Source organism: Mchenga conophoros, linkage group LG9 (genome assembly GCF_057382185.1).
Source record: "Mchenga conophoros isolate Kocher_MC1m ecotype Shallow Benthic linkage group LG9, M_conophoros_male_GT1.1, whole genome shotgun sequence".
NCBI lineage: Eukaryota > Metazoa > Chordata > Actinopteri > Cichliformes > Cichlidae > Mchenga > Mchenga conophoros.
This window is the reverse complement of record NC_140534.1, coordinates 8349763-8421851: the sequence shown is the minus strand read 5'-3', so window position 1 is coordinate 8421851 and position 72089 is coordinate 8349763. Positions and strand designations below refer to the sequence as shown.

Genomic DNA, 72089 nt, shown 5'->3' with positions numbered 1-72089 from the left:
TCTGTTTCGGGGATAGAGGACATGTTTTTCTCGGCGGAGCACAACAAGGACGACAATGGCACTGCGCACGAGATGCTCATGTTGTGTTCGACGTGTAAAGTGCCGGCTAGGTCTGCTGTCGACAGCGAGGTGAAGACGCGTAAATTGTGCACGTACAGATTGTCCCATAGCCAGCTTCCCTCGCACGTGAAGAGAGGTCGGGCGAAGGTGAATAAAAAAGTGAGCACTGTCACGTTGTCCCTTGAAATGCTGTATGACATGTTAGCGACCTACGCCCCCGATTCTCATGCTGGATTCTGGTCTCAAGTCACCTCGGGTATGGTGGAGTCTTACGAGCAGAGCGCCGACGAGGAGGAATGGGAGAATGCTATGGGTCAGTGTTACGAGAACGCGAACGAGCGACCTCCGCAGTGTCCTAGGTTGTCATTCACGCTAGACTTCACAGAGGACCCGCTTCGCTCGCTGGTGTTGGAAGCTACAGCCGGTGTGAAGGCATTGGACGAGCTAACCTTCCACAGATGTGTGCTGGGCGGCGAGACGTTTCAGTGCTCGGCGCCTTTGTATTACGGAGCTGTTTTACTCGAAGCGCTGGGCGAGGAGGCTCCCCATCTGGCTTACAACGAAAGCCACCTCAAAGAAGCCAACGTGGGCCCGCGGCACACGTTCCACGGACCGAGGTTGACGGTGTATTCCGGAGACTACGCGGGTGTACCGGTTAAGAACATGAGTTCGTTTTGCAAAACTAGGACTACGTATCATCAGGATCAAGTGCTTCTGACGAACGATACAGTGGACAGGGACTACCTCTTCGAATTGGAAGAAGATTGGGAGTGGAAGGATGCGTGTGATGTGTTCAATCACGTTTTCAAAGATGACATTTTTACGGTCGACATGTTGAAACGAGATTACGCTGCGACCATGATCACAATGGTCAGCGATTATCGACGCTCGGGGCCTTGTCGTGGGGACCCAGACGACGGTAGAACGGCGCTTGCGTTGCGGAGACACACACCTCTTACACACGGTGGACAGAGAGAGGATTGTAGTGACCCAACGCAATGTTCGCATGCTGCACCACAGGGTAAACGTTCACAAAAAAGAAAACAGACGCCATCGCACCACTCTTCGCAACGGGAGAGATCTCACGGATCGAAACGGGGATCGTCCAAGAAACACAGATCTTGTGATTAGAAGTGTGCACGTACATGTTGTTGTTGTTGTTGTTGTTGTATATACTTTCCATGAAATAAAGTGTCTTGTTGTTGTCGTTGTATATACTTTCCATGAAATAAAGTGTCGCTGCTTCCTTACTATACACATCTAGTTTGTTTCTTTTTAGCTAGTGTGCGGTGCAGGACAAGAAGAAGGACAGGAATGTGTAGAAGACCAACATACCTCAAAAGCAATTAGATTCAAGACAAAAGTCAGAATAAAGCTTTCGGTGAATTTATTTACACAAATATATACACATTACACCGCTTCCCTGGTAGCTAGAAACTGGTACTTTTGCTCATAGCACGCAGAGTACCGTTGGACCTTCGCTTGACGAATATATACAACACAGGGTTTGACAGGCAATATAAATGACCGACACCCGTGCAAATGTTCAACACTGTAGCTACGTTGCAATGTCTATGTGAACGAAAGTACAGCACACTGACGAGCCACGGTGTCCAACAGCACACGAACGATGCAACAGTGACCATCGGCAATATCTTCGCCCTTCTGTATGTGCGTGTTACGCGCTTGCCCAGCACGGTATTTTGTATGTGATTCTTTACAGTGTGTACAATCATGCTGTTACAGTATATGATAGCAACTGTAGGCAAAAGAAAAGACACGGTCATCCTAAGCCAAAAACTGAGGTCCTTCATTATAGGTGGCATGGCGTTGTAACAAAACATTACGGGAGACGTCGGGGATAACCGAATAGTCTGCCAGTAAAACATGTCCACCGTAGCAGATACAGCGGGTATGCATCCGCATATAGCACTCACTAGGCTTCTGCTTCTGCGGGACGCGCTCATTCCTCTATTGTGTACAATCTTCATATATCTGTTGACGTTCACGAAGACCAACAGGCACACCCCGTACTGGAAAAAGAGCTGTGGGCAAAAAAAAAAAAATGAAAACACAGTGAGTGTTACACATGTCCAAGTCACGGTGTCACGTCAAACGTACTGTAGTAGCTACGATGTTAGCACATACCGTGGTCAGGCCTTTAAAGACTTTACACATTGCGTATCCGAATATCCAGCGGCCGTGTAACACACTTTGGGTAAGCCACACAGGCAGAGTGAGCAGAGTGCATATGTCACAGATCCCCAATTGGGTAAAATACACATCGATGTTAGCAGGCCTCTTCCTCCTTCCATTTCTCGAATGAAGTATCAGCAACATGTACGAGTTCGCAAACAAGCCCAGTAACATCACCACCCCATGGATAACAGGCACGTACACGGCACTGCTGTTGTATGCTGCGTTTCGGTCACAGCTATGTGTACGGCTGAGCAGAGGCCTGATTGTCTCATTGTACCGCACGATGGTACGGTGTGAAATGTTAGCAATCGGCTCCATCTTGTCAAACTCAAGCCTACGGTGTAGCTGTATTTGTGCTCATGCGTGAAGTCCACTTAAACTGTGCCTCGGGGTGTCAAGCTCGCCGACCTGGCTACGGCACCGGCCGACCTACGGCACCGGCCGACCTACGGCACGGGCCGCAAACCTACAATACAACTGTCCCGTGGTTTATACGACACAACCTGAGAGGCCACACAAACGCTTGCTTTGGGGTGTTTGACATTGCCGGTAAAGGTATCGCTGAAGCTGGCATCCCAGATACAGCCATGTCTTCTGTAGAGATCCACATAATCGCCGGCGTTGTCCGCAGAGGGAGGCCTGATGTGAGACAAGCGCCTCCTGTTAGTTCATACGTGCGACGTTATCGCGTGAGCAAATGGCGTCTGCGTACCCTGGATCGTAGGATCATTGAAACGACTTTAACTCTGATACATGCGGTGATCCCTGCAGATAAATTCGAGCAATACTCGTTGCGACTAAAGGCACGTTTTGAAGGCTGGATAACATCTCACGCCCCGAACGAGCCGATCGCAACGACATCACTTGCAAGCGCCTTCGCCCAGGACGTATCTGACAATAACTGGCCCTATTTTGTCAGCCGTGGAGAACTCTTAAGTGACTCCGCGATTACATTCGGTGCACGTATTGTAAGGTACGAGGAGGCGCATGTACCGTGGTGGGTGTGGGACTCTATGAAAACACAACCTAAGTACACTGACGCCTTGACCGCAGAAGAGATGGCTCGATGCAGGGGAGCTCCCAGCGTGGGTGTGGGCCGAATGCAACCTGTAGTCCGGGAGCCGCATCATCGATCACCATGGGAGGGCTTCGCCTCGCCGGACCTTGAACATGAACGCCGGTTGACATTTGTTACCCAGGATCCAGGTCGCTTGCAAGCGAACGGGCCTGGTGGTCCGCCGGGTGTGATTGGCGCAGACGCTGGAGAACGCTCGGACTCGGACTCGGATGCGGCTGCAGGATCTCGCGGGGCTGATCTGCCGGCGTGTTGTTGCTGTTACGAAAGGAAGCCAATGTGCATGTTGAGCTGCGGACACATGTGCTGCTCGGCATGCATCGACCAGGGCGTCAGGGTGACGAAGAAGCGCTCGTGTTTTCTGTGCAAAGCGGAATGGACTTTTTGTCGTGCGGTGGACACGAGCAGTGTCCAGCCGGACATTGTCTGCGTAGAGTGCAATAAGCCTAGGGTGTACATAATGATATGTGGCCATGCAACCTGCGGTTGTTCTACCAGGGTTTGTCCAACGTGTAACACTGGGCCGACAGTAAGAGTTTTCATGTGACTGACCTAACTGTGGTGGATACAAAATAAATACGTTTGGATTTCGCCTGTTGACTGTAGTTGCAAATAAACATTACACACGCTGTCTTGTTTTATCGCATGTTTATTTTGCATCCGTATAACACATTCAATAATATACATGACAGACATACATCTCGTCAAAGTGAACACATACAGACTGTACAATCACAAACCAACAACCCGCTGGGGTGCACTTAGATTCTTCTGTACATTAACATATACAAATGAGCAGGCAGGTTGTAGTACGATAAGGGTAATACAGGGCACTGTTTCACAACATCGCCGTCAACAAAATACCACTTGGACATCTTTTTCACAAAGGCTGCGTAATGACCGAACTCATAGGGGCCTGTGTGAGTTATCATACCGTACAGTTCGTACTTTGTAGGCTGTGAAGTTGCAGACATCCTGCTACAGTCTAGTTCTTCTGGTACGTCGATCGCACTGGCGTTGACCATAAGCTCTCCGCGTTGCACACACCGCTGCCCTCTGGCAAGGGTGAAACACAGGACCGCGGGTAGCTCTGTGATATCCGTATTGACGTTCAGCTCCGTCTCCTCTTGACAGGTGCCACAGTGGTAGTCGGACACTCTAAAGGACTCAGAGTAGTCGTCCATGTAGTCCTGTAGCTTACTTGGCTCGTTTTCCCCAATATATACAATCACGTTGTTCGCCGCATGGTGCGAGACGCATTCCGCGTTACACGTTGAACACTTTGCCGATTGTCGTTTCCGTATAGTCCACAGGTCAGATGCTTGTTTGCATCGAGGGTCGCCGTCGTCCGCCAGTGCGTTTAGCACGCACTTAAACACCGAATCGGCATCTTGTTGAACCTCGTATGTCATGCCACTGTATCGAATTAGCGCGTCCACAAGTGAATTCGGATCGCACGGCGGCATTCCCGGAGTGTTACGGTCCATGTCCCGTAAGACACTCGTCAGTTCGCTCGTCACGGTGCTGTAGCTGGCTCTATCGCAGTCGGCGTCGTCGACATCATCGACAACAACAACATCATCATCGTCGTCATCAGATCTGGTCAGCGTGATCCTAAAGTCATCTGTGACATACAGACACTGCAATACACTGTTTACGGCGCAGTGAGACCCAACGTTGATCAGCCCTCTCATGTTGTTTATCCTTGCGTGCTGCGCGCGGCAGACAATGCTCAATAGTCCGTCGTGCAGTAAAGTGGCACACCCCTAAACAGTTCGTCCAATGTCTTGATTGCTCCTTTGGTAGTCTCCTTTGCATCAATATGCACTAGTAGTATAATTATCTTGAAGTGATACGAGCTGAAGTTTGACAGGGGAGTCAACGTGACATGTTTTGTGATTTTCATAACGGGAGCCCAATCCAATAGCGCTGCCCTGTCGTGAGTGTACAGGCATAGTAGATCGAGGGACTCAAACATATCTCGCCTCAGCTCGTCCAAGCTTGGCACTCCTGAAAGTGCACTAGGTCTTAGTGTGATCTTAGTAAGACCCTGAGTGCAGTCCAGAGTGGTAACTGCGAGCGCGTTATCCCATAGCGCCTTAGCCTTTACTCTCAAGACAATGTTTCGCACAAGGTCTTTGACGAGTCCGCTGTGGTGAAGTGTCGCATCAGCCGCGCCGGGGGCCGAGTCCGGGCGGCACGCGGTCTTAGAAAACCTCGTGAACGGAAGACGGGTCGGGTTTCCGCACACCAGAACCTTAGCTGTACATTTATTCAAGTTGGCCTCGCCGACCCTCGAGCCTACCCAATTTGGTACGTCGGACAAATATTCTCTGAACGTAAAGTGCGTGTGCGCTAGCGATGACACAACGGGCTGAACTCTTGTGATAGCGCTGGCAACATTCCGCTGGCTCAACTCTGTGACCAAACGCTCTATGTCTTGGCTATTTGAAAAAGAAGACTGACATTTCTCTAGAAATGGCACAGCGGGAGATCCCGGCTCGTGCTTACTAAGTAGTTCCAAACACACAGATGTAATTCTCGGGCTGTGGGCACCTAGCAACTGTTGATGGTCCGGCTGGGGAAAGTGAGCGCTCAGATAACCCACTATGTCGATCATCACAGCCCCTCGGCCGAGTAGTAGGTGCTCGGTTGCCATGTTCGTAGGTAGCACGTTGTTCTCGGCGGCAGCTTTCAATGTCAAGAGAACTTGCATCAAGCACGGATAAAAGGATTCTCCCTGTTGCAACACCCAGTTGATCATCTTGGTGGATCTGAAGAACTGACCGTATTGAAACACGTATAGCCCATGAGCCTTAGCTTGCTTGTACACAGATTCCCTAGGTCCGGCAAACAATGAGGGATGTTCTTTTGTCAGCCGACATGCTCTTTCCACGACGTCGCGTTGGAAACACGCAACGTCGTCCTCCGTGGGGTTCGTGACAATGACCATGGTGACGTCGGACTCGCCTTTGGTCTGCTTAGTACGAACAAGGCATTTGACGCGACTGGGTTGACTGAGAGACGGTCTAGTCGACTGACGGTTTCCCGCAGCGGCTACATTGTACGCAGCTGGCACCTGTGGGACCGAGGGTGCCCGGGTAAGCGTGTCCTCCGCGGCAACGACACCCGTAGGCGCTCGCCCCCCCGTTTCATCGCTCGGCTGTTGGCCGCTAAGGGCAGCGTCCGCCGTGACATTGTGAAAGCCGGGCACCGCACCCGGCTGCGCGGCGGCCTGTGTTCGTTTTGCACACGGACGAAACGCCCCTACGCGGTCGGCATCTGCAGCACAGAGCGTCCCCAGAGTACTTTCCAGCGATTCGCCAGCTCTACGCTTTTCGGAGCATGCCTTTCTGACACAATCGGACAGCGCTGTTTCTTTTTCTCTATACCACGGACTGGGTTGTAAATCCGGCGATAAGCGTATCAAGTCTATGCCGTAGTACCTTTTGCTCGTGTGTGTATACACCCCAAGCTTCTTTTCTTGCACTAGTATGCGGAACTGGTCGGGGACACAGTCGTTTGCTACGATGGCATCCGTCGCTCTGTACTGGCCGACCTGCATATTACTGGGGATTACGTGAACCGGCGAGGTGGCGTGTGATACGTCATCGTTCAAATACGTGTAACGGTTCAATTTCAACAACTCGCCGGGCGTGCTACGTTCTTGGGGAAACAAGGTGATGCAAAGCACGCCCATGTTAACGAAAGCTTTGTCTCGAATATTGCGGCCCATTTCACCCAGCGTACGCCCAATGGTTGCGGTGGTGGGCCTAGAGTGTCCGTACTTGCCGTACAGCGTCGCGCCGTCGTACGCTTTCATGTAGTTGCTTTGAAATGCAGTCGTGGGGTCTGAAGGCGTGTACACGCCGACGAGTTTAGAGAGGCTATCCCCGTAGGTCTTCTTACAGAATTCGGACGGCGTCTGAGCACGCCTGTATTCTATCAACGGGGATCCCGTGTACAGTTCCCACATGACACAATACCAGCTGAACACATCGCTGGCCGTGGTGGAATTTAGGCACCAAAGCACTTCGGGGGCCGTGTGCACTCGATTGCCCCGTTGCTGGTCTGGAGTCGAGTAGTTGCAGGCTGTGCCGAAGTCGCTGATCTTAAACGACAGCTCCACCGGTTTTCTATTGGGTTGATGGCACACGAGGATATTTCTGTACGTCAGGTCTCGGTGTTGAACATGTCTCGCGTGTAGGTACTCCAGTCCTCTCAATGTATCCAATTCCACAATGGGTATCAGCGCCAGGTGCACGGCGCTGTCGGTGGAGGTGCTCGATTCGGGCCTCTGCAGGTTGTTCATCCTGGCCATGAATTCCTGTAAGGAGAATAGGGCTCTCTCCATCACGATCACGGCCCTGCCGCCTAACGGATACTGCGGTATGTCGCACCAATATCCTCCAAAGGTACGTAGTATGTTTGGGTGCTTCATCGAAACGCCTATGGCGATTTCTTCCACTTGAGTGGCGATGTGCGCGTATCGGTAAAACTGATCCTCTATACACGGCAGGCTCCAGTCTGCCATTTCTGGGAACATGTTAACTTTTGCAACTTGCACGTTGGAGGTTTCCACGATGATGCCGAACCCGCCTCGGCCCAACAGCATACTGGGATCTTGCATTGACTGCTGAATGTCAATGGAACACTGCAGGTTACTGGGTAGTCCGCTGTACACGGACCAAGGGTTTACCGTAGTAGCTTCACAGTCAGCAACGTCGACGTACTCTCTATGGAAACTGTCTAGCGAGCTGGAGCGCTTTCTTTCTTTCGCGGGTGAACTGTAGCTTTGTGGTCGATGCACGTGGAGTATCGGGTGATCGCCCTGGATCCTCGGATGTATCTGTTGGTATGGTTGCGCGGTGAACGTGGGTAGGAACGAAGTGCGTCTGGTGTTTGTTTTGATCAGCCGGTTTGTATTGTCCAGTAGGTCGCTGACATTCTTAGAGTACGGGGCCGTAATCTTAGGGTTAGTCATGAGAAACACCACCACAGAGTTGTACTTACTGGATATCGCATTTATTATGTACACCAGGAGGTATTTTGTTTGCCTGCTGATTTTAACCTCTTCCTGTACGGCTATCTCCTGTATGGCTAACAGCTGCACATCGCTCCGATCTTCCTCTCGTATATATCTTTCCAGTTCGGCCACCGTGTCGCAACTGGGACCTGGCACGAATCCGCTTCGGCCGGTCTCCGAGACGACAGACAGTATCCCTTGTAGATCATTATAACGAAACGTCCTCACGTGAAACGGACTGTATTTTTCGACCAGATCCAAAAGCAAGTCGCAGTATCGTTTGCCCCTGCCGGAGCGCGCAGGGGCGGCCATTGGCAGAGCTGCGGGTCGGACGTTGAAATACAGCGAATTCAGATTAATCTTCCGTCCTTTCTCTCTCTCGACAGGTAAATAAATATGAACTCTCGCAGAGAGATCACGTTTTCGGGTACAGCGACAGCCAACCTGTTTGAGTGTTTGGTGATGAGCGGCTCGCCTGCCACGGGCTACCTGCACGCCGCCTCGTTCAGGGATGTGAGGACACTTCAGATGGGCCTACAGCTTCTAAGGGACATGTGGACAAAGGTAGATGGGTTGTACGTCCCGAAATCCGACTTAGAATCCCTGCATGCGATGGAATATAAGAGCGCTGGATCCCACCCTCCGGATATCCCTCAGTGTATTGCAGTAGACGCGAGGAAACTGGCTAGATATTACATATATCTCCTTTTCCGTTACTGTGTCAGCGCAGCGGAGCACGGTTCGGCTGGCAGAGTTCACAAAGAGCACACGCTGCATCTTACGGACATCCCAACGTCTTGGATGCAATCTGTGACATCCACAAATTTCCCCTCCGCTCCTCCGATGATGATCGCACACCAGAGCGTTCCCGGCGTGCGCCAGCAGCAACAGCCTCAACCTAGTGGAATGACACAGGTGAATAGTACCCATCAACACGAACAGAGGTATACCGCTACACATGCTCAGGAACACTTGACGCTCCGTGATATTACACCGCAACAACATCATCGACAGCAGCAATTCTATAACCCCGGCGACGTCCCACTTCGGCATACTCTAGCACACGAACAAACAGCAGCCGAACGTAACAGACAACTCACCTCGACGCACAAGGTCAACCCTGAGATCCCACCAAAGAAGCCCTGTGCTATTGTTGGGAAACGACCCCACGTGCAGCGTCGCTCCGGAGGAGCTTATCGGTCCACCGCGGAGAGCGATGACGATTAGAGCTCTCTCTACCTCACGCACACACACGCACACACACACACACAGAGAGAACAGTATAACAAACACACACACACACACACACACACACATATATATACAGAAGCAGCTCTAATGTCAAACAACTATGGCTTTGCAAGGAAATAAGGTCGAGGTTGGTCGTTTCAGTGAAGGAATGTATGTCAAGTCTGAGCACCACGTACACGAAAGCCTGGCCAGAACATGTGGTGTGTGCATGGACGTCATACTTACCAAACAGAATCCCTCGGAGCGCGTCTTTGCCATCTTACCAAACTGCCAACATTGCTTCTGCCTGCACTGTATACGAACCTGGAGAAGAAAGACAGATGTTGTGTCATACAACGCGGCGAAGGGATGCCCTGAATGTCGGACTGTGTCCTTTTACTTCATACCGTCTAAATGCTGGGTGACAGATCAGGACGAAAAGAACGAGATCATCAGCCTCTACAAGACGAGTATTCTGTCCAAAATAACATGCAAATATTTTCTCAAAGGCAACTGTGTGTTTGGGCCGGACTGTTTCTACAAGCACAGTGCAGGATCGCCCAACAACAGACCACTGTTTTACTAGCGGATCGACACAGCCAGCGCAGAGAAGTGACTGTAGACAGTGTTACACGGCCTGCAAGGGACTGCAAGCGTCCTATTTGGAGATGCTGTGATTCATAATAATACTACTGTGCTTGTCTCTGGGTCGTGCGTTGAGGCTGCGTTTGGTATCTCGATGCCTCCCATTTGTACCTGCTGCATGTATCTACGCGTCTCTGTTTAACAGTCACTATTTTTGATGGTATTGCTGAATAAAATATATAAAATCTTTTCTTTGTGTATGTGTGAATCATTTGACCCAATGTTTACTCGAACACTAACAAACAGAATCGCACTGCTGTTTAAATGTTGACAATAAAAAAATTTTATTACGTGCCGCAGTTGGTACAATATCGTCGTACATTTGTTGTCAGTCAAATAACTGTCATATGCACTTGTTACAATATCTTCATACATTAGTTGTCTTGCATTGTACAAGTAAAGTCCAGTCTTCTTCTCAACTCAAGTCTTCGTCTCACACATCGGTGAGACATACTTGGTTCACGAAGTTTCACTGGGGCTCCCAGTCTGGCTTTGACAGGAACCCGAGTCCCCTTCGAGGTGTACTGCTTATTCCTGCGTGGCGTATAGTACATATTCACAGCTTCAAACTCGTGCGACAGGTTTCTGCGAATACGGTCCTTGCCGCCCGCACGCTTCAAATCGGACCGGTCTCGACGTCTCAGCCCGAGACGACTTTTAACCGGAGCTCTGGGTGGCACTGGCGACACGGCAAGCTGCGCCATGGGTGAAACGACCCCTTCTGTGGGATAGCCCCCTGTCCCTTGAGCCAGTGCAGACGTAGTCTCAATGCAGGTAGCCTCAGTCGTCCGGCCCTGGACTTTGTTCCACGCTTGCAAAGAGTTCTCGTGCGTTGTATCCATAAGTCGTTTTGAATACAACACGCTTCTAAGTTGGTTACACAATCTTTGATGGCGATCGGCAAATTCTTCACCGTATTGATGCAGAGCGTGGTGACGCGTCATGCCCAAGAAGGTCGCGAAAGACGTGTTTTTAAACCGATCGCACAAATGTCCAAGGTTCCAGATGGTCAGGTAATGGTGCACAGCCATAGCTTGTGTACGAGGTGTAACTCGAGAAGCTGTGTTGGATGAGACTTTGTTTCTTGGGTGGATTGTCTTATACTCCGGGTCGGCCGGGTAATGTAGCCAGGTCGGCCGAGTAATGTAGCCAGGTCGGCCGGGTAATGTAGCTATGGACCCCCCCTCCCCCCAGTGTGTTTGTTAAGGGGGTACGTCGACCGACTGACACAGAACACAGTGATCGTGGGAGCACAAAAAAACACATAATACTGTTTATTTCCAAATAGTATGCGTTAAACACATGATACAGAATGAATGGTGATAACACAATTGTCATACTTTCAAGCAAGCTGCTCCTGTAGCAAGCCTATATTATGTTACATTTGCAAAAACATTAGACCGCCAGGATGAACGCCAACATGCTCAGGGAGGCTATCACAACGGAGCCTCGTGTGGATAGCGTAGAACGCGAATATGCACCATCTCCGTGCATTGTGGTCTCGCCGTGTGCTGCGGTCGTGGTGTCGAAATACCACGGGATCTCTGTTGAGACCGTGAGCTCTTCGTCCATTGTGGACTCGCCGTGTTCTGTGACTGTGAGGACGATAAGGCATTCAAGCTCTGTGGGGTCTCTGGATTCACCTGTCCGAACCGTACACGAGTACAACCCTGTGTCAGCCACACTGACGTTCCTTACAATCACAGAAACGTTTCCGTTGTTCATGGATGGGTCCATCAGCCGCACTCTGCCGTGGAAGTCTGCGTGTTGCTTGGTCTCCTTTGCGTGTTGCTTGGTCTCATTTAAACGCTTATTCCAAACGTGAAACACGTATCTGTCATCGGTGTATCCTTCCTTCGTCCACAATGCGATCAGGTTGTCGTTGGTACGCCTCAGACCCTCACAGTGAAGAGCGACATCTTGTCCGCTCGTCGCGCTTACGTTTTTGGGATCTGATGGCAAGAAAAAAAAACATTCGAGTAGTCACACAGCGGGGTACGATCGAAAGGTGACAACCTTACTTTGGGCGTGCAATGGACAGTAAAGCAAAGGCAAGAGTGTGCAATGCAGGCCATTAAACGTTGCAAGTGACTACATACCTGTTGTGTTGAGAGCCGTAGCTAGGGACAAGGCGCACAGCAACATCCAAAAGCACGAAAGGCGTAACGTTGCCATATCGTTCGCTGTCGATTCACCGAGGTTATTGTTAACGTGTGATACTTGTGGCTCCTATTACTGTCTGTGCCGTTCGGACTATATGAGTCTTAATAAAATACTCCCCCTCCCCTCCCCAACCCCGACCTAGGTAGTTCGGATCCCCGACCTAGGTGAGTCGGATCCCCGACCTACAGTCAGACACACAAGCAAAAAAAAAACCAAAACAAAAAAAAAACCACACAACAAGACCGACCGATGTGCTCAACGAGCGTTTTATTTCGATGTGACATATGAATTAGGCAGTGTGGTTCCTATACTCTACAACAACAAAAGGTTCACACAGTCTATCGTTCACCTGTAATACACTTCGCCCTGCACACGGACCATTTCGCCCCCTTGTTGTAACTCTTCTCTGGTGTGACACAACAAAAGGAAAGCATTGCGGACTCGCTGTGTCCTGCGGTTGGTGATAACACAATTGCCATACTTTCAAGCAAGCTGCTCCTGTAGCAAGCCTATATTATGTTACATTTGCAAAAACATTAGACCGCCAGGATGAACGCCAACATGCTCAGGGAGGCTATCACAACGGAGCCTCGTGTGGATAGCGTAGAACGCGAATATGCACCATCTCCGTGCATTGCGGACTCGCTGTGTCCTGCGGTTGTGGGGATGACATGACGCGGGATCTCTGTGCGTTCTCCGTGCATTGTGGACTCGCCGTGTCCTTCGGTCGTGGGGTCGAAATGGCGCGGGATCTCTGTTGAGACCGTGAGCTCTCCGTGCATTGCGGACACGCCGTGTGCTGCTGTTGTGGGCATGACATGACGCGGGATCTCTGTTGAGACCGTGAGCTCTCCGTGCATTGTGGTCTCGCCGTGTGCTGCGGTTGTGGGGATGACATGACACAGGATCTCTGTGTGTTCTCCGTGCATTGCGGACTCGCCGTGTGCTGCTGTTGTGGGCATGACATGACGCGGGATCTCTGTTGAGACCGTAAGCTCTCCGTGCATTGTGGACTCGTCGTGTCCTTCGGTCGTGGGGTCGAAATGGCGCGGGATCTCTGTTGAGACCGTGAGCTCTCCGTGCATTGAGGACACGCCGTGTGCTGCTGTTGTGGGCATGACATGACGCGGGATCTCTGTGCGTTCTCCGTGCATTGTGGACTCGCCGTGTCCTTCGGTCGTGGGGTCGAAATGGAGCGGGATCTCTGTTGAGATCGTGAGCTCTTCGTCCATTGTGGACTCGCCGTGTTCTGTGACTGTGAGGACGATAAGGCATTCAAGCTTTGTGGGGTCTCTGAGTTCACCTGTCAGAACCATACACGAGTACAACCCTGTGTCAGCCACACTGACGTTCCTTACAATCACAGAAACGTTTCCGTTGTTCATGGATGGGTCCATCAGCCGCACTCTGCCGTGGAAGTCTGCGTGTTGATTGGTCTCCCTTAAACGCTTATTCCAAACGTGAAACACGTAACTGTCAGCGGCGTGTCCTTCCTTTGTCCACAATGCGATCAGGTTGCCGTTGGTACGCCTCAGACCCTCACAGTGAAGAGCGACATCTTGTCCGCTCGTCGCGCTTACGTGTTTGGGATCTGATGGCAAGAAAAAACATTTGAGTAGTCACACAGCGGGGTACGATCGAAAGGTGACAACCTTACTTTTGGCGTGCAACGGACAGCGTTCAAGCAAAGCAAAGGCAAGAGTGTGCAATACAGGCCATTGCACTTAAACATTGCAAGTGACTACATACCTCTTGTAATGAGAGCCGTAGCTAGGGACAAGGCGCACAGTAACATCGCAACACGGCAAAAACACGAAAGGCGTAACGTTGTCATATCGTTCGCTGTCGATTCACCGAGGTTATTGTTAACGTGTGATACTTGTGGCTCCTATTACTGTCTTTGCCGTTCGGAATATATGAGTCTTAATAAAATACTCCCCCTCCCCTCCCCAACCCCGACCTAGGTAGTTCGGGGTTGGGGTAGTTCGGATCCCCGACCTACAGTCAGACACACAAGCAAAAAAAAAAACAAACAAAAAACAAACAAACCACACAACAAGACCGACCGATGTGCTCAACGAGCGTTTTATTTCGATGTGACATATGAATTAGGCAGTGTGATTCCTATACTCTACAACAACAAAAGGTTCACACAGTCTATCGTTCACCTGTAATACACTTCGCCCTGCACACGGACCATTTCGCCCCCTTGTTGTAACTCTTCTCTGGTGTGACACAACAAAAGGAAAGCTGAAATCATGTCGTCTCTGGTGTACTGACCGTCCACGGACCTTTTGCCGCCCGTGCTCACGACATCCAAGCCCTTCTGTGATTTTGTTATGGTGACCATGGACATTTCCTCTCTCAGTTTACCCAGTAGCAACTTGCCCTGCTCCGCGTGCATTTTGTCCGTCAACCTGTGATCCGGTAACGATATCACATCGTGCGACTCCAGCACGCTCGAGGTGATAGCTGTGGGGAGATTGCCACCCCTGCGAGATCGCTTGTACATGCCCACGTTCATAGTCGAACCCATTCGGTTGCTGGAACCGGCACCCTTGGTGTAGCCCATAGTCATTTCTACAGCGTTGGTCTTCTTCGTGGCCTCGGAAAGCACGGCCCAGCCTAGAGACATCACGGTGTCGCAGTAACAAAGCGCACCCTTGCATATGCCGGAGACCGCGCTGAGCACCATGTCGAGTTTGGTCTTGGCGCTGACGTGTTTCCCGAGCATGTATTTGTTGTTGACGTGAGACCATTTGCTGTAGAATTTGATCAAAGACCCCGAACCCAACAGCGATTGTTCCATCAGGTTCTTCACGTCCACGAGTGCGTTGACGTACGTGTTTTGTTCGAATACTATAACCACAGGAACTTCCTTCCACATGACTCTGGGCATGAGCACCTTCAATAGCCTGACGTGAGCGCACAGCAGAGCCGAGTACACGCGAGTCACTTGATCCAGGTCCGCTATTTCCAACTCCTCTAAGCCCACCACCTGTAAGGGAAAAGAAAAAGAAAAAGAAAAGGACATCGACACACACACATCATTGTCGGTCTGAGTAGATTGCGGACACACAATGTTTTGCGATACGTGTGAGATGTGCAGAAGAGACATCCGCCAGTTGCTCGCTGCTCCGTGGGACTATGTGATATCGCACTACGAATTCATGATCGTGTTCACCGCCTACCGCCGCAACATGACGTTCTACTCTAACATGGACTTGGGACAACTTAAGACCATGTATGCTCAACTGGTCTCGTACTCCCCTGCCAGGATCCTAGTGATTGACAAATTGGCGTCTACGTACAAGGCGCAGCACCGTCACGCCGCGGAGCTCGTCAGGCCCACCGTGCCTTGTACGCTGTCGGACGTTATAACCCTGGCGTTGGGCAACAGAGTGCCTAAGCGGTTCGTGCACGTTTGCATAGCCCAATGTAATTTTCTCAGTTACGACAATATGACATTGGCGTCTTTCGCGTCCGTAGAAGGCATCCGCGGCGGTGCTCTGAGATACATGGCTGTGTTACAAAGTCAGGGAGAGCGGGGGCGACGCGATCTGCACGTAATCATTTCCACCGCCATCACGGGGTGGATGATGAGATTGGCAGGTTTAGAGTGTACGTGCGGAACGTGGGCTCAGGTGATGGACATGGTGTCGTGCTCTACTGCGGATACCGAAACCTCGCTGACGTTACAATCGGAAGCCAGGGTGACCGCTTACATTTGTACACTGCTAGACCTCCACGCGGACGACTTGCCTCAGGGCGACACACAGGGAGACTCGCGACGACGACAACAACAATGGGCTAAGGTGGATTACGACTACGTGTTCGACGAACTGCTCGTGTCGGGCTTGTCAGCAGACGACCGCACTCACCGCCAATTGTCCGCCGCTTAGCTCCACGGCGCAGCACACTCCGGCGCAGGACTTGGAGCCTCCGCCGAACGTGGGGTCCATGCATATGTAGGCCCTGGCCACGCTACTCTGGACCATGCGTTCCAACTCCACGCAGTTGCTGGATAGGAACTTGTTTATGATACAAGCCTCGAACGGAGTAGTCGTGTCGCTCTTGGTGTCCGAAGAGGACGTGCTGCTGCTACCCGTCACCTCGCTCTCGAAGCCCCTAGGCACAATTATGTTCATCAGTTGCTTCAGATGGCTGTCTACGGAAATGTGCTGTGGACAGTAGATTCCCATGCAAACGCAGGTGGAGTCCGGGTCCCTGGCGTGGTGTTTACATTTGAAGCTCTGCGATACAACGTGATAGGCGGGTTCCCCGTCGTCCCCTCGGATGTCTGCTACTTTATTCAACCAAGGGGTGTTGTTGACGTGACTGGTGATGTGCACTTGTTTACGTCCCCTGAACGCTATATTGGGGAGAACGGCTAGTAGCACTTTGGAGCTGACGAATCCCACCTCGTCTACCAAGATCAGATCGGCGCTCTGGCCCCTACTCGCCTGTAACGAAAGCACAAAAACACACGGACAAAGTGCGATCAGAACCAACTGCGCGTCATCGCAATCGCGGCGAACGTGCATGCAACGGTCACAGAGGAATCGTGACACACAAGACAGGAGGAAAAAAAGGACAAGAAAAGAAGGGCAGACACACAGAAGACGGCGATGGGATCGAGGGATCCGGGTGCGAATCTCCTACCTATGGGGTTAATAGACGATCCCCAGTGGGTGAGCTATTGCGTCGAAAACGCATGCACGTTCAGCAGCAGCGAGGCCCTAGGACACGTGTGTCACGATCACTGTAGTAGACACGTGTGCTCCGGCCCGGGGTGTACCTTGGTGCGCGACATGGTGGACTGGACGAAACGTAAGAGGTTGCCTCCGCCAGAGTGCCCCGTCGAACAACTGCTGGTGTTCCGCAAACCGCAAGTGGAATTCAGAGCCTCGTACCACATGCCGTCCAGGGACCTCAGCCTGGAATTGGGATACGGAGGCCTGGAGTACACGTCCGGACAGAACACAGCGCCGCCTCGTAACACGGACCTGAACCAGATGATTTTGACGGCTTCGTTGCCGGTGACGGTGGCGCTTTTCGCCACGCTATTGACCCGGGAGTTTTCCGACGAGTACCGCCATGTACATTACGATAGAGGGTCAACCAGCACCTCTATCGGAGTGTTGTGCTCGCCCTGGATGGCCATTACCCTGTCCCTTGCCAAAGAGGTAGCATTTAGGTCTGCCTTTCCGCTGAGGTGCTCGAGGGAACATCTGAGCGTAATTCGCGACGCGGCGTTCGGCAACGCCGTGGCCGTGTCGACTCTCTTCGATTGCAAAGAAGGTAAAATCAACCGGTTCATGAGAAAACTGGCCGGCAAATACAATGACAAGCACGCAAGTCGCACCGGGTTCTACACGATGGTGGCCATGGTCTCCCTCTGCCTTTTCCCGTATTTAAAGCATCGTGTATTGGGTACTATGTTCGACAACAGAAATCTGGTGATCATGTTCTTTGACAAAACTACAACTAAGCACAATCAGTGGTCCACTTTATCCACGCACGTGCATCGTCACGCCAACGACGCGGCGTTCGCCAAGAGAGTGCATCTGACGAACCCGGACAAGCGAAAGAGGCTACCTACCGCGGTCAGCGCGATCTTGGATACGTACATTTCAAACGCAGTATTACAGCAAGAGATGGACGACAGAGACCTCGCAGATGGCGGACAATGCGACGACCCACGCTCACAGCACACGGAGGAGACCGCGGAGAAAGGATCCGTTTTCGACCGTGCTACCGAGCGGCAAACCAAAAGGCTCTCGTCGAGAAAACGAAAAGGCCCGTGTTACGGAGGATACTACGAGGACGAGGGCGAGCGAGTTGGACAGAAAGTGACAGTTACGCGTCGGATGCTCGACCTACACACGCCGTGTTAGAGTTCACGCCGTATGTTATGTAATGTCATGTTACGTTATGATGTTTACCCGATGTGTGAGCGAGTGAGCAAAAAAAAAAGACAAAAAAAAATAAAGCATCGTGTCATGAACACAGACTGGTGTCTTTTACTTTCTTTGTTGTCTTTATTGTCATCACCATTAGATTCATATACATGTTCATATACATGTTATACAGTACAACAAACAACAATTCCACCCTTAGACATGCACACAGTATGTATACATATTGGGGTGGTATGCACAACGGCAAAATCCGTGGGGCTCACGGGCCGCATCGGCCCGTCCTCTTCTTTTGCCGTCTTCTAGGCGTTTTGGCAGCCGACACCGGCCTTTTCCACTTCACGGTGTTTTTCATTCGCTCGGTCGAAGGTTTGCGCCTCCGTCTCGACTGTCTCGATTCTTCGTACTCGCGCCTAAGGTCTTCGATGTGAACGGCGTGGTCTTCCGCCAGCGCCGCGTTGTGTTTCTCCAACACGTCTCGTTTCCATCTCATGTTCACCAAAACGGTCAGAGGCATGTAGCCGCATTGAACGAGTGTATCGTAACAATGTTCGGGTTCTGACATCGATATCTTGTCAACAAAGTCTTTCTTTAGCGCAATCCCGCAACGCAAGCAGTTCCAGAATGCGTGAGAAGGGCATGTAGGCCGAGGCCCAGGGCACTGAGCGTCGATCGCCTGCTGCTGCGGCCGGCGTTCCGCCGGACACTCTAATCCCGACGTGGTCTTGGTCGAACACGTAGATTCCGTCGGCGTCCATCTCGTCGGGCGAGTCCCCCATGCGCACGTGTCCATGGTCCAGCTGACGAAGCGTGCAATACGCCGCGATGTGCGAGAATAACCAGATCAGAGCCGACACCTTTCTGTTATAGTTTGTAGGATTTAGCGTTTTTCGCAATTGCAACTCCAGGGCCGCGTCCAGGGTCGACTCGACCATGAGCGAGCGCTTCACCGATAGCACGTTCTTCACCAGCATCGAGGCGCTTTCCACGGGAAAGCCGGACGCCGTCAGGTGTTTGAATAGCACGACTCTGTCGGCCACGCATCCGTACCTGGGGTTGTATCTACGCAGGGGTCCTATCATCGCCATGCACACGTACGACAGTAGCTTGTCGTTGTTGCCGGTCGTCGAGATGGACTTTAGATTCATGCGGAGGTCCTCCGTTTTCACGGACACCGCGGTCCTGTCCACGGGTGTCAGTGCGTAGTGGTCCGAGAGCAGCTGCGCTCTCTGTCTGCTTCTGTTCAGCGAGCCGTAAAACCTGTACAGCGACGCGATGGGATAGGCGCTCAGATACCGAGGCGTCTCGAGTTCCCGGAGAGTTCGAGTGTGCAAGCAAAGCTGATGGAATATTTCTTTGCCCATCGTCTTCTGTTTAATCGTTTCGTCTCGTCTCTTAAGCATCGCTATCTGCTCGACGAACTTGCCCGGGTTCGCGACGCGCTCGCCCTCATTCGTCTCGTCGGCTCCCTGATTTATGAACATGGTTCTACGAGGTCCCAGGCGGCACATTTCGCCGTTTCCGTCGATGTGAAAATTCACGTTCGCTTGTCGCGCCTCGTCCCGCGCGTAAGGTATGTGTTCGTGTCTGAGCGTGAAGTGACAACAGGAAATCTGCCTCCTGACTTGCTCCCACGAGTCCATCGTGATCTCGGTTTCAAAATAGCACTCGGGGCACTCTTTGGTGTCCACCGACAGTTCTGGCATGAACGGATACCGTAGCATTATTATGAAAAAGCCCTGTAACAGGTCCAGCGTTGCCACGGTCTCCTCTATAGAGCAAGTCACAAAGTCCCGCAGTAAAGCTCTGTAGACGTCCACGGCCGCCGACAACGTGATCGGTTGAGCTTGATTCGACAGCATGAAGTGAGATCTCTCTAGCGCTTGGATCGTAAGCCACAGCGTGTACTCACCGACTTGTTTATCCGTCGGTTGCTCCGGAGTACGCGCGGAGGACTTGGGTTCGCTGTAGGACGAGGTGAAATCTATCAGCCTGGGGTCGATCGTTCCCGTTATTCTGCCTCGACAGGCCATGTCGTAAAGCTCTAGCGTGGTCGACGGAGCGTTCGAAGCGCACACTCTATCGCCCCCGGAGCCAACTTGTCCGCTATCGACAGTTTCCTCTCCCACTCGGCGAGACACAAACTCAGGCCCATCCATCTCGGGTCTCGCGAACTCGTAGGGTGTTTCACGTCACCTCGTTTGGCGAGATGCGGCCAATGTTGCATCAGTTTGCTGTACAGAGACACGCCGACACGGCATAGGAAATCCGTGGGGCACGGACAGTTGCTGAACCTTGCCGTTATAGCCCTAGGGAGAGCCACGTTTCTGAATTCAGTCTCTAGCGTTTCGGGTAGCCGCTTGAAGGAGTACGCCACAATTATTCCCCTTCGCTTAATACGAGGCGTTGTCACCACGACGACACGGTTAATGTCTCTGGCGATTGCTAGGGCTTGCTCGCGACCTCCCGGCGTAACAACTGCGACGGTTCTGCACGGGGTGCGGGCCATTGGTGTTATGTGATGGGATACCGCCACGGCGCACAGGGCTAGATTCAGCACATTGTCAGCCGCGGCATCCGAGTGCGCGATCCCACTCTCCTTCGCAAACACCGGCGTTAGCCCGCATCCGTACATCAGAACGGTGTACAAGTCGCAGGTGAGAGATCTGTAGTTGTACGGCTTGTAGAACTTGATCAACTTCCCGTCCTCCTGCAACTGCACTACTCCGGCGTAATCCTTGTTGTGGACGGGGTCGAAGAACACGTGTCCCTCGGTGGCAGGGGTAGCGTATGTAAACTCGATGGCAATGTGAGAATTGAGTACCAGCACACCAGCTGCAGCCTCGTCGTACCACTCGCAGCCCAACGTCACCGAATCCGAGTCCTGGGGCCTCGGGTCTGCCCGAGGGCGACCGTCGGAGTCCTCGCTTTCACACGATTCGCCTTCGCTGACCGAAGAGCGCTCAGTCGTTCTCGCGAAAGATCTTTTGTGATCTACCGAATACCAAAACCTAGCTTTTTTGGGGACGAGCATGCCGTCCGAGGCGCACCGTTGCCACCTGTGTATTTGCGTCTCGTACTGAGAATGGACAGCGCCGGCGTCGCGAACGGGAACCTGCGTGGGCTCATCGAGCCCAGACTCCCATCTGTATTTCAACTGAGATACTTTGAAACAAAAAGCCGACGGGTTGGTCTTAGACCAGGGTATAGGTCTGGCCCACAGTTCAGGTCCCCGTATCCCCTTAGGCACATTGTGGAATTCACAAAAACGCTTCAGTGAACGATCGCAGTAAATGTACACTCGGTCCAAGTCGTCGCCGGTTTCGGCGCCGTGCGATGCGTTGTCACAGTAGAGAGTCTCGACAGCTACATGCAGTCCGGCTTCTCTCTGTTGCCGTGAGAGCTGTACGCTTTTGCGATCCGCGTGCAACACTAGGTTACCGAAGCTGTTCACCCTCTCGGTTGCCACACCGTTAGCGAGCATCGCTTTCACGTCCGATCTCTCGGCGCACTGAGACGTACAAGATACGATGTAACTGCTTCTGCTGGACTTCAAAACATCCACCGCCGCGGGGAGGGTATGCGTCCACGGCTTGGTGTCACGCTCTGCTTCTGGTGTAAACACGGTCACATTACGGGACCTAAACGGCCCCGCGGCTCTGGCGAACCAAGCCACAGAGCGTTGAATGTACGCGTAAACTCCCTGGCGAAAGCACCTAATCTCCAGTTCTTCGTGCACGGTCCCGGAAAGCATCACACGAGCCAAAGCGTGAACAAATTCCGCGGCTGAACAAACCTGCGCGTCAGAAAACAGAAGGCTAGACTCGACGGCCGTGTCGCCGGTGCCCAAAGGACGGGCGTACCATTCGTTCGAGTGTACTATCGTTACGAGGTGCGCCGCGGGAACCGTGGATCTTTCGTCGAACGCATCCAGCGCGTGGTTCGATACTGTACAGAGACCCGTGGACCACAGCTTTTCGGCAGGACAGGCCATCACGCGCGAACACAAGATGTCGAAGCCTCGCCACACGAGCGGGTCTTTGAGCCGAGCCATCTCGGAATGTAACTCGATGCGATCCAGCGCGCTGCCCTCGGATTGCAACGCTGCCACTCCGTTGCAAAAACGCTCAGGTGGCGCTCCGCATAGCCATCTGATAGCAGCAACACCTGAGTCCTTAGGTCCTACGCTGACTAGGCTCTGAGATACAGGATACTCGTTTTCCCAGTCGCGTTCCACACCGCCCCGGTCGCGGCGCTTGACAAAAGTCCATTGCGCGCATACGAGCGAAGACCACGCTCTTCGCTCCACACTAGATACCTCCAACGGGTCCCTGTAACCGTTCCGCATGAACATCTCGTCGAGGACGGCGTGTTTAGGCCTACGTCTTATGGGGTCTTGTATGACAGTAGGATCTGGCCAGTCGGGTGTCTCGTTTCTCAGTACGTCCGTCCTGTACTGCGAGCTACTGTCCACTATCACCGCGACCGATTCCAAGTGTTGCACCAAAGGACCCTCGCCTTTGAGGTAGAACAACGGCGACTCCGAGGCGAACGCCACGGTGTGGCCGTCCACAACAGTTATACCCGGGAACCGCTTGACATCTGAGGATTTCGTCGTCAGTCGCAGAAAACGCCACGCGCCCAAGCTAGTGGTGACTTTCCCCGGGAAAGCGTCGACCTGTTCAAATTCAAACACCGGTCCTAGGGTTCTGGAATACGCTGCCCGAAGCAGCTCTTCTTCGTCCCCGCGAGGCAATAGGCCGCAGCCGTTGTAGAATTCCGAGCAGAGCAAAGGCGTCGGGTTGCAACATCTCGCGAGTAGCGTGGCCAATCTGTGATCTTGGGCGCATAGGAAAGCGCCCACCGTGTTGGCTCGCAACATGCGAGAGTTTGTCTCGTCCGTGCCCCTGGTCCATACCGACGCCCCCCTGTGCCTACTCAGGATTATCAGTCTATACGAGGGAAGGCAGTTGACCCTGCAACTCTGAGCCAAATGACTAAGAAGCGCATACACTGGATGAAGCCGGCCTCTACCGTGCACCACGAATTCGTAATCGAGCACGATGTCCCCTACTTTCATGTCGGGCACGCAGGGATGCACCGATCTGTAGAAACACGTCAAACACGCACTGACGTCGAAGTTCCTTTTAGCGCCCGCCGTTTCGGTCACCCTGACGCAGTGTCCGAGTAACACGGCCTCGTCCAAACAGGCCTCGTACGCGCAACCGCACTCGCCCACGGATCTGTCGGCTCGGGCCATCGCGTGCCGTCCCGGTTGGGACTTACGGGACAGGTGGAGTTTGTATTCGGCTAGAGGAGACGATAGCAGCTCCTCTTCCTCGATCCTGTCGCGGTCCGAGTCCACGGCGACGTGGATCAAAGGGAAAAACTCACCGTCTCCTATGACGGCTTTCTCCTCGCGCACCCCCGGAGGTTTTCGTCTCTTAGCCGCCACGATCCATGACATCGTCTCTCGTCGACACGCCGACGGATCGTCGCATTCTTCCGTCTCTACGTCAAATAGACATTGTTCGTATTTCGCGTGCGCAGACTTGAATAGGCGTACGAGTCTTTGTTCCTCGTAGCCTCTGGCGGTGTCGCTGCATATAGCTTGTTCGATCCTGGACATCGTCACCTCCGGGCATTCCGATGCGGTCTGTTGCGTCCGCTCGTACGGGGATGACGGGGAATAATTTAGTTGAAAGAAGAAACCCGTTTGCTCCATCAACGGAGCCGGTAGGCCGTCGGCGCGACTCCCGTTGAGTTCGATCACACACAGGTCGTCGCTTAACACCGTGTCTTCACCCAGCCATTTGGGTCTTGGAACGACCCCCTTTGTCCGAGGTATGTGGAGCACAGCTCTCCCGCTCCCGTGCTTCTTGTGAAACACCCCACACGCTCTCAATATCTTTACGTTCAAAAGACCCAATGTGCGTACACCAACGGTCACACGTGCAAAGCACTTGCTGTCATCAACACCATGGCCAAATAACACACAGTGTCCCGTCGGAATCATGTGCGATCCAAATCTCAGCTTTGTTGTTGTCAAAGGCAGAACGCGATCCGACGCTCTGTCCTCATCGCGATCCGTTGCCCCCTGAGCGTGTTCGGCCGTTGTAGTAGTAGTAGTAGTAGTAGTAGTAGTAGTAGTAGCGTCTCCGTTTTCTTTGCCTTCAAAGTACAGTGCTTCTTGTGCGTCGAGCAAACCTTGCTCTATGTCAGGTGCCATTGGTCTTTCGGTACCCGGCACATGCAGTCTCACGGTCGAAACCAAAGGCCTGGGGTTAGCGGATAGCATCTTGCGTAGTTTCATCAAGCTCCCGTGCGATTCCACCCTTAGTTCAAACGTACTGTCGGTAGGCAGGACAAACGAGTCGGATAACGACAGATAAGTCGCCGTGATAACTTTAGCTTCGTCTAACTCTACATTCCAGGCAAAGAGAAGACCAGTCGGAGTGTTTGACAACTCTGTGTTGTCTTTCAGAGTCAGGCCTCTGAACGCAAGAATTGAATACATGATAGCAATGCAACTGGGAATCTCCAATCGTTTCTGGGTTACAATTGACATAGAGCCTGGCAACAGGCACACCGCGTGGTCAAACGCATAACCGCGAAACCCACGGCGTGTTGTTGGTGCTACACGATTGGAAGGTGTAGCTGGGAACACGCGTAGCGTTGCCACTTTAGCCGATGTGCCGTTGGTACACGTGGGAGCGTCACCGCTCATCTGCGCAGTGGATATAGCAAGCGGAGGCACGCCCGTGACTCCTCTGCGTATCACAAACGAAGAGTAATTGCACGAAAACCATTCCGTTACACAACCCTCGGGTACGACAGAATCAGGGCAGTCTGCGGTCCGGTTCGTTTCCAAACAAGTGTCCTTGGGCACGACGATGACAGCGTCTCGTAGTATGTGTCTCAACACTACAACTAGCTCGTTTTCGGCTACGATCGAGAATCCCGCCGGCACCCTGACCATTTCCTCTAAACACATAAGGCCTCTCTGTACACTCGACGCATCCCCACGCCGACATTGATCGACGTGCCCTATGTTTGGCTTAACTAGGGTGTTGTCGGCAGCCCGCAACGGTTGTATGCTTCTCAGGTCCAAATCTCGTACTCCTTCTGGTATGTTGCACCGCAGCGTGAAAGCGCTCCCGAGCTCCGGATCGCCTAGGGCCAAAGCGCACAGTGTCCGAATTGTATCGGTTCGACAAGAGCTGTCAAACACCAAACACACCGACGTGTTCCACGAGGCCACCATCATATACAGACACACGCCGTCTGCGGTGTACACGAACTCAGAATCCATTTCCAATCCACGTATGTCTTTTTCCTTCACTGTGAAATACGCATCCCACGAGATACCGACAGACGGCTCGTGAAGGGACCGATGCGAGCCGTCACATAGGACCAGAGACAAAACCGCTCGATCGGCACGCTTCACAAACGCCGCATTGTCAAACAGGACTGTGCTCTCCTCAAAACGAGCGCATTCTTCACACGATAATTCTCTGGTTTCGTAAGGATCTGCAAAGTTGTGAAGTCGCACAATGCGCCCGCGGTCATCCGCCACGGTGTGGGTGCTGCGGGCCGTTCTCGCTTCGTACAGCAGCAATCCGTCGCTAGAGAGCACGGAGCTAGACGAGCGTATGTGTTTGCTGACATAGTCATCGTAAAATATTTTGCATCTAGTTAGAAACCTCGCCATCCAGATGGGATCTAGCTTAGGGTACACGGTGTTATTTGGTCCAAACAAATGTGACAACTCTTTGTCGACAAGCTGTAGCTTGCCTCGCTTTAGGCACGTGTACACATACGTTATGTATTTATCATGCATACGAGGCGGCCGTTTGTGGGGTCTGCCGTTGTGAATGATCACAGAGTTGTGTTTCCTGTCCTCCGGCAGGTTATCGCTACCATCATGACCGAACCTGGCGTCTCCGCTTCTCTTTGGAAGCGACATGCTGATTTCGACTACTCCGGGTCGCTGCGACCCTTGCTGTCTAGTGCAATTGATGCTGTGTTTCATAAATACAAATTGGCGGTTGAGGAAACTGCAGTGTCAATAACAGACGGACAATCGCCGGAATGCGAAGAGTCTATGACATTTAGCAACCAAGGGTCTGCTCATGATGTTGATGTTGGTGATGATTGTGATTATGATTATGATGACGATGATGATATGAGTTCAGCTGAATCACACGGGCAGCCAAACGCAAGCGGACCGTTTCTCAATTTTGATGACAGCGACAGCGACGTAACCATGACCATCTCGCCATCCGAACTGCATCATCATCAGCCGGACAAAAGTGTGGATCGGGACGTTGAGATCGCGTGGCAGCCTGCTAAGTGGCCACCAGCCGATTTACATAACACCTCTAGCTACCACAGAGAGCGCAAGTCAAACGACGAAGTAGCGTGCCACCGGTGTAAGGCCTACGATGCTCACTGCAAATCATCGGCTGAAAAGTACAGGAGGACGTTAGACAACTACACGAAAACCGTTTCAGAACTCATGGCGGGTTTCAAGAAAGTCTTGGAGAGATACCCCGAGCTCAAAGTAGACTGTAGCGATGAGCGTCTGTACTACATGGTGCAGGCGGCCTTAGGTCGCAATAACCTAGTTCGAGAAATGGTACGCTTATCCGCGACGAGAGCTGCCTGCTCGCCAAAGTCCTACGGCGAGTCTACGACGGCTGACATCGCCGCGGTACACGATGCCCTGAACATCTGCTACAACGACGCAGATGCGCTCAGGTTGATATTAGACAGATACGCTGATCTGTATGTGCGATACATACAAGTTTGGCGCGAAATGTGCGCGAAGGTGTCCAAAGACATCACGGTGATGGAACTGTTGAATTACACCGAGGGAAGACCCGGTGTTGAACACGGAGAACCCTGGTGTGAAGCCAGAGCGTACATACGCCGCATAATCGACAGGTCGAAGCGCCTGGCGCCGCGCTCTGTGGCTGATTACTGCGCTGAGAAACTGAACGCTCTGAACCTCAAATTGACACGCGTTCCCCGGGACCAGGGTGTTCACAAAGAGGATCTCGAAGTACTGCTGGAAGACATGCGACAGAGACTGGACCTGGATGCGAAACAATGCGCCTCGGATTCTCACATGTCTGACCTGTACTTGGACGTTCGGAGCGACCTCGCTGTACTAGACACGTTAGTTGGTGTGGGATCGCTCTCTGCCAAGACGCTGTTACACGAGAGACATTTGCTTGTGTGTCAGATACGCAAATTGGTGAAAACTCAGGGTTGCGTTCAATTCCACTGACCGAAATGCCGCAGTGGAAACGCGCCCTGTGAGTGGAAGTGCGAGCGGTACTGGAGATCACGTTACCGACATGTACTAATAACCCCTCTGTTGTATATGTGATTGTTTAAGGCAACGATATCATGGACAGTCAGTGTGACTACTTGGTGTTGGATATACCTAAAGGGCCAAAGGAGGATGATGATGATGATGATGTGGATTGTGAAGTATGCAAAGAACCGATACGACAAGGGTTTTACGAATGGAAAGGTGGGGCGATATGCGTGTCGTTGGACCAAGCCACAGCCGGAGCCATGGTACCCTACGTAGATGCGGGGATCAGCGAGCACGCTTCTGGTGAGGCAGTGGTGAAGTCATCCACCACGGCCGTGTGGTACGTGGCGGACAGCACTGTGGTTGAATTGAAAGGGGACATACATCTACAAGACATACCACCCAACGGCACCTGGTTGTCATCGCCCGAGGAATGCTTGCGTTCGATTCTACGGCTACGGGGCGCGTATTTGGCATGCATCGCTCTGCCCGAGCTTAACAGAATGGTGATAGAGCAGAAGAACGACGACGGATTGCTAGGCTTGATTCGCGACTACTTGGCGGACACTGACAATTTATCCTGGGCCGTGGATTTGTTCGGTGCGTTCGCATGCGATGCCATGCTGGCTCCCGTGCTGCATGTGATCTTGCGATCGAGCTGGGTGAAGGAACGCAAGGACACACTGGACACTAACAACGATCTCAAGTTAGGTTGGGCGCAAGAATTCTACGACTACAAATGCGTTGCCAAAGACGCCAGAGGATGCCCGATGTTCACGCATCTGCGTGATTGTGGAGACGCGTGCGGCAACGAGCACACGGCGATCACACGCCTCGTGCTCCGCTCAATGAGACTGTCGGGTTACACGCCTTGGTCCGCTGTGCATGCTGTCCGCGTAGCAGAGGTTGCTATAGCGAAGGTAAAGTGTCGACTGTGCAGAGCTCGTCTTCTGGCCTCCTGTGCGTTTCTAATAGAGTGTGCCGCCGTAGAAGCGTCTGGGGAAGGCGATTGGCTTGTGCGAAACGAAGCCGTGATAGAATTATGTTGGATTCTGTACGGCATAAACTTTGGAGAGTGCCCCGGGTCCGATGATGAAAACTTAAAAAACTGGGCCCTGGCTACGGTGGCGCATTCCGTGGGATACCATGTGTACAAGCCTCGAGAGCAACAGGACGCAGAGGCCCTGGTGGTTATGTTCGCAAATGACCACGTATCTACAAGAGCACGCGAGATGTCCGACGAATCACCGCTGCCGCCGCTGCCGTCGTCGTCCAGTCAAGCATACGAACCCGACCACGAGCTCGAGAGTAAAATACGCGCAAACGCTAGATACTCCACTGGCGAGAAGCTGTCGCGTCGCACAGATAAGGTAACGGAAGAGTTATACGCCGACATATCCACTGCAGTGGATGTGATGGACGTGGCTCCGATTGCCATGGAAGCCAGAGCGCAAGACCCGGAGGACGTGACTTTAGCCATTCTGTTGTGTTTCCCCAGAGTCGCGGAAAACGCGATAGATCAACTGACGTTCGAGCCGCCTGGGAGAAAATGCTACACGACGGAGTTGTGGCCCGTGTTTGTGAATTCCACCAGGGCTTGTTACCAGTTATTTAGAGCGCTGGCCATTCCGGTCGCCCCGAGCCCGGCGTACTTACTTGAACTGTTGGCCAGGGGCTGGAGAGGCCTACCCGAACGCACGCTGCAACGGTTCCTGCCCATGACAGCAGGCCCGTGTTGGCACGTGGATCGCAAACACTACGACGTTTACTTCTTAGGTCCACTGGGGAATCTCGTGTCGTTGGGGGTGATGACGGAGAGCGACAGAGGGGCGATCGTCGAAGCGCTTCACCGCGGACTCGTGCCCTGCTTTGCAGGTCGAGGCGATAGCTCGTGCGATCGCCTCTTGAGCTCGACTTTAACGCTGAGCTTTGCCGCGTGCGGGGTCACGGCGCTGTCTCGGTCTAGCCAGGCCGTCGCCTCGGCTCTTGCGTGCGACTTGGTCTGCGTTACTTCGGGAGGACTGTTATATTTCGCGGCTTGGTATCTCATGGTGTATCTATCGGCTATATACGCTCACCCGACGTTACGGAGCAAGTTGTTACAGTCGGGGTCCGACGCCGACAAGTGCCTGTGTCGCACGTTTGACATTTCCGACGCGGCCGACTCAGTCGTGGAGTACAGGAGCGGGGAAATGTCAAAGGCCACGCGCTTGGTGTTTCGGGACATGCTCGCCGAACACACCCGCCTCAGACTGGTGCAGCTTTACGTGCCCGAGATGCTGACACAGCTGCCTTACGTACGTCGCACGGCCCTGCTACCGGCAACCGTGAAGATGGCTATAGAAAGCAGAGACCGTTGGTTCGCCGAACATCACGGTCGAGCCAGTCGACGCGAGGCCGATGCTACTACGGGGCCTAAGTTCGAGTACCTGGGTAACATAGCGTACGGTCTTCACAGCAGCATTAAGGGCAAACTGAGCGCAGACACAATTAGACCCGTGGCGACGTCGCTGGTGGACGGCACCGTCCGAGACTTTGATTTGTGGTGCGATTCGCTATTCGTGTACAGTAGTAGTACGGACCACGGTGACACAGAAGAATCGCTCCGTGGCACACTGGAGGACGGTGACACTACTTTCACGGATGTTGCAGAATCAGTCGACGAGGGTCTCGTGTCGACACCGGACAAGCCGATCGACGAGACGACAAATTCAAATACAACCACCGGTGAGGAGACTACACGTCAACACGATGTTGACGTCGAGGTGGACATGTTGACAATGGGTGTAGCTAACCTTAGTGTGTCCCAGGGCGTCGTACCAAGACAACACTGTGTATGCAAGGGACTTGTGGTCGACAGCGTCGAGAACCTGGGGTTTGACGAGGAGGACGCGTTCTTGGCGAAGCTGGCCCCTGCGAACAAAGAGGAGTACACAGTAAATGACGATCCCGTGATAAACAATCCCTGCATGACAAACATAGGTCGGACATCATACAGTGTACGGGGGTCCAAGGACCACCACGACGTGAACGCCGACAACATTTATCCATGGTTGATACAAGCGTTATGGGTGCTCACGACTAAACGGTCCCATGCTACTAGCGAGCCCAGGACACCAGAAACGCTCGCAGTTATGGTACATTTGATAGTGAAAAGACTCCCAAGTCAACACAGTACGCTTTCGGTGTGCAACGATATTGTGCAACTGCGTGAAATCTGCGACAGAGAGCGTGAGTTTGTCCCTATAACGGCTATAGTCGGAGGTATGTTTGGGCTGAACATCCAAGTGATCGCGCACGGAAGCGAATACAACGTGTTCAATCCGCACTATGTAAACCGGCCCCACGGTGCGTTGCATTTGACCCAGCGCGGTTGGTGTGTCATCAGCGATCAACCTACACCACGGGGATCGATACCCGTGGGTGACACCTTGAAGGAATATCTTCGCTTGAATGACATTGCAGTGAAACCGGTGAAAAGCGACGGGTACTGTGGATTTCACACCGCTTCGGTGTTATTGGACCTGGGGCTAGAATGTTCATTCGAGGCACGAGATATATTGGTACGAAAAACGGCGGCTCATATCTTTGCGCAAAGAGCGCAGAACCGAGAATTTACAGTGTACCTTAATGACAATAAAGTCGACGGTGAAAACGCTTTGTACACTCTGCTTATGACACCGGAGAGATGGCTTTCGGTGGAAGAAGTACAATTCATCTTATTAGCCCACGGGAAAAACTCTCTGTTCATAACAAAGAACTCATACCCTCTGTACAGCGATGAACATGTTTATTTCCACATTGACAATAATCATTTCCAACCTATTATTAGGGCAACAATGCCCTGAGCGGTCCTTGAATGTACAATAAAAAATAAAACCAAGCACTCGTAGACATACAGCAAATGTAATCTGTGTGTGTATAATAAAGAACCCTTGCCCTATGTACAGAGATGAACATGTTCATTTTCACATTGACAAGAATAAAAATCACTTGTGGATATATATATATATATAGCAAATGAAACCCAGTGCAGCAGGGACTAGTTGTGGCACTCATTAAAGCATTAAAGCAAACACACAGGCGTGCACGCGCATAAATTGGCATTCATATATACATGTACTGGTCAAAGTGAACAGGGAGACAAATCAGTCGTAATAAACACTGTGAGGCACTCATTAAAGCATTAAAGCAAACACACAGGCATGCACGCGCATAAATTGGCATTCATATATACATGTACTGGTCAAAGTGAACAGGGAGACAAATCAGTCGTAATAAACACTGTGACGTGTGTTCATATAGTCAACACCGCAGTTCAATGCGTGCACGTAGCTATGATTGCGCTCAGTGTCAGGGACGGGCGATGCGGGTTGGGGAGGTTGCTCTGTTTCGAGGGAAGGTGGTGTTCGTGGTAGCGACACGGCATCTGCTCTCTGGCGGGATGCTCGTGCTTGTGACACGGCTGGGGTCGGTGTAGAAATTGTTGACCTGCGGGGGGCTCTGCTTTTGGATGGTCTTGGCGCAGGAAGCTGTCTTTGAGCAGGAGCGGTTTCGTTGGGCTCACGTGCAGGAATCCTCGTTGTGGTCGAAGAACGACGCCGTGTGGTCAAAGAAGAATGTTGTTTATTTTTCGATGAACGTTGTGGGATCAACGTAGGCAGTGGCAGAGCGTCCGCTGCCTGTACCGGTTCGACTATTATGACCTTGTTCCACTTGACGTACTGATTGTGTATTTGCACATGAAACGGCGCAAACGGTGCAGACCGGCAGTTTGCCGTCGGTACAGTGAAAGGCTGATATGTTTCGCATTCACCCAGGAGAGACAATATGTGCACGTCCCGCACGTCTTGCTGTGTTAACTGCTCATACATACTATAGAAAACCTCTATGTCGCCATCGGGAACGTCGTTTTCGTAATCGTCGGGCAGGTTTTCCCACTGAGGTACAAATCGGTCGAGGTCTAACGTTCTGAGCGTGTCGGTGATGGCACGCACACCACCCGGCACTGGCGCAATGGGACTGTCAAAGTCCTCTTTCGCGTTCTTGCGCACGCAGACCTGCGAAATCAGTTTGGACGTGATGTGATCGAGCAGACATGCCAGCAAATCCACTTTGAAGCGCGCGCCGTCTCTCCATATCCTACCAGGGTGTAGTCTCAACAGGGGAAACCCGAGTATACTCATTGTGAGGATTTGTGCTTTGATAAGACAAGTGGTGACGTGGTACGCCAGCGTACACTTTTGGCTGTCGGTCATATTTGCCAATCCGTCTGGACTCCCTAAATTCCATTCGCCCACATGCTCCCCGACAAAGGCCCCGGTGACGCCTGTGTCCGTGAAGGGCATCTTCATGAGGTGCAAGGCGAATGTCCTTGCCACAAACGGGTGTATCTGCAACCGCGTGTGCATGTCCAGTACAGTCTCCAATAACTCTGCGTCTTCGGAGAAAATCCTGTGGATCAAAAGCCCGGCGACGTTCTGTGTAGTCAGTACGTGGCCCAAGTACAAGGCTTCTGTGCTCTTGATGTCGAGAATGGAATCTATTCTCATGCCGATCGGGAATTCGTTGACGTGTAGACACACGTAGCGAAACCCCCGCTCGGGTGGCTTCGATAGATCTACTGCGTAGTATACCCTAGCGCCCGTCTTGCAGTTTATTGTCACCGATGGTATATCCGATCGTGTGTAGGTGAATTCCTTCGGACGGGTAAATTTTCTCGTCAGTCTAGAACATACGTATATGCCCATAATGTAGTTCGAGTTGATATCCTCGACAGCTGTTCTGTAAACATCGGACGCCTGCTGAGCGTTGGCATCGCAACCGTGCGTGCAAACGACTTTCTCTAAGCCCACGGTGGGGTTGGTTTGAGGCGTGTCGGGGGTTTTCCTTAGCATTAGCTTAGTGGCATAGCCTTTGTGTTTCTGGATCTCGAAGGCTGTCGTGAAAGCCATTGTGAAGTAGGGCGAGTGCGTCGTCCCGTAGCGTGCATCGTTCAGGTGACTGTACTGCACTCCGTTAGACCTCCATTTTGGCACTTTATCTAAGAACCTCAGATCGGCTTCGGTTGTAGCACGCAGTACTTCTGGCTCGTCCGATGTGTATTCGCTTGGGTACAGGACACTGTCAGGTAGTTCGATCGCCGATGCGTCGTCTGTCGGCAGTGGATTTCTTTGGGCGCGCCGTGCACTGTCACCGCTCACAGGGCTCTCGAGTCGGACATGTACGGCCTGGGTTGGCTGGTCGTCTCCATGACTCGGACCCGCTGGCGTGTCATCGCAACCACCCATCTGCTCACACTGTGGCGCCACCGTTTGCTTCTTGCGTTTGTCTGTGTTACTCAAAGCCAATATGTCACAGTCTTCGCCATTTCTAACATGCATTTTGTCGGCCGCTACATTGGGAAACAAGCTCGAGATCATGGTGTTGACATCAAAAGAGGTTACATCGTAGGGGTCTACCTCCTCGCCGTCTACCTCCTCGCTGTCTACCTCCTCGGCGTCTACCTCCTCGCCGTCTACCTCCATGTTCAGCATTGGAGCAACGATGTCGTAGGAATGATTTGTGGCGTTGTGCAGCATCAGCGCGGAAGCGTCTATAGTATCGAGATCCTCGATGTGTGCCATCAGCGGATATCCAGCGTTTAAATCATCGACGTCCGCCAGCGAGGTCCCAGTGTCGAACAAGCGGCTGTCGAATGAAAAGCTGATGGAATGGCATGGCTCGCTCGGGACAACGTTGTCCCCTATACTTGGAAATGTGATGTTGTGGGTGTCGTTGTTATGGGGAAAGTTCATTAGCTCTATGATGATGGGCTCATCGGTGTGCGTTTCAACATAAGACATTTTAGGTCGAGCGCTGCCGTTGTCCTGCGGATCGCTGCCGCTGTCAGGAGCCAAGGGCCTCTTACCGGGTCCGTGGTAGGCATTATTACTAGCTTGGCTACGACGGAATTCATGTCGGCGTATTATCATGTCGTTGGGCATAGACACACACATAGCATTCACTGTGAGTGCACTTGCCAGTCCTCTGAAACATTCTAGCACTCTTGTGCCAGGCCTGTGGATCGGCGCGGTGAGAGATCCTTCAGATGGCACGGTTTGCTTCGGTGGTATCTCGATGACGGTGACGCGGACAGGTTCGGTCAGGCCGATCTCCGACAGCCGATCTCTCATAACGCTGTCGTCCGTCACGCTGTCGCCCAGCCAGACATAGCCGCCGTCCACTATCGACATGCATCGGACGCCAAACGATTCGGGTTGTAACGCGTCCCAAGTGCTCAGATCACGGAAGCCTTCTTTGCACAAGAGTAAGAACTGCGACTCGATAGTATCGGCACTGTCCGACGCGTCACTACTCCACCAACTGTCCACTGCACTCTCGACATCACCGGTGAGGGGTAGCAATATCTGCACCATTATCCCACAACAGGCCTTCCTCAGGCTCGTCTCGTCCGCCGCACTGTTTACTGCCCTGTACATCTTATTCATACAGACATAGGGTAATAGAGACACGACGTCCCACGTGCGCGTGTTCACTAGCAACGTCTTGATCAAGTCTCGGTGGGTAGCATACAGTTGCCTGGGAGGCACTGTGTTTTTCTCGTAGATATCTCTGAAGCAGCCCAACACGCCCGCGGCAACCCTGTGCCTGGTCACGGGTAGAATGGGATTGTCGTTACAGTGTTCCGGCGACAGCCACGACTCGAGAGGAATCCAGATCTCGTGTAGTGATACAATTGCACGCAGCGACAGCACGGTGCAGTCCACAGACTCCTCCAACACCAGCGAGTCCAGCCTGGGGGCGAGCGGTTTGCAACACGGCAGCGACATACCTAAGGACTCCCAATCTCTGGTGTTGTACGTTGTCACAGTGGCGTCCAAGACTGTATTGATGTGAAGCTTAGGCACGGGTGTCTGTAGCGAATACACGACAGAGTTGTCGTTTGCACGTGCGACGCTTTGTAATGTCGGAGACGAACATAGCGGAGCGTTGTACGCGTCGTCCTCGCACCACACGTCGCGGCATATGCACGCACTCTTGACAAACGAGTAGAGGGGCTCCGGTGTTCTATCTGCAAATTTGTCGTGTACAGGGTTCCACGTGCCGTGGGTTGTGGTGTTGGGAATTTCAAGATAATAAGGGATCTTGAGATTCAGTACCTTAGAGCTTTGTCGGTTCGTGTATCTCCACCACAGCTTTAGGAAAGTGATATCCTTATTCTGTCTATCGTGAAAGGTCAATGGCGTCTCTCCGTGCCCGTACTTGCTGTAGATGACAAGCACCAGTTCCTGCCTGCTCGCCTGATCGCTGTGTAACACGTGTCGTTTGTTCTTCACTGACCCCAGAAACAACATCACAAAATATGGCGTGTGGTACACAGCTAAGTGTTCCAAGTGTTTCAGAGACAACTGTTCCAAATCCGACATCTCACACCACGGTCTTCTGTTCTCGATCCCGTAGGCGACGGTTCCGTCGGCGGTCGGGGCCATTGTCACGCCATTGCACAATGCGCATCGATTGTCAGTGGCTACCCCGGGAAAAAACACACTCAATTTAAGTTGACATTGATGAGTGCGACACGGTTTGTCTTTATGAATGTAGCAGAAATCACGATACTGTCCATGGTCATGGCCGCTGACCGCGGCGATGTATGACTCCTGGTAATAGTACAGATGGTTGAGAGCGTCTTGGGTCGTTTCGAAAGTCACGTCGTTGTGCAAGGCTCCAGAATGCAGCGCTTTGGCAATGCGCTTCCACTCTGTAACACCATAATCCTGTTGAGCCATGACACTGTCCTGAAATACAAAGCGTGAAACAGTATGGACTAGATGATAGTGTGCTTTATAAATAGTGTATAGTGCTACCCCAGTCTTTGCCTGATGGTGTACTACCTCAGTCTTTGTCTGATGGTAGCCCCAGCAGTGGCAATTTATTCACACACACACACACACATACACACACACACACACAAATTTCCAAACGAAGGAGACAGCTTAGAGTATCGCACAATACGACGATCAAAGCCTGAACATGTTAAGCGAAGTGTCTGCGTCTGGTACAGTGTGACACAACATCATCTTGTACTGAGCGGTCTCCCAGTGGTAATACAGTGTGTGCTGAACGGCAAGGCCTTGACAGTCAGCGGCGTCTGTTTTGAGTGTCCATTCGATCAAGTCTGCCTTCATCTCATCTGTTATGTTCACGTCTGCGTATCTATCGCCACAAGTGTAAGGCGTTGGATGGCACGAACCCATTGAGGGTAACGTGTACCAGACGTCGAGCGGTTTACCTTGACAAGGCGAGCCCATCCTGCTTCTAGGGCCCGTAACGTGGCCGATTGCGGCCGTAGCTGTGGCTAAATCGCCGGTGAAATGTGTGTGTGTGAAAAACGACATGCCGGCGCGAGGAGGCTGCGGTAAAACGCCGGTGAATGTGTCCATGTCCACTAGTATATACCGGACTCCGAGAGTTTCGGCAGTGTAGTCTACCATCTGCACGTCCGAGGGCAATTCGTTGGAGTGGCCAAAGAGCCAACTCAACACTTTGCATTCTGTGTTCTGTACATCGCCGTTGTGGTTAGACCATAAGATGGCTTTCATGCCTTTGATCCTGGGTATGGCGTGGACGCATCTCGTTCTGGTGTCGAACGCCTTCCACCGTAGGTCTAACACATACATCCTCTCTGTCCTGATGGCCACTTCGTAACGCTCGGAGGCTGACATGTATCCGGGTGGATGCACCGACTCCACGATACCCAACGCTGCGGCCTCTCCGAATATCCTATTGCCGTACTCGGGCGTGAGCCTACTCTGTTTGCGCGTCACAATGTACATGGCGCTGTAGTTATCGCAGCCCGGGAACATGTCAATCGTTATGGCGTTCGGCAGCTCGGGGTCGACGGCTGTTCGGTTAAGGTTGAATTGTTCAATCACAGCTACGGGTCTGTCCACTGTGCAGCCAAAGTGCGTAGGCCTTCTTCTGTACACGTAAAGCCCCGGAGGCAGCCACTTGGATCTCTGTATCTGATACACAACCACAGCGTCGCAACACTTGGTGTAGTCCGTGCTGCGATGGTTCAATATCCATCTGTACGCTGTGACGACTTGGCTCATCTCGAAGGCCCATAGCGGCCTGCCTCCGGATCGCGCTCGATATGCTGCTGCTCTCGCGGAGACCCGGTCGTGTCTCACGTGATCGACTCGTCGCACTATATCACCGGCTTTGCCGTCTGTACGCTGATCACAAGGACAGCGTACCTTTGCCGAACCGGAGGTCCGCTGCAGCAGTACGTGTACGCTGTGAGCAAAGTTGAACCTGTGATCTGAACACGGGGCCGCCGACATCATTTCAGTCAGACGGAAGCCTTCCGCCCCGGGGACGTAGACCATGTCATCTATCACAGGCATGGGCTCCAGCGACAGTGCTTTGAATAGAGCACAGCAAAGCCCTCGGTTCGCCATCGAAAACGCTTCGTTGTCCGCGACTCGGGTTCCAGAAGAGCTGCTGAGAGATTGCGAGACGAAACGCAAAGACGCTCTGGTCAGGTCTGTGTGCAAAGCTACGAACCTGTACAGGCGCGTATCTACGACGAGCTACAAAGACACGCGGAGCGGCCGACTGGGTAAACCCGGACACAAAAAACACAACAGCAATGACTCGAAGTGCCTAGTGTGTCGGGTGACCTTGGTGAAAAGCAGCAAAGACAGACACAGAGCAGGCGTCAAGCTTCGGTGTCCCTGCAACGTGAGAGTTTGCAGCATGTGTTTAGGAGGCAATCCTACATGGTACTTAAGTCAGCCGCACTTCACGTCGTGTGAGGTCATGTCGCGCTTTGTGTGCGGGATATGCTCGACCTTTCAGGATGCTGTGGAAAAAGTGTGCTGTCTTTGGCTCTGTGCCGGATGCTCGGCCGGGCGTAGCGCGGGCGAGCCTTGTGTCAAATGTTCACGAGAGACTACACGCGGCAAGCGTCGTGAAATGTGCACGTTGTGGCCAAAGACGAGATCTGCGGCGGACTGCCCGGCGGATGACACACGGCGCGTTTGCGACGTGAGCAAAGTGGACCGTTATAGACAGGAGATCAGACATCGTGTACTGCGCAAAGTGTCGCAAAGCAGACACATTTCTCCATCTGACATCAAAGTATTGTTTCATGACACGCACGCCGCGTCCGAGCCGTGTGCGTGTGATTCCACTCAGGGATCGGCTCTGTGCACAAGCTGCACTCCGGTGCTGACCATAATGGAACTGCTGGCTAAGAACCCCAAGCCCCTGATGGCGTCTCTCGCAGAGAGAGCTATACCGGGTAGAGCCCTCGTTCGACACACGTACAATAGAGACCTGTTACTGCAAATGTTAAACGATCAACGTTTGCCATTTTGTTCAAACGCACATAACTGCAAAGGCATGCTGGTCAGCGCAGCCGACGGCAAACGCCGGCCGCTGAGAGCGTTGATATCACCTCAAGCGTACGCCGACGTCGCGAGGTGTGACAACGACACCGCGAACACATATGGAGCAAGCCCTACGGCTTGCATATTGTGTTTGCTGTTCAACCAGTCGAGCTCTGTGTCACGCATGCTGAGCTCAGAATCACTGTACCTAGAGCCACCGCCAGCTGGACCCGTGTACTATTTCAACATAAAGTTGTCACCTGACCTTGGAATACCACAAGTCGACATTGGAGAATATCACAATTACACAGTGTGCTTTAAAGGCACGGCGTGCTGCTTCAAACCTACATTCTATTACAACTGGAGAGACGTGTTGGCTGCATTACGGATTGACAACGTGGGAAAGGTAACACTCTTACCTGTGTGTTGAACGGAACTGAAGCGGAATCCTGTGCTTGAACTGGTGTGAACTGGTGTGAACTGGACGAAGCGGTCTCCTGTGTGTATATTCGAGAAAAAAATCACAATCAATTACACGGTCTGCTTCAACACTAGGTTTACTAACCTGCGCAAATTTGCGTAACTTCCCTAAACCCAACACCCCCTAGAATTACTGGCTTTTTTATTTTCTGGTGCAAGTCCCGAAGTGTTAATCACCCATGCTGAGATTTTCACAGGTCGTCAGCTTGTTTCTCCTCCGGTTTTTTGTTGTGCAAACCACCCATTATCCTTGAGGCCTGGCACATTTACATTTGCTCACTCGGAGTTGCTCAGATCCAAGGCAGGCCAAACCTCTGTGTTAAAACTTTCAGAAATGCCTGCCGTATCTATATGCCACACATCGACTGACCTGTACATATAAAAGACACACATTCACACCTTCCTCGACTCTCAGCACAGATCTTCCATTGTGTCATGCAGGTGCAAGAGAACATGTCAGAAATTCACCTGTGCCAAATGCAGGGATGATGGATACTGGGTCTGCAAACGCTGCAAAGTCTGAAACACTTGGAAATAAAACAGACGTGTGTACCCGTATATTGTGAATGTGTGTCCTTTGCGTGTAGGTTGTATCACAGACATTTGGCCTGCCTTGGATCTGAGTAAACAAATGCCAATGTTACACACACACACACACACACACACACACACACACACACACAGCAAATCTGGTCCTTGCCGACCCACAGCACGGTCCTCGCCGACCCACAACACGGTTCTCGCCGACCCACAGCCGTGTTGCCGATGAAGAATATAAAGCCAGCTGCTGACTTGTGTGAGTGCTGCTATTGTTCTGAAACCATGGGCACGAAGGTCGCGGTACCTGTCAAGACATACGATGGTGATGTGTTCCTCGTTAAAGTATGCCCGAGAGGTACGGGTTGCAATACTCCTATAGATGACATTAACGTCAAGGGACGCGTGGAGCTTGGAATCCACCTCGACCTCTGTAAATCGGAAGCCTACCCATGTTCACTCGGGTGTGACCTCACCTCATTGCCGACCGACATTGTAGTGTCCACATGCAGTGGGAGTGTGCGTTTGGGAGACACGTACCACATTACGGCAAAAGGCGACGTTGTGGTGAACGACAACCTGGACTCGCTTGCAAAAGGCCCAGCTAAACGTGATGAACTGCGAGTGCACCTTAACAAGGACGAACGCTCCTGTGTCGTCTACACTGCCGGCGCGGACCCCGATCGGCGCGACCACGGCATATGCATTATCGCCTCTAACTTCATAGAACCGAATGGTAGATTGGTGGCCGAAGAACTAGAGGTGATGGAAAGGCCTGGGTACACGAAACTCGAACCACAGACTGGGGTGAACAATGAGGTAGATGGCTCCATGATAGTGGACTTTTACATACGCCCCATCGCCCCGGATTTACAATATGACAAGTTTTGGTTTTCTCTTAACCCTGTGAGCAAACAATGGTTTCAACCTCCAGCTAATGTGAAGACGCGCAGGGCGGGAAGCCCCGATCAGGTCCGTGGGGGGCTGACGATATGCAGAGGAGATGCATCTGTCTTCATAACGGCAACAGGCATGGTTCACCTTAACGGACCTGTGTGGGTGCACGTTGGTACTAGCACCGATCAGGAGAGCCCTGGAGTCAGAACGGTGGTTGTGTTTGAGTGAATGTCTCCATTTTGTCAATGTGATCTCCCGAACATAATTGTACACTGTTGGTCACGGAAAGATCACATCTGTTGTTACTACCCCAGACTGTACATGAAACCAAATAAAGTTTGTCTTGTACGTACTATAAACCGAGTCTGTGAACGTTTTGGTATTACACAGCACACGTACTCACACATAGCCAATGACACAGTCAAGCTGATACGCGGTAACCCCTTTGTGTATTTCTTTTGTTTTATTTGACAAATGGTGATTGCAATGTCAACACATACAGTAGTGACAAGGATTGACAAGAACTAATATTGCACATAGAAACTAACATACTGCAGGTCGGGAACGTTGGAACTGCAGGTCGGGAACGTTGGAACTACAGGTCGGGAAGGTTGGAACTGCAGGTCGGGAAGGTTGGAACTGCAGGTCGGGGACGACTCCAAACTCCGCCATGACCAAGACCAAAGAGCTTTCGAAGGACACCAGGAAAAGTATTGTAGACCTACACCAGACTGGGAAGAGTGAATCTACAATAGGCAAGCAGCTTGGTGTGAAAAAAATCAACTGTGGGAGCAATCATCAGAAAATGGAAGACATACAAGACCACTGATGGTCTTTTGACCGTGGGGTCAAAATGATCATGAGAACGGTGAGCAAAGATCCCAGAACCACACGGGGGGGCCTCACTATTGCCAGTAAGTTACTGGAATTACTGATCTACAGTATCTTTACTGTTGTGATGTTTTACAGTTCAACCACTTTACTGTAAACATATATTACAGTATAACAACAGCTTTACTGTAAATGTGGTTTACAGTTAGAAAGACTTACCGTGATTAAGTTTTATAGTATCACTGTACTGCAAATGTGGTTTATGGTATAACACTGTAATTGTGTACAGTATAATTTGTTTAGACTGTAATTGTGTTTTTACAGCATATGAAATAATATTAACATTCATATTCGATATAAGAACATTTAAAACCCTCAGATGGTCATAGTCAAAAAAGGGACCCTTTTGGGTCCCCTTGGATTTTTGATTCTCAATATATCAGTCATTTTAAAGACTAGTTGCATGAAACTTGGCTAGGATGTGCATTTTAGCATTATTTTTAAAATTCATTGATCCCCTCTATGGTGTTGTGTATAGTAAAGGAGATTCACATAAGTGTTACCATCTGTGGTCCTCGTACCATTTTGGGTCCCATTGACTCCCATTATAATCACATATTTTCGATATACTGTAATCCTGACATGTGATAATTTTTTTCTCGTGAATACCTAATGGATCTAAGCCTCAGGCTTCAAAATAAAGGAAAAATATGTTTTGGATCCAATGAGCACAATATTAGGTACAGCACCACCATAGACATTTTCAGTGGTTTTGAATGCAGGACATGGTTATCTTATTATGCAAAATGCATGACAATAAAACAGCTGACCACCATAAAATTGTCTCGATGTAGTGGAACTGATATAAGAGAGTGGTGTGAATGTGATTGAGAATATATTTATAATATATATTACGGGTTTCCCCCCCAAAAAAAAATAAATAAATAAAAAATAAACAGGGGTCTTTATGACAATAAAGCCATAAAAACCTAAAAAATATAAAGAAAATTATGAAAAACTTTATATCAGTGGATAGGTCTGAAGTTGTTTAAAAGATCTGATGTGAAAAAAAAATGAAAAAAAATTCATAAAATCCATTGCTATATCACCTTTTGGATGGGGACCATTTTGGGTCCCGAGGACCATAAAAGGGTGTAAATTTGAAAAACTCTTATTGCTCCAAAAATAATAAAGTATCCAAATCAATTCTGTTATGAATTTTTTACCTATCCAAGGCTCTAATAACCTCATGCCAAGTAGTTCCATTTGCAACTCATTTTTTAAAAATATTGCATATTATGATTTTTTACCCCCAAAAAAACAGGGGTTTTTATGACAATAAAGCCATAAAAACCTAAAAATTATTAAAAAAATTATGAAAAACTTTATATCAGTGGATAGGTCTGAAGTTGTTTAAAAGATCTGATGTGAAAAAAAAATGAAAAAAAATTCATAAAATCCATTGCTATATCACCTTTTGGATGGGGACCATTTTGGGTCCCGAGGACCATAAAAGGGTGTAAATTTGAAAAACTCTTATTGCTCCAAAAATAATAAAGTATCCAAATCAATTCTGTTATGAATTTTTTACCTATCCAAGGCTCTAATAACCTCATGCCAAGTAGTTCCATTTGCAACTCATTTTTTAAAAATATTGCATATTATGATTTTTTACCCCCAAAAAAACAGGGGTTTTTATGACAATAAAGCCATAAAAACCTAAAAATTATTAAAAAAATTATGAAAAACTTTATATCAGTGGATAGGTCTAAAGTTGTTTAAAAGATCTGATGTGAAAAGAAATTCATAAAATCCATTGCTATATCACCTTTTGCATGGGGACCATTTTGGGTCCCGAGGACCATAAAAGGGTGTAAATTCTGACGACCATCCATTAAGAACAATATGTACGTCTCCCACAGTGTGTGTCTGACAAGGTGATCAGCAACACAGGGGGCACCACAGGGGACTGTCCTCTCCCCCTTCCTCTTCACCCTCTACACCACAGACTTCAGCCACTGCACAGAGACCTGCCATCTTCAGTTTTCTGATGACTCTGCGGTGGTTGGATGCATCAGCAGGGATGATGAGACAGAGTACCGGGCTGTGGTCGACTCCTTTGTCACGTGGTGTGAGCAGAATCATCTGCAGCTCAACGTGGCAAAGACCAAGGAACTGATCGTGGACTTCAGGAAGACCAGGAAACACTTGACCCCTGTTTCAATCCAGGGGGTCAAGTGTTGACATTGTGGAGGACTATAAATACATTGGAGTACACATTGACAATAAACTGGACTGGGCTAAAAACACCACAGCACTTTACAGGAAGGGCCAGAGTCGTCTCTATTTTTTGAGGCGACTGAGGTCCTTCAACATCTGCCAGAAAATGCTGAGGATTTTCTATGAGTCTGTGGTGGCCAGTGCGATCCTCTATGCTGTTGCATGCTGGGGGGAGCAGGCTGAGGGTCGCAGATGCCAACAGACTTAATAAACTGATCCGTAAGGCCAGCAATGTTGTGGGGATGGAGCTGGACTCCCTCAAGGTGGTGTCGGAGAGGCGGATGCTGTCCAAGATAAAGACAATGTTGGATAACACCTCCCACCCACTCCATATGTTGGTCAGTCACAGGAGCTCGTTCAGTGAGAGACTGAGATTACCGAAAAGCACCACTGAACGACACAGGAAATCATTCCTGCCTGTGGCCATCTCCCTGTACAACGCATCCACTTAACACACTGTTTGCTGCTACAACTACACATGTTTCTTTTCCAAATCATTATTTATAAGTGACTTATGTATGTATGTATGTATATATATATGTATATATATATATATATATATATATATATATATATATTGTACTATTCTTAGTTAACGTATTGTCTGTCTTGTCTTAATGTTGGTTTAAAATGGAGCACTGTAACAAAAAATAATTTCCCCCAGGGATCAATAAAGTATTCTGATTCTGATTTACAAAAAACAATATAATTCAATAAAGTAGTCTCAGAATAGTGAATTAAACCAACATTTATTGTTGATAATTTTTTGTTGATATTTTTTTAACAAGAAAAACATTTTTCAACTGAATAAAAACAATGTCAATAACCAAAATAAATAGAAGCGTACATGAAAACTACACAGTCCTTCACCTTTCTGTGTCTGATTTTTTTAAGGAAAACAGTTTTTCATTCCACTAAAAACAGGACAAACCCACCAGCATGAACATTAAATAAACTATTACAATTGTAAAACAAAAATCATTTACAAAATATAATAATTATCAGTGGGTCCCAGGAAATAGAATGTGACATGGGATTTAGATTTCCGTTACCAGGATGGTCGGGTTCAGCGTAGTCTTTATCACCACCTGTCAAAGACACATCATCAATATTCATGTTTGCTCAGGTTATTCACTTGTTCACATCTGTCTGAGATCATTCATACTGTTGTATGGAGTGTACAGTATGTATATAATTATCAGCTATGTAAAAGATATTATCATCTCTTCTTACCTAGTTGGAAGTCCTCCATTCAAACTCAGAGAGCCGCTGGAGGAAGGTGGTGATCTGAGGGCTGATGCTTGTAACCTTCCTCTTTACGACACGACCTGTCTTGCAGCTTGTACCAAGTTTTGCAGGGCATTTTGTTCCCATGTCTGGATTGATCCTCACAAAAGAACCTTTTAACGGAAAAAGGGCTGCTTTAATTTCAAAATTAAAAACATACATTACAGCAAACCTATATGTTTCTGCAACTGTAGTCAAGCTATCACATATATTTCATTCTTAAATGGTGTAAGCTTTAATGGTGTAAAGTATTTACCTCTGTATCATCTCCAGTGTGATGGACGCTGACTCCTGATACTCAAGGTTGAAAACGTAGTATGACGCAAAGAAGACAGCAAGGGTGCTGGTAAAGTCATGCATCTGCTCAGGCTCATAAAATACCTTGCCCTCCAAACTGATCATCCAGCGGCTTGCAGACATGAAATTATTCCCTAAAAACAGACAAGAGTCCAATAAGACAATGTGCTCACCCTTACAAATAAGGTTTCCACAAGAATGCTGGATAGCAGGCCTCACACTGTAAAAAAAAAAATAGAATCCACACGGTTTGCTGCTGTTTCTCTTATTATTTATTATGTCATGAAAATTATGATCAATTACAGGAAAAAACTGCCTAATGTTTTGGCATTTTGGCCTGTGCTGAAATGTTAGGCTGTTTTTTTTCCTGTTGGTCATTGTGTATAATAAGAGAAACAGCAGCAAACTCTGTGTATTCTATTTTTATACAATATAAAACAGACAAACCCCTGTTAAGTAAGTTGTTGTGGGTACAAATACCACAATAATTACATAGATTTTTTACAAAAATATTACAAGAGGAAACTATTTATTTACCGAGCGCTATTACCCTTGGTGTGATGGGTAAGGTCATCTCTCTCTCAACAGACATCTTGGTGGAAAAAGCCTTTAAACACAAACACTGAGGCTACATCACACTGTCAGCGCAGCCAGCAAGGGCAGGAGGACAGCAATGTACCACACTGGGCGGGAAAAGACAGAGAGACAATTGTTAATTTAACGTTGCATTTATTTAACCCTTGAAAAATATATTTACATAAGTAAATAAAAGAAAAAAAACACACAACCCATCTTTTCGAGAATAATTCAACTAATTGCTCTTTTGACCAACCTAACACAGACGTTACATGGTTTTCCTATGAAAAAGACCCTGGAAGACGTTGTATTAAAGGAAAAAAAAACCATACTCCCCTTCCCACTTAAAAAATTAATAAATATTAAACTTAGGTTGGAGTTCCTCGCGCCACCAACCTAATGTCACATTAACTTTTTAATGTTGTGTACTGCAGCTCACACAAAATTAAATAAAGCAGGCTAACCTACATGAGCAAGCTCAAAACTGGATAAGATTGTTTTAGCAGTCTCTAAATTTCCAAAAAAGAAGTTGTCTTTCTTTATTCTCATTAAATGTGTATTTTTACCTGCTGCTTAGTCAAACTCTCTAAGTTTGTGCAGCTTCCCCGCTTGAAAGGGATTGATGCATCTACCACAGGTGTTTAACTGGGTTTCACTCAATGACCAGGCAGATCTTTTGTTTTTCCTTTTCTTTAATCTTCTTTTCGGCCACAGTCAGCCATAGGTGAAAACCCTTTAAATACAAACCAAAAAACCCAAATACAAATTATGTTTGTTATCACACATCTGCAAATATTGTAAACAATCCCAAACACATTTTCTTTTTTTCTCCTTTTTTTTTAAACACATCAATGCAGTGCATAAGCTTTGTAGTACAATATTTGCTTGAGTATTTTTAAATGCTCAAATTACGTAATTCACTAACAATTGTACATACACCTTGAGAAATACTGCTTTCTATTAAAGTGCTAAATTAAATAATCAATCTGCATTAGAACTTGAGCAGTAACAATAGTATTTATAACCAGCTTCTCTTAACCATATGCAAGCATTAACAGTCTTCCATATGCAGACCAACAATAAACAATGTTTACGAGCGGCACGCTCGTAAACAGGCGACCAACTCACGACACAGTGCTAATGCTACATGCTAGCGGCAGCCGCGATTCTTTAGCAACTCACTTCAAAGTCTTTTACCATAGTCAGCAACCATTCCCTTACCGGCTACCTCCCTGGCTTTGTAGATACTTCAGTTCCACACAATATTCATGTTGGCGACAACTTATTGAAGGAATTATACTGGGCTTTTCCCGAAAGTGGCACCTTCCTATTGCTTCCCAGTTCGCCTTTCTTTTTCTTCCCGACAGAAACCCAGACACAAGATTAGTTCCGCCCTCCAGTCTGTCACGTTTACGTTTTTCCCTCAGGGCTTCACCTCCTACTCGGTTTGACTTGACAGTCATAGAACAGAAGCGCAGGAGGACAATGCACCACACTCGGCGGGGAAAAAAAAGACAAAGACTGTCGTTGCGCCTGTGTTCCTCGCCCCTCCCCGTGTAAAATATATATCTAAATATATATTCAAATAAGAAAAGAAAAAAAACACACACAACCTATTTTTTCCAGAATAATTCAGCTAATGTGCTATTTCGACCAAGCTAACACCGATTTTAAGCCCTCCCACACACACACAAACTATACATGCTCTTAAGAATTAATAAACGAATATGTTAGGGTAGGAGAGTCCTTTGCATTACCTTATGATGTCCCGTTTGCAGTTTCCACACAGAGGTCCAACAATAACAGGTGCAAAATCTTTTGTCCTCTCGAGAATATCGTAAGAGTGAAGAGTTAACGAAGTTGGCCTTTCCTCTCCTGTCAATCACTGGATCACAGGTCATGTCAGTCAGGATATGGAGTGGTGGTTGGTAGAGGTAGGTGGGTAGGCGGGGCCAGCATGCATTCAGTGTGTGTTGTCTGGCCAAGTTGATACCAGCACACAAAATATTAGCTCTGAAGTTGGCTGTACTGGAGCATGAGAAATATATGCTTGTGTAACGATGTAAAAGAATGAATATGGTTTTGTTGTAATATGGTTTTGTTGTTGTTAAATTCCTGTTAAACTTGGGATCGCAACCATGGGTTTATTTTGGAACTTTTATTTTGAAAATCCGCAGCGGAAGTCTGCTACTGGTAAACGGGCTACCCCCCTGCCTATCGTTAGGAGCAATGAAGCTTTCGCTGTGGTAAGTCCTCTTCGTCCGCTCTCACAGAGCATGAGTTTAAAACATATTTTTTAAATCCTCATCCAGAGAGTTTTATTCACACAGCGCTGGAAAGAGAAGCTGACCAGGGGTTACACTTGTAAGTACGATTATATTCTGTGTTCATGTTAAGCATGTGATGTAAAATGGGTTGTTGACTCTCATATTTGAAGCCGGCATGTTAGCTGCATTGCCGATGCTAATTCATTGTGTGTTAGCATCAAGCTAGCGGGATTTGGAGTTAACATGTTTTCATTTATTTGTCTTGGTTATACCAGCTATAGTTCAAGTTGCTAAGTCTTCAGTCTGTATTTTGTAATGTGAGAAATATATTATGTTCCAGATGTATGTTTTAATATGTTTTTCTTATGTCTCTCCTTTTGAAGAACTGTTTATCTATCTGCCAAACTGGAACGTACAGGGAGGGCCGAACACACATAATACAGTAGCTGCTAATGTGTTAACGGTAGGTATAACTACTATCGCAATTTTGTTTTTAAAAAAATACAGTAAGTAAATGTAAATAACCTTAATATACCCATAATGCAAAGCAATAATTAACTGTAGAAATGTTTTCAGGTAAGTTACTGGGCATTTTGTGGTATTTTACTGTGGAAAAATACAGCAAAGGTTAACAGTGCACATTGTGAAAAAATTTCGTACTGTAGTTCTTTAAATCGGTTACAAACATAGATTTTAGATGGAAGGAGCAGGATTTTTGTCCCATGCTTGTATATCTATTTCACATTTAAGCAGCGTCCCCCAAGATTTTCTCAATTATGGCAGTTTATCCACAATTAGGGCATAAATTTATTACAACTGGAGAGACATGCTGACTGCATTACAGATTTACAATGTGGGAAATATAACATAACATAACATAACTCTCACCTCTGTATTGAAAGAAATGAAGCTCAACAGACCTGGCCTTGGAACTAGATGAAGCTGTCTGTCACGGCGGGGTGCACACCCGATGTGGAAACAGGACCCAAAGCAGATGATGACGAGGAGTAGTAAGTTTAAACAGAAAAGTGATCCTTTATTGAGATGACGGCAGGGAAAACCAAGAAACCAAAGCAAACTGTCAAAAACACTACGAAACAAAACACTAAGAGGTACTAAGACCTATAACTATAACTGTGGAAAACAGGCAAAGACGAAAACTAAGGCTAAGGTCAAAATAATAGAACCAGGCTAGATAGGGCAGAATGAACAGACGACCCAACAATGGCATGCAGAAAACAAAGGGCTTGAATATATAGATGACTTAATGAGGTTAAAATTGAACATATGTTATTCTGACAATGTGTTCTTCGTTCATATTCTGTCCTGTTATCCCTATTCACCCTAATGACAGGACATAAACATAATGTCCTGTCATTAGGGTGATTATATTTGGAGAGCATTTTCTCATTATCATTATAACAGCTGGGATCATTACGCCAAAATAAACAAATTACACATCCCACCGCAGTCAATTATGGGATGCATAATGTAGTCTGGCTGTGTATATGTATGTATGTATGTATCTAGTATAGATAAGAGGGCACTGTTGCCCAAAGGTAATGACTCATAATCAGAATCAGAATCAGAATCAGAATGGGTTTATTGCCAGATGTTGAGGTTTACAACATTAGGAAATTGCTGCGGTGCTTCAGTGCAGACAATAAGAATTAAAGTGCTATGTAGAAAGAAAGATATGTGCATGAGATATACATGAGAATAAGAATTATGAGTGCTACGTAGAAAGATATATACATGAGTGCAGGTGGTGATCAGTGCCAAACATGAAATGATGAAGTGACACAGCGTAGGGTCATGTGTTAGTGGCGGGGACAGTCATGTGGTTATTGTTCATGTGTCCAACAGCAGAGGGGAAGAAACTGTTCTTATGGCGAGAGGTTCTGGTGCGAATGGACCGGAGCCTCCTGCCTGAGGGGAGCAGGTCAAACAGACTGTGTCCAGGGTGAGAAGGGTCAGCTGAGATCCGGGCTGCACGCCGCAATGTCCTGGAGGTGTACAGGTCCTGCAGAGATGGGAGTCTGCAGCCAATCACCTTCTCAGCAGAGCGCACAACACGCTGCAGTCTCTGTTTGTCCCTGATAGTGGCTCCATATTATATGCATTACAACACTGAGTCCTTCCAGTGACGTGCATTTGATGTCATTATGCTTGGTGTTGATAGAAATACTGAAATCTCTCTAAGTGAAATATTATTGTGTCCCGGGTTATTATGCTTGAATAATTGCTCTGCGTCAGAACAACCAGCTGCTGCGAATGCAGCAGTAAAGAAAATATGTGTTTTTCCTTCAGTCCGATGGAGGATAAATCTTAGAGTAAAAAGCAGTTGAACGATAATTTGAAGAAAGAAAATCCAGATTCTACCAGTTTCAGGCTTTGATTTGCTCAGGGGCAGTTGACAGCAGATCGACAGGGCCTGGCTTCAGACGCGGTCAGCGTGAAGCAGAGGCTCGTGTTGGAGGGGCGGGCTGAGTCCGTTTGAAGTGTGTCTGTGTAAAAATAGCCGCTGCAGCCGTTTTGCGCGCCCTGGCCAGGCATACCAACCTTGGAACCAGGTGTACCTCCAGCCAGCTCGCAGGAGGGATCATGGGAAACAGTTTAGTTGCACATGGCACATCCAGGGCACAGCTACCTGCTGCACGTGCTTATCATCTCACCCACAGATGTGGGTGTGATGTGAACAGATGTTCACTGTGATATGTAAGACAGACATACAGTATCATAATATCGCAGCCTGTTTGCATTAAAACTCTCCTCTCACTGTCATTGGTTTAGCTTGAGGTTTTCAAACTGATAAGAAATAAATATACTGCTGTGATATAAGACAGACATACAGTGAGTGAGTCAGCCAAATACATAAAATTAAACATGGCTGATGTTATTCCAGGTACACACGTACCACAGACTTTTTAGGCATGTGTGAAAAGAGGTGTGCTCACTTCAATCAATCATACTATGTGTATTCTTCCCTTCGCTTCCCTCCAAGACATCTACAGGAAGCGGTGCCTGAGGAAAGCGGGGAGGATCATCAAGGACTCCAGTTACCCCAGCCATAAACTGTTCAGACTGCTTCCATCAGGAAGGAGGTTCTGCAGCATCCGGTCCCGTACCAGCAGACTGAGAGACAGCTTCTTCCACCAGGCCATCAGACTGCTGAACACGTCATAGACACCTCAGCTTCACTACTGGAACTTCAACATTATGCACTCCACACTGTATATAAATGCCACTTGTTTTGCACATATTCAACTCTGTATATTCTATATATTTTATTATTATTATTATTATTATTTTTTATTATTTTTATTTATCTATTTTTTACTATTTAATTTGTAAAAATGTGTATACACACACACACACACACACAGGAAAATATTTAGTATACACATCCAGAAATGCATACACTATTATATATTGTACATACAGTGGGGCAAAAAAGTATTTAGTCAGCCACCGATTGTGCAAGTTCCCCCACTTAAAATGATGACAGAGGTCAGTAATTCGCACCAGAGGTACACTTCAACTGTGAGAGACAGAATGTGAAAAAAAAATCCATGAATCCACATGGTAGGATTTGTAAAGAATTTATTCGTAAATCAGGGTGGAAAATAAGTATTTGGTCAATAACAAAAATACAACTCAATACTTTGTAACATAACCTTTGTTGGCAATAACAGAGGTCAAACGTTTACTATAGGTCTTTACCAGGTTTGTACACACAGTAGCTGGTATTTTGGCCCATTCCTCCATGCAGATCTTCTCGAGAGCAAGCTCTTTGGTCTTGGCCATGGCGGAGTTTGGAGTCTGACTGTTTGAGGCTGTGGACAGGTGTCTTTTATACAGATGATGAGTTCAAACAGGTGCCATTCATACAGGTAACGAGTGGGGGACAGAAAAGCTTCTTACAGAAGACGTTACAGGTCTGTGAGAGCCAGAGATTTTCCTTGTTTGAGGTGACCAAATACTTATTTTCCACCCTAATTTACGAATAAATTCTTTACAAATCCTACCATGTGGATTCATGGATTTTTTTTCACATTCTGTCTCTCACAGTTGAAGTGTACCTCTGGTGCAAATTACTGACCTCTGTCATGATTTTAAGTGGGGGAACTTACACAATCGGTGGCTGACTAAATACTTTTTTGCCCCACTGTATATTTATTAGTTTCAGGTTGGCCATTCTTGTATTTTGCTCGTTTGTGTTGTTGTGTTTGCACATCTCTGTTGCTTGTGGGGTTCGCACACAAGAATTTCACTCGCATGTGCTGTGCCAGTGTGCCTGCACATGTGATGTGACAATAAAAGTGATTTGATTTGATTTGATTATTCTTTGACAGACAACAGAGCACCAATCAGGCTCTCCAGGGAATCCCAACAGTCAACAGGACCCTTCACCATCATACATCCCTCTTGCTGTAGGCTGTAGAATAGATCTGTAGCTTGGTCTCAAGAGCCGAACAAGAAATATTGTCATCAGTTATAGTCATGGTTGAATTGGGCTATAGCCTCTGTCCAGGTCCACCTAAAGCAACAGGTAAATCTCATCTCATTGTTATTCTTTCATCATTGCGCATGCTCACATAGTTTTCATCCTGGATTTTAACTGCTGATGAGTACTTAGTAACCATCAGTAACTCCCTTTCACACATAAAGAAAGGTGTCGGAATAACATACACGTTGAACCACAGACACATAAGGAACAATAGTCATTGCATCTTCAACACGACTAGTACCAGCTACAAGTTGTATTCAGTTGTATTATTTTTGTGTTATTTTCTCCCACAAATTTGCACATTTTTATTTTTGAAGAATTTGTGTTTTTGTAAGTTTTCTATTGCTAAAATCAGGTCAGTATCTGCAAATCTGAATTCAAGAATAAAGAATGACCAGAAACTCTGTGGTCAGGTATTCCAGATTTGCACACAGGTACTATAAACCTGAAGAAGGCCAGGCTACTGCTATGCAGAAGGGAACTGTAAGGACCTGATGGGAAAGGAGCAGTGTTAGACAAACAGCAGTCTGGTATCCAGGTTACACTAAAGGAAAGGGGTCGACAGGGACTGAGAGGCCCTGTTGTTAGAGGATGACTTCAAGTAGATCCTTTTGTTGAAGAGGATTACCCTTATTTCATTCCTGACCGATAACTACACTTATTATATTCCCGCAAATCACACGCATGCAGTTCTGCATGGTAGTGAAACCAAAGCACGTGCAAGGTTTCTGTGTCATAAAGACGCACATTTCAATAACAGACAGCTGCATGCCAAGGTGCTTCGGTGAAAACAAACACTCTGTGCCTTTCTGTTGGCGGAATCAAATTTACCTTGGACGGCAGCTGTTTAACTGGCGTCAACTTTACCACTTTTGTCACGAAAATCTTCAACATGGCTCAAAAAGAATACAAGTAGCAGCATTCTCCGCCTGCCTCTTTCTTGTATATGTGTCTGAAAGCCAGTGTTTGACTGTGTGAAGAGGCGAAAGGCCTACTGGTGGAAGGGGTGGACCTAGAGTGTGGAGTGTCTAGTATTCTCAGGAAATTTAAAGACGACTTCTTCAATTAGTTAGTATGTTTGGTATCAACAGTTTGGCCTCTGTATTTTTTATTTAAATGAGAGGAGACAGAGAGGTTAATGACAGCACTCTGACTTTGTTAAACAATAACTCAAGTCTGGAACCGAATAGTTTTCACTTAAATTCAATTCTGACAACATAGCACCAAATCACAACAGTTGCCTCAAGGTGCTTTATATGGTAAGGTAAAAGCCCTATAAAGACAAACCCTCAACAATCAAGCAAACACCTGTATGAGTGAATACCTGGCAACAGTGGGTATTGACAGTGGGAAGAAAGAAACCTTTTTAAACAGGAAGAAACCTCCACCAGCAAAAACCAGGCCGAGGGAGGGCAGCCATCTGCTTTTCCAAAATAAAGTGATGTAGAAAAGTTAGGAATAGGAAAGCGTAAAAAGGCTGAGGCTTTCAAATTGTACATGAGCTGTCTAATGTCCATACAGAGCATTTTGGCTTTAAATGAAAAAAGCTTAGTCGGTGGCTGAGCTTCAGCTCATCTTTATTGTCTAAACGTGAACAAGAAACAGAAAGTTTATTTGTTAGTAGTGGATAAACTTTATCATTTAACAACAGGTGTATGTTAAGTTTCACTGCTTTAACCTTGCGCATTTGTAGGTGAGTTATCTCAACTTTTTTCTCAAACAAGGCATTTCTCTCTCTCTCTCTCTCTCTCTCTCTCTCTCTCTCTCTCTCTCTCTCTCTCTCTCTCTCTCTCTCTCTCTCCGACCTACAATGCTATTCCCATGCGGCGTACCAGGCGGCCTCTGCTGGTCGCGCGCCATAGAGCCTGCGTGAAAACGCAGGTATTTCAACTAGGAGGATCTCTGCCTGGGGTAATGCCATTAGGGCCGCCCGGGTAATGCCATTAGGGCCGCCCACGACAGGGGGGTGCGTTTTTAAAACGCCCCCCTGTGGCTGTATATTTTTTTACAGCGTGAGGAAAGCTTTGGCGTCGAGGCGCTTGTTTCCGCTTAACCCTTGTGCGCCCGCCTGTTCTCGGGGCGTGGGTCGTGGTGACCCCCCGAGGTGTGTGTGTGTGTGTGTGTGTGTGTGTGTGTGTGTGTGATGATGATGATGATGATGATGAGTGTGTGTGTGTGTGTGTGTGTGTGTGTGTGTGTGTGATGATGATGATGATGATGATCCTGATGATGGTGGTGGTGGCGATGGGGGGTCTTGGTAATCCCCTGGGGGGGGGGGATATGTGTGTTTTATGATGATAGGTTTGGGGTCACTAGGACCCCTCCTGGGGGGCATATGTGATGATGATGATGATGATGATGATGATGATGATGATGATAGGTTTGGGGTCACTAGGACCCCTCCCGGGGGGCATATGTGATGATGATGATGATGATGATGATGATGATGATAGGTTTGGGGTCACTAGGACCCCCCGGGGGCATATATTGTGTGATGATGATGATGATGATGATGATGATGATGATGATGATGATGATGATGATAGGTTTGGGGTCACTAGGACCCCCCCCGGGGGGCATATGTGATGATGATGATGATGATGATGATGATGATGATGATGATGATAGGTTTGGGGTCACTAGGACCCCCCCGGGGGGCATATGTGATGATGATGATGATGATGATGATGATGATAGGTTTGGGGTCACTAGGACCCCCCCGGGGGGCATATGTGATGATGATGATGATGATGATGATGATGATGATAGGTTTGGGGTCACTAGGACCCCCCGGGGGCATATATTGTGTGATGATGATGATGATGATGATGATGATGATGATGATAGGGTGGGGTGGGGTGGGGGTGGGTCGCTAGGGGACCACCGTTGGGGCGCTTGTGTTATCACGGCGTCGGTGGCGTCCGGGGAGCGGCGTCGCGGGAAGAAGAAGAAGAAGAAGAAGAAGCGGCGCAGTTGGGACAGTACGTGACGGCGCAGTTTGTACACACGTGCGCTCGGCACTCGCGGCACAGGATCTTGGTCTTGACGTCTTTGCTCCTGGGACACACGCGGCACCTGCGCCTCTTGACCGGAGAGGAGTCGCGTGGCGTAGCGTTGTTGTTAGAGGCTGCCTCGGCGGTAGCGCCTCGGGCCGCGACTCTGCCTCCTCCTCCTCCTCCTCCCGGTCCTCGCGCTAAAGCCGCCCTGGCTTCGAGCATGGGGCGCGCGAGCGCTTTGCCCAGTCGCTCGAGGAAGAGCCGTCGTCTGTTGAGCTTGCCCGGCATCCAGTCGGGGTGAATTTCCCTCCACAGCACGAACGCGTTGTAGGCCGCCACGTCGACCATGTTGTGGAAAAGGGCCACGGGCCACCTGCGGGTCTTTCTCCTGCAGCTGTACGTGCTCACGACCTTGTCCAGGTTGTCCACTCCTCCCTTGGTGCGGTTGTAATGCAGCACCAAGGGCGGTTTCGCGCCGCTTCTGTTGCTGCTGCTGTTGCTGATGCGGCGGCTAGGCCGGGGCTCGGGGCCGGAGCGATGGTGGTTATAACGAGGAGCTGTGGTGAGGAGCAGCACGTTCTTGTTCTTCTTGGCCACGTAGGAGAGGATGATCGTGTCGGGCCCTCCTCCTCCTCCTCCTCCTTCTCGTCCTCCTCTTTCTCCCCCTCGTCCCGCGGAGCCGCCGAGTACCACGGATTCGACGGAGCCCACGGCCCTGCCCTTGACGCAGCGCAGCTCTCTGGGGATCTCGGGTCTGTTCGACCGCAGAGTGCCCAGCACGGTGTGGCCTCTCTCGCGATAGAGCCTATCGGCGAGCTCGCGCGAGGTGAAAAAGTTGTCGCACGTGACGTTGCGTCCCGGAGTCAGTCCCTCGGTGAGGTCCACGACCACTCGAGTGGCCAGGTGCTTCTCGGGAGGGCCGCGCTTGTCGGGCTTGCCGGTGTAGACTTGCATCTTCCACGCGTAGCTGGAACGCGCGTCGCACGCCACCCATATCTTGATCCCGTACCTGGCCGGCTTGCTGGGCATGTACTGTCTGAACGGACACCGTCCTGATGGATGGATGGAGAGAGAGAGAGAGAGAGAGAGAGAGAGAGAGAGAGAGAGAGAGAGAGAGAGAGAGAGAGAGAGATGTGGGAAAGTGTGGGGGGGAGATTGGGGCAGAAACGCAAGGAGAAGACATTCAATTCAATTCAATTTTATTTATATAGCGCCAAATCACAACAAAAGTCGCCTCAAGGCGCTTCATAGATCCAAAGACATAAAGAGTCATAGACTTCATAGCTTCATAGCTTCATAGACATAAAGACATAAAGAGTCATAGACTTCATAGCTTCATAGCTTCATAGACATAAAGAGTCATGCGAAAGCAGCACAAACGCGGAACCCAACACGAGTATGCAACAGAGCAGCGAGCTAGCCCGTTTTCGTCATTCCCGCTCCTATTCCTCCTCTCTTCCCCCAGTCACACACACACACACACACACACACACACACACACACACCACATAGTACGTACGTACCTCTGAACGGCACCAGTCTCTCGTCGACGGTGACCTCCGGTCCCGGGCGGTACATGGCGGGCAACCTCGCGCACCACTCGTCCCACACGGCTCTGATGGGGGCCAGTTTGTCGTAGCAGCAGGTAGCCTACCTAACTGAACATGGCCACAGAACAATTAAACTGAGAGTACCCAATCGCCCCACCGATCCCCATTAGCACGTAAGAGGACAAGTATGCTCCTGCTCCAAATAATCCCAGAGACGTAAGACCGAAGAATCTACACCATTCCCCTTGTCTTAATAATGTCTTCGTGCTCTTTTCGCATTTGGTCTTGCTCTTTCCTCTTCCGCTCCCTGTCTCTTTCGAGTTTCTTCTGCGCTGCCTTGTACATATCGTTGCTGTAGTGCTCACCTCCGTTGAATTCTACCATGTCCTCTATTTTACTCAACAGAGTATCCACTTGGGTTTGGTTTACTCTCTGAGTGTTGCTCAGCGTGTGGTACCTTCCGCCACACTGGTTTATCACTCTTTGTAGCTCTTTGCTTTCCTTCACGTAGTCTCTCACCGATTTACCCTTTAGCAAGTCACCGTGCAAGACCAATCAGTTGACAGCACACGACGACAATCACAAAGGGTAGCGCGACCGACGTGGGTGTTATACGGAAAGAAGTGTTGTGAGGCCTTGGACTGTGAGGAATGCAATGTGTGGTGTTTTTCACTTTCTCCTCTTGCGGGCAATGCGATCTCACCGACTGACGTACATCTGTCTCCGACTGAGAGTGAGAGTGTCCGACTGAGGCACATCGTTTCGACGCGATGGTTTTATATTGACACCCAACGCGTTCATAATATTACGATTGGCAATGTATTGGCAATATATTACATGCGACACGCTGTAAGCACTACGAGTGTATATGTCTCGAATAAACACAGACACTGTACGGGAACTGTTATGGTTTAAGGTTGTCTTTATTTTTACGAGAACATGAAAAATCATGTAAACTAGACAGTGGCATCACAAAAAAAACATCATCGGCATCATTATCATTATCATTATCATCATTATCATCATTATCATCATTATCATCATTATCATTATCATTATCATAGTAAGAAGGAGTATTCCGGTTAGTCAGAGTCGTCGTATCCGCAGTCTGCGTCGCTGTCATCCACCACGGACAATTCCGCAGGTGCAGAACGTTCTGTCTCACCGTAGCTATCGAGGGCCGCGTTGCTAGCCGAAACGTGTGCAATCTTGCTACTCTTGTTACCGCCGGAGAGCGAGTTGGCGGGTTCTTCCTCTTCCCTGTCCTTTCTCTTCAAGGAATAGTCCGCCCGACGGTTGTCGTTTCGATCGGCCTCATCCCGTGCCTGTGTCGATGTCTGCGACGCAGGCGACGGGCTCGGCTTCTTGGCTGAAGCCGAGGGCAGCGAAACCAGACCGGTCACTTGGATGTTTTTCTTCTCAATAGCGCAGATCAAAGACTCAAAGTCCTCCGCTCTCAAATCCACCGCCAACATTCGTACCCGGTTGATGTCTATGCGAGGCACCGTGAAAGATACCTCCTTCGCGATGCTTTCCATCACTTCGTCCACTGTGCTTTGCGTGGGTCGCATCAAACACTGGAGTTCCAACGAGTCGTCTCGGTGATACAGCTGTGTCTTTATGCAAGTATTGCTAAACACGTTGACCAGGTAGTAGCCGCCCTTGTTGGAAAATTTACAAGCGGCGTAGCTCTTGGTGTTGTTGGTGAACAACCTCATGTTACACATCGCCATCAGAGGGGCATTCACCATACCCTTTTCGTTTTCGTACAACTGCGTCATGCTCATTCTACTATTGTCGCTGAGGAACACGACCCTGTTGTACGACATGTTCTTGTCTCTCATGATCTGTTCCACTTGCTGCCTGGTGTCCCCCAACATGTTCAGCGACGTGCGCAAGTATTCGGGCAGCCTGTAGTCTTTGGCGTCAAGCCACTCCAACGCGTTGAGATCGAGGCGTGCTCTGTTCGAGGAATTGCCGAACATGGGACCTGTCACCTTCAAGAGTTCGCCGAAAGGGGTTTTGAGCGTGTTGAGTGTTTCCTGGTCGTCGCTTTTAGGCAGCTTGAATTTACAGGACATGCTCAGCGCTGTGATGCTCCTGCATACGGTCATCATGTCGCCGGACTTGGTCCCGTAGATGCACCGCGCTATCTCCGCGCACAGAAAGCCAGTCACCATTATCATCGTCTGTCTGACGGTAAGCGCCAGCGTTAGCCCGCACATGGGCAAGGCGCCGTGCACCGCGGTGACCTTGTACTTGCTGTTTGGCGTCAGAGTCGTCTCCATGACCATATTGGCCTGGGGGGAATCCTTTGCGGGTTTCACATGTGCAACTTCGGTGAATTCCCCCGAGTTCAGCCTGTGATGATATCTAGCGTACATGTACACGTCTGTCACGGTGTCGGCGCGGCGAGGCACTGGTTTGTACGGCGAGGCCAACGTAGCACGAACACCTTTGTTGGCGGGGGGCGGTTGGAGACTGTACGCAGCGAACAGCATGTTACTCATCATGGTCTCTCCCGTTCCTAGGACTACGGAGGTGAATGTCCCGTAGGACCCCTGGCCCTGGAGTTTTGCCATTCACAGTGTTCCTCGAGGGTCGTCGCCAGAGCGTTCGGACTGGGCTCTGTACGGCTCAGGTTTGCGAAGCCAGCGGCAAAAGGTCTCGTTGCACTCGAAGTCCAAAAGCCACAGGGCCCCGAGCCAGCAGAGTCGCGATAATCGGGATTCGTATAAGCTGTTGTTGAGCGTATGTTGTCTGCTGCGCTTATTACGGTGGTGCTCGGTCTGCCGAGGTGACACCGGACACGTCGTCCGTCGCGATACGTGGTCTCTGCGGTATCGGTCATGGCGCTTGGAGATGGGGTCGTGTCGCCCGTGTGCGAATAGAGCCGCGCGCAGTTCCACGGGGCACAGGGCGAAAGAGTTTTGCGGTGTGGTGAAGAATCGTTCGACGTTGTGCAGCAAAAGCCGTCTATTCCCCGAGTACACCAAGACCAAATGAGACCAAAGTAATTCCACCGCTACCTTTGTGTCCACCGAAACGTCGGGCGACCTAGCTACGTCTCCCCATTCTCGAGGCGGGGAAGCCGAAAGGTTGTCGATCAAATATTCCGCCGCTCTGAGCTCGTACGCCAGCGTGGGGTCCGGTGGGCAACTAGCCACGCGTCGCAGGCGCGATAACAGCGATCGAGCCGTACAGCCGGCTCGATCGTGACAGTCGGCCGCGAAACACAGCTTACAGTAAAGCGGCAGCAACGCGTCGACGTACTTGACAACACACGGGCCCTTTGGCACTAGGGCGGAGAAGTGCCCGTGCCTAGCTTCTTGGAAAGGAAGGTACGATCGGGCTAGAGGCGACCACACGTACGGACCGTTTGTCAATTCCCTGTGCTTTACCAGACATTCTATTAAGGCTTCGTCGCACAGGCGAATTTCACGCTCGGTCGCACGTTCCAGCTCGTCCACCAAGTATCTCAGAAAGCCGTCGTATTTCAGAATGCTCACGTGTCCTGCGGGCCGACGTCGGCCCGGATCCGACAAAGGTGCGCCCGAACAGTTCTTCGTCGCCACGGCCATTAAAGCTTGCTACGGCAAATTGTCAGATTGCGTGGAGCTCGAACGACCGACCGAACACGATGCCAAGCGACCTAGGGTGGACGCTCTGCCCTCGAACGCACAGGCCAAGCGCGACGGGACCACCGCTCTCGACGCGGAATACAGGCGTGTGTATTATGAGCTAAGGACTAGAGCGCTCGGGGATATGCGAACGTTGGTGAGAGAATACGTAGAACGTATGAGCACACCCTCTGCCTCTTACGACTTCATGAACATATACGGCATATGTGCGTTCAATCCACCCGTCGCGCTTAAACAGAACCCGTCCGAGAAGCCCGTGTGTAAGTTCACGCGTGCTCAAGCGGGCCAGCAGCAGCACGACCGGCTAGTCTCCGTCACCGGGATACTCAATCCGCTCGTGGCGTCCAGAGTCCAACACGGGGAGTTGAGCCTGAGTCCTTGTCAGGAGGCCGATTATCACAGAGCCTTGGAGGAATACAGCAGAATAACCCCGCGCGCCAAGATGCGACTACCGAGGGTGTCGCACTCGAATCTGGGCAGTACATTGGGCAGCCTGGAACAACAGTTTATCTTTACGACGCGAGAGGACCTGCACACTTTGGGCTGTGCGTATCGTAGGATTGTACTCATGGTAGAACTGTTGCATCTCAACACACTTCATTTCCTTCACGCTTGAGAGAGAGAGAGAGAGCGATGTGAATAAGCACACTCGTGTCCGAGAAGTATTGAGTTTATTACATTTAGGTGTACCACAGTCCCCTCAGCTACTCGTCCATCGTCGCCCATGAGACGGTTGTGATGTGCATCAAGTCCACATTGCGCATAATCTGATTGTGTGCGCGCGTGTGCATGTGCGCACCACATCTCGGAGATATATAAGCAGTTACCCTGTGCACTATCATTATTAATTCTTTGTGAATCACCTGGAACCTACACGTGTGATCGACCATGGAAACTTTGCTCTCCACCGATCCTCAAACGTTGTACACGGAAGAATGCGCCGCTCTGGCGCTCAATCTACCCGGTACTCTCGCAGACGACCCCTGCGCAAGCACTGTGTGGAATCGAACGAGGACCACGTTGACGTTCGCTGCCTGCTATCCACGTTTGCTAGCTTCTACGAATGAGTTCGACAACGCTGCTCGCGACATGCTAACAACGGCCGGGGTATGGGGCGACTTCAGAGACGCCTGTAAAGCCGCAATATCGTTGATACACGCTGACAAATTTCCGGACACCGACGTAAAGGCGTGCCGTACGTATGTGTGCGAATGTTTCCCCGAGCGAGCTGAGCGCCAGACGGTAGACTGGCTTACCCGCGAGACGTGTCAGATGAAGGAGACGTACACGTTGTGTCGCACATTCTACTTTGGAACAGAGAATGAGAAAATGCCCGCCGCCCGCAAGATCGTCGACGCAATTTCGGTTCAGCCATACACAAAGTCGCGGTTGTTGAAGGAACTCGTCCGAGCGATGATGGTTTTGGCTCACATTCCGATGTCCTTCGGTCGTCTGAAGGGTATTTTCCTCAAAACCGTCGCGATGTGGTCCAAGCTCACCGCAAGATTAGAATCGTGCGCAAAAGTGACCCTGAAACTGTGCGGTAACGTGAAGCCGTACCTGAGGGTGAAACTCATGGCTTCGCTTCTCAGGGAGGTGTGGACGGCCGGTGGGATCACGCCGAACGAATTCCATCTCGACGACGAAAATCTACTGCTTTTGCAACCTGACCTGAGCTGTGACAATGTTTATTTTGCTCCAGACATAACTTTGGTGTGTAACCTGAAGAAACAATGTGTTGGAGTTGTACACAAACAAAGCCACTCCGATACCAAAGAAATGGAGACCGGATATTTCAACATGTTGGCGTACGCTGTCATGGAAGCGGCCAGGAGAACAAACGAGCGTAACGATTCCCCCACCGCTTCTTCGAGCAAAGCGACGACGTCGCAATCGGCATTCAGACTCAAGTATGTGAAAGTGGACGGCGTGCCCTCCGACAAAGATGATGTGTCAGACTACATGGAAATATGCACCTTGAGCGCTACACCGGCTAATGTGTACGGTTTCGCCATCTGGAACGAAACGCTCTGGAGAGAAACACGCCAAAGGCTCGAACGTTCCGACTCTAGCGGCTATTGAGAACAAACACTCGTGTGGCGGCCGCAATGCCACAGATTGCAGCGACTAACGATAGTGGGATATTGCAACATGCTGTATGTGACATGATGATTGTGTATGTCCTGAATAAAAAGAGAAACTCGATGGAACCTGTTCTTTTTCAACGTGTCTTTATTTATCACAAGCACAGTACACCGAACATACGGCAACAACCAAAATATCAAATCAAACACGACACTCCACTAGAACGAGTGTGGGGTTTTTTCGCTCTCAGTCCCCTGACCGAGAGCGAGAGTCCCCAATTGACAGTCCTTATTCCAAAGATTTGGGATCCAACCCATACACCTCTGGTTGTAGGCAAACAACCCGTCCGACGGGGGTCCGCGGACTACGAAGGGTCCGTTGGCGACAAAGTGTCCAAAGAGGGTCATCGTTCGTCACACTCCCCGCAACATAGAGGAGGCCTTGGTGTAATAGCCTCAATGTGCATGCTGGTGACTATAATGGCAGTCTAGAAATGTAGTATACAGTTTTCGATGTCTTGTGTTTTGTATTATACTGAGTGGGACTTTATTATTGTGTGTAAGAAACCAATAAACTCTCTTGGGGTGTATAAATCACTTTATTGTATTATGCGTGATTAATAGTACATACAAGAATGATTAATAGTAGTACATACAAGAATGATTAATAGTACATACAAGAATGATTAATAGTACGTACGTTCAAGAAGATAAAGGACGATGCTCATATACAAGATATATAAGATGCGCATATACAAGATACACAATCCATGACAGCATGCAAAAGCTACTCTGAAACCCCCAACCCCCCCAAAAAAAAACCAAAAACATAAACCACTACCAAGGAATATAAAGTCACTGCATTGTAGTATGCGTAATATAACCACATACAACACATAAACCAACCCAACAAAACAAAAAAAATACACCATAAATGAAACCCCCATAAACCAACCCCAGAAAACAAAACATACACCAATACCAAGGAATATAAAAAAAAATCACTGCATTGTAGTATGCGTAATATAAAAGACCGCATTCAACATAAATGACCATGCGTGTGAACAAATATGTAATACAACATCAATGGCATTACACATAGACTAAACGTCAACATACCCCGTACTGCGGCACGTAAGGCAATAAGCACCTACTATCTCCTCTGTGGGAGTTGTAGGCGCATGAAAAACCAAAAAAAAAACAACCCCAAAAAAAACAAAATAAGTACCCACAGTGGGAAGTTAGTGGGCACATCAGGTTGAAGTTAGTAGACACATTCGTTTACTGACAAACAGCATTGTTTGGATAGAGCTCAACAGGTAAAAATGCCGCCCCGTCACTGCTTGCCAGTTTGCACACAAAAAGGGTACCCAAATGCTCTTTCTTTACCGGGTTGATTGTTAGCATACTGGCAACACCTACGCCCAATGCGGATTTGGCGATTGAGGACGGAACAGTTGTCTCATACAGGGATGAGTCGTTCCATGGTAAGAACTTTGGTTCATTGGAGCCTAACCGTGTCAACCAAAATGCCTCCCCCATGATACCAGACACCTGGCCGTCACAAAGTATGGTCGTCGGCTTACCAACGCATACGGGCTGTCTGACAGTACTACGCTCAAAACGCAACACTGGCCGTATAAACATTGGCTTTGGTGGGTTGATGTAAATGCCATACACCTTCTTTTGACCATCAAGTTCAGTGCCAACGCGGAGTCCAGATGCACGCTCGCCCTCTTCTGTTATAGAACACTTGTAGTTGCACGCCATTCGGGATGGGTTGGTGACTGCATCCGCTGCCAGAATTCCGTTACCAACGAAGAATGGTTCAGGCTAGAAAAAAGGTAAATGGTCAAACCCAAACAAGTGACAATGTTACACACACAGCAGCGGGAATGCAAATGTCACCAAAGCCGATGCATAAGGTGGTATATTACCTTGTAAGCCGTTGTCCAAGTCAAAGGGGTCCATTGTTCCTTGGTGCAGTTGACACCTTTCCACTCAGCTTTATCCGCACAGGGAACCAAACATAGTGTGCCGTGTCGGCAATAGTTTATATCACCATCCTTCTGATCAGCCGGAATTTCATCGATGACACTGAGCAGGAGAGCGGCTGTTCTGTTGGAGACTTCACAACGGTACTCCTGTGCGGCGGCACCACCCATGCGAGGAAACACCAACAGACGAGCCGTCATTATGACGTTAGCCTGACCAGAAACCACGGTCCATGTCACAGGAGACCCCTCAATTGGACACTGTAACTCGACGTACGCATCGCGCTGCACAGTCACTTTCCTAGTTACGTCTGCTGACTTCAGAGGTCTTGGAGGCGCAGGGACAGGAATGGGTCCTGGAGTTGCAGGGGTTTCAGGTTTCTGAGCAGGCGCAGGGACAGGAATGGGTCCTGGAGTCGCAGGGGTTTCAGGTTTCTGAGCATTCAGGACTTTTTGAGGATTCAGGGCTACGGCTTGCCTCGCTGCCCAGAGGCCCAGTCGCACAACATAGTCCTTGTTAATTCCTCCCTCTAAAGGTGGTGGGTCCTCTAGAGCAGCTGATCCCGCTATAGCAGCTCCCTCTATAGCTGAGGTGCACAACAGGGCAGTTGCGATCCTGAGAACCCACATGAGGCCAGGCATCATGTCGAATGGGTCTCAAGCACTAAGACTTTGTGAAAGTCAACCAGTTAACAACACTGCTATTTATGCATATGCACACGAGTTGAGTTCGAGGTCAGCGAGTCCCGACCTACAGGTCGGCGGCTCCCGACCCGCGGGTCGGCAGGGTAATGTAGCCAGGTCAGCGGCTCCCGACCCGCGGGTCGGCCGGGTAATGTAGCCAGGTCGGCGGCTCCCGACCCGCGGGTCGGCCGGGTAATGTAGCCAGGTCGGCGGCTGCCGACCCGCGGGTCGGCCGGGTAATGTAGCCAGGTCGGCGGCTCCCGACCCGCGGGTCGGCCGGGTAATGTAGCCAGGTCGGCTGTGTTTTATGCGCATTCTGCGACCGTGCGCTGGGTCGGTGAGTGTTCCAGGTCAGGGAGCTTTTTGCGCTGGGTCGGCACGGCTGACAAAATGCTCTGAGTCGGCCGACAAAATGCTCTGAGTCGGCGGTGTCTGTTTGTTTTTCCAGAGCATCCACAGTCCCAGAACAAGCCGGATCGACCGTAACCAACCAACCTACGCACACAAACACTACCATTGAAGATTGTGTGTTTTTTTTTATGTGAGGAGAATTGTGATTATTGGAAATGCGCACACTAAACGTGGTGCACAATGTGCTATACTGTGGTGTGTCTTTGTATGATGTGAAAGAGGAGAGAAAGCAGACTCAATAAAAAGAAAGATCCCAAATCGCTCTGTCAACTGCATTTATTTTAATTAAGGCTCATGTGAGGTCTTAGGATGAGAACATACACACAACATATGGGCACAACTTGAGATATACTGTAGGTAAAAAACGATACACACACGAGTATTACGTGGCCGTGGGTAACATATACAACAAAGCAATAAACAATCCTGGGTTGTTGTTGGTGGTGGTGGTGGTGGTGGTGGTGGTGGCGGAGACCGACGTTAGTCTTCAAACACAACACCGGTCGCTTTTCCAAACGACATCCAAGGCCCAGGGTCGTACCAAAAGCCGGTGCCGTCACCCTGGTCCTCGAAGGCCATGCCTCTGTTCCGGTAGTACGAGACCTCGTCCTCGGAGTGGTACATCAGAGCCGGATCGCAGCAGAACGGGTCGTTACACTGGCCTTCGTCGTGACTGTCGGCATCGGTCTCACTCGCGTCGTCGCTCTCACACGCGTCGTCGGAGTCACTGGTGTCGTCGCCACAAGAACAACCCTCTTCGTGCACATAATTTTCATCTGTGTCAGACTCGCACAAAGACCCGGAGTTCGATCGAAGCGATGTGGCTTCGGGGGCGCGCTCGTCTATTTGCGCAGAAGGCGAACCTCCACCGTGGCCTACTTGACACCACGTGACTTGCGGCTCACCGCTTAGACTCGTCGAGACGTACGTCTTGGTGTCGGTCGTCAGGGTTGATGTGGAAAGCGACATATTCGGATGGCCGTAGTGAGACATTCTATTCGTGTCAGACGCATATGCTGTGTGGAGCGTTGGTGGTATGCACGAAGCCAGGCGGTCTCATTTATGCACACATGCCCACCAGAACTCCGCCTTGTGTTTTTAGGAGTGTTCGAACGAAGCGCCCTCTGTGTGTGTGTGTGTGTGTGTGTGTGTGTGTGTGTGTGTGTGTGTAAGATTCCGAGCGATGTCATCCCAGGACCTCGTAGACCAAATTATTGCCACGCAAGCCTGTGGCGTTCGTTAAAACAGCTGCGGTTTGGTGCGGTAGTGGTCGGGACTAGCTCGGCGAACCGTGGCACGTTCGCCTGCCTCCGGGTCGACAGCCTTCTGGTACGTTGCGCGCTGGCCGCAGCACCGATCCCCCATTGTTTGTGCTCGACTTCTCATCACGGGTTCCTCGGTCGTCATGGCCCTTAAGACTTTAGGCACGCCCCGGTCGTTTGTTCGGCCGCGGCCCCGGGAAAAGTCCTTGTGCGTCGCCTCTGGCGTTGTCCCGGGCGGCACCTCGCGCAGGCCCTTAATGCAGGTGCGAGCGCGGTAGGTGTCGTACACCAACTTTGTGTGATCGAAAATGCAATCCCAAGATGCGCCCCACTGCGACAATGTCCAAGCTGATGTCTGAAGAAAGGCATTGTATGACATGCCCTGCAAGTGTTCGGCCAGAGCGTAGCACTTGTGTTTGTCTAGGAAGGTTCGGATGAAGTGTGACATTGACTCGGTCGCCATTTCGACGCGCCTGGTATGAAAAGGTGTAAAGCGTATTTTTATAGCTTGGGGTGGATGGTTAGTATGTGAGTGGACACCATCCACTAATACCCTACATGCGTTTTTTTAATGTAGTAGCAGCTGACTCTCGTCCAGTAACGCGTGACACCTAGTATCGTGTCGTCTTCATCGTCCTACTGTCCCATCCACATGCCTTCTTCCCCTGACGCCTGAGATGTAGCGTAATCGACGTGGTTGTGCGGTGGGTTCGTCTGACTCCTTCCGATTAAAGCGTCACAAGTGTCAGAGTTGAAGTACATTTCACTAGCTTCGGGTGGGTTCGTCGGACTCCTTCCGATTAAAGCGTCACAAGTGTCTGAGTTGAAGTACATCATTTCACTAGCTTCGCCGAACGCGTGAAATGTAGTCTCATCGCCGGAGCCGAAGTACAACGCGTGAAATGTAGTCTCATCGCCGGAGCTGAACACGTTGTTAGTGTTGCGTAACACGTAGGGTATAGTGTCATCGTCTTCATAGAGCCGGTCCTCCGCACTCCCTTGCCTTAACTCGTGTGGCGTGATGCTGTTAGCCCCCTCGTCCTCGTTGCCATCATCATCATCATCATCATCATCATCACCATCACCAACGACACCGTCGTCGTCGTCGTCCTCGCCCTTGTCAATTAAGTCCCGTGAGTCCGCATAGTGGTCCAGAATGTAGTTGACGAGGAGCCGATGGCGTCTGGCGAACACGTTTCCGTATCTGTTTGCTTCACTTTGACTCATCTTGAGAAGTTCACGTAGTCTCACGTTCAAACTTTCCGGAACATCACCCAACCAACCACTGACCAACTTGTAAACTGTCTGATCGACCACCGGGCGCCCTGTGCGGGCGTTAACCCGCGACATTCTAGCACAGTCCTCGGTTGCCGTAGTGTACTACTTCAACCTTTAATAGTTTGCCTCGCCTCATGCGAAAGCTATCGCGCTAGACCCATTTTGTGTTGTCTTCTGTATACCTTAAGTAAGTGTTACAACACTGCGCCCGGTCGGTGGGTCGGTCGGAAAAAGACCCGACCGACCCACCGACCGGACCCTGCGAAGGGCAGTACAAAAGCAGCGGCGGTGGAGCGCCAATGCTACACACTGTCACCATGGCACCTCGGAGGCGTGGGAGCGAAACTCGTCTGCAGATCCACGTTACCAAAATGCTGACGATAATGCGCCACACTGAACCGGAACATGTTCAAGGCGCCTTGAAGGGGTTGCGGGCTCAACATGAAACTCAGACCTCGGTGCGCAGATTCTACGACGCGCTGCACGTCCTGCAGGCCCTCAAAGTCGTGCCTGTGATGGAGATATGTAACCGACACAAGAAAAACCGAGATTGTCGTCTGCTGCACTACACCGAGGTGGTGTATCGGCACGTGCACAGTAATCCCGGACCCTATGTCCCCAGGAGTCTCTCCGTGACACTGAACGTCAAAGAAAGAAGGGTGTACGATATTTTAAATGTGTTACACGCAATCGGTCTGGTGTACCATGACATAAGACGTTACGTTCTGACACCCTGGCTCGACGAAAGCGCAGCTTATTGGTGGGGCCGCCTGTGTGAGTACTGGGGAGAGGTGGATCGCACGATGTTAATTCATCGTCAAGTGATTATTGCAGCCGCAAACGCCGGGGTGAGAAGGAACGCTACGCCCAAGAAGCGCACGAGCTCCGGTGGTGCGCTTCACGTCACGTCAGCTGTACCAGAGGATGTATTACTGGACTCAGACCCTATGTTGGACAGTGTAAATGTGCACACGGGTCACGAGTGTGTCTACGACGAATGGGATGTGTTGACAAGTTGGCTTTCGTCTAACCTAGAAGAACCCTATTCCGGAGACCAAACGTCGACTTTCGACCTCACACTGGAACTGGAACCGTTCGAAGTCACGGGGTTTGGGGCTGAGATGTGATATGTTTGTAGGTTGTGATGGTGATGGTGCATGTTCCCCATGTACATTGCGCAGTGTAAGCATGGAAAGAAGACATGTACCAAGTGTGTGTGTGTGTGTGTGTGTGTGTGTAAGTATTTATTATCTTGTATCACAGTAAAACTGACAATAAACCGAATCCCACACAAAGCAAAAGCAGCTTTCCTTCCGTTGACAGCCACGGCCGTTGGTGTACTCGGTCGAAGGTGTCCACGAATCCGTCCTGAAAAAAGCAACACGTGACAACAGATGTGAGGGTTGTTGTGTCCATCATTGTAAATGCTTAAAAGTGTCTACTAGGCAAAAGTGACGAAAAAAAAACAGTAAAGAAAGAACATACCCAACCATCGGTGCCAGCGAGCCAATCCATGTGATTGTCTGTAATGTAAGCCGCTATCGACACGCCGATCGCGTAAGCGCACTCGGGTCCCAAGGTTGACTTCGACGCTTGCAGTAACACTGTGCCGTAAGCCACAAGGCTTACTATGCGTCCCCAGTTTATAATGCCGTCTGAAAACAAGGTGCGTGCCACACGTGTGACCATTGGCACTTCGGCGGCGGTGGTCTGCAGTGAGAGCATGCCTGTGTGGACGTGCGTGTGGTTATTACAATTGCAAGTTTTTCAAAGTACACTACGTTGCTGTCCGCCAACGACACTATTGCAGATAGTCGTCGTGGAGAAACACCCAACACTTACCGCAGTATTCCGTTCTTTGCGTCCACAACACATCACGGACTGCACGTTTCAACACCCTAAATGCTCGCCCTTTATTAGCGACACACTGCTGGGTACGGTGTGTTATCGTTCCATCTATTACGGTCAAGAGCAGCGTGTCTACGCTATCTTGATAAGCAACCGAGGGGTTGTGTTCTGTCATGGCGTCTGCAACCCTGCGCTACAGTAGTGTGAGTGGTGGTGGAAAAAGAAGAGGCAGAAACAGAAACAAAAACAATACTAGGTTTTCCACAGAAAGATTGTTTATTGTGAACACGGTCCCTTAGTACAACAATCCGCTACACTCTATCGAGAGCTAAACGAGAGCACATGAAAACATAGGGAGGGGGGGGGGTGATATCAACTTGTGTAACATATGAGGTGCGAAGCGCACAGACATATATCAAATTGTAGAGGAAGAAAATGAACCGTGTTGTCTTTAGGATTTACACGAGTCGCAGATTTTCCAGTTTATTCTCCAAGGCCTTTTTCATATCACAGCACCAGGCATCATGACCAAGCGAAGGCAGATACTTTTCCTGTAAAGTGGTAACTCCACACACTAGGCATCGTTCCAGATCGGCCACGGAGCTGTAGCCCCGCTCGGCTGTGAGTACGCGACTCGGGAAGGCGAGTAGTCCTCTCCGGGAACGTTGCCGTCCGAGTTCGTAGAGTATCTCGTCTCTGCTGTATCTCGCGTCGATATACGGACAACGCTTACCTTCGTTGTATATGTAATAGATGTGCTCGCCCACAAAGGTGTCTCCTACCACAAAGCTGTGGAGAAACAAATCACAAGCAGCGCATTGGTGTTTGTCCCGAGTCCATGGCAGATGTTCCATGTTCGCCTTATCGCCTAACTCCGAGAAATCGCAAACGGTGCGAATGGCGGATGCGTCGGATTCCCATATATCGCCCAGTGCATAATAGTCTACGGTCCCAGGAACCGCCGCTTTGGTGAACAACGGCGCTCCCGCGGGCCTTGTCGCCAGAGTTGTCTTGATGAGAAACTGTTTCAACTCCGACGCCATGTCGGCACATGCTGGATGGTGAACGTCTCCCCTTTTCTGCGAGCACAGCACGCAATACCAGCACCCCGCCAGTATCATGTACTGCTCTTTTGCGAGCAGCAGGTGCAACGGGAAAGCAACTCGACCTTCCTGGAAGCGTAGCAGGCCTTCCAACAGCCGCAGTTCGTTCTCGCGTCGTTTGAACTTAGCCTTTAGGTAACGGCATCGGTGCCCTGTGGCAGCGTTACGAAGGACGTGCTCGTTTAGGCTTCTGTCGGCCTTTTTGTATCCCGACAAGACTATGTTGCAGTCTACGCATT

The 72089-nt window shown here is 49.8% G+C and overlaps 2 protein-coding genes and 2 long non-coding RNA genes across 7 annotated transcripts; 1 reads left to right on the top strand and 3 right to left on the bottom strand.

The window, feature by feature from the left end:
* Positions 1–4095: 4095 nt before the first annotated feature.
* LOC146566708 (ubl carboxyl-terminal hydrolase 18-like) lies at positions 4096–5028 on the bottom strand. Its single transcript, XM_085285803.1, has one exon. The coding sequence runs from the start codon at positions 5026–5028 to the stop codon at positions 4096–4098; it is 933 nt and encodes a 310-aa protein (XP_085141929.1).
* A 9079-nt stretch (positions 5029–14107) lies between these two features.
* LOC146566707 (uncharacterized) lies at positions 14108–42036 on the bottom strand. The gene is made up of 4 exons (XM_085285801.1): positions 41504–42036; positions 39457–39534; positions 16280–16861; positions 14108–15396 (listed from the first exon to the last, which is right to left on the bottom strand). The coding sequence occupies exons 1-4, from the start codon at positions 41621–41623 to the stop codon at positions 14563–14565; spliced, it is 1614 nt and encodes a 537-aa protein (XP_085141927.1). The 5' UTR covers positions 41624–42036; the 3' UTR covers positions 14108–14562.
* A 2756-nt stretch (positions 42037–44792) lies between these two features.
* LOC146566706 (uncharacterized) lies at positions 44793–48127 on the bottom strand. Of its 4 annotated transcripts, none has more exons than XR_014893820.1 (6): positions 47980–48127; positions 46789–46955; positions 46184–46329; positions 45606–45780; positions 45296–45462; positions 44793–45150 (listed from the first exon to the last, which is right to left on the bottom strand). It is a non-coding gene; the product is annotated as an uncharacterized LOC146566706 (long non-coding RNA). The 4 variants fall into 4 exon arrangements; XR_014893821.1 differs by lacking the exon at positions 47980–48127 and adding an exon at positions 47405–47609; XR_014893822.1 differs by lacking the exon at positions 47980–48127 and adding an exon at positions 47444–47609 and having other exon boundaries at positions 46197–46329.
* Positions 48128–48433: 306 nt separating this feature from the next.
* LOC146566705 (uncharacterized) lies at positions 48434–51996 on the top strand. The gene is made up of 4 exons (XR_014893823.1): positions 48434–48586; positions 48873–48952; positions 49392–49499; positions 51494–51996. It is a non-coding gene; the product is annotated as an uncharacterized LOC146566705 (long non-coding RNA).
* Positions 51997–72089: the final 20093 nt, after the last annotated feature.

Bases quoted from the DNA above. Each gene is read 5' to 3' on its own strand.
- LOC146566708 (XM_085285803.1), bottom strand. From the start codon at position 5,028: ATGAGAGGGCTGATCAACGTTGGGTCTCACTGCGCCGTAAACAGTGTA.
- LOC146566707 (XM_085285801.1), bottom strand. From the start codon at position 41,623: ATGGCGGAGTTTGGAGTCGTCCCCGACCTGCAGTTCCAACCTTCCCGA. The intron at 16,862-39,456 runs GTAAGAGTGTTA...CTTTCGTTACAG, and splicing joins CAGTTCCGTTCAACACACAG to GCGAGTAGGGGCCAGAGCGC. The intron at 15,397-16,279 runs GTGAGTGCGGTC...TTTCCCTTACAG, and splicing joins TAAGCGGCGGACAATTGGCG to GTGGTGGGCTTAGAGGAGTT.